Below are 72,089 nucleotides of genomic sequence, written 5' to 3' on the forward strand. Positions count from 1 at the left end.
TGTTCTGAACTTTGAAGAAGCTTTTTTCTTTTGAAGAAAACCAAGGTTTCTAAGACTTGAAGATGAAGAAAAAATTAATTCCCTCTATTCCTTTTGCCACTCAACAAATTCAGGTTCTAATTTGTGATCTCATTAGCATGAAGTACTTCTACACTGATACATAGTACACTCCAGTCATCCCCCTTCATATTGTATGAATCTCTTTTAAATCTTTCAGTAAATCCTTCCTTGCAAAACCACCCAATGTCTTCAGGCTTCCCTCCCATTCTTTTTAATAGTACAATGATGCTATGACAACTTTGGGGTTATCCAGTTACTCTCTCCAACTCATATCAACAACAAGCACTTGGAAGATGCTTACTGTGAGCCACCCATAGTGCTAGGAGCCGGGGAGAATATGAATTATTAGAAGTTCATGACAGGATTTGACAATTGATTGGATTTGGAGAAGAGAGAAAGTGCATGAGGAATTAAGGAAGAACCCAGGTAGTAAGTCTGAGTGATTAGGAAAATGGTGGTGATGATGTTGATGATGTTGTTGATGCTGTTTTTATTATTCATTTATTTCAATCATGTCTGACTCTTCCTGAATCCATCTGGGGTTTTCTTAGCAAAGGTACATGGGATAATTTCCCATTTCCTTCTCCAGATCATTTTACAGATGAGAAAACTGAGGGAAACAAGATTATATGACTTGACCAGAGTCACAGGACTTGTAATCAGTCATCTGATGCTGAATTTGAATTTAGGTGTTCCTGACTCTAGGCTCAGAACTCACTCTACTCCATCTAGCTGCCTCCAGGATAATGGTACTTTTCATAGAAATAAGAAAGTTAGGAAAAGACTAGAATTTGGGAAGAAAGATAATGAATTCAGTTTTGCTGTATTGATCTTACTATGTCTACATAACATCCAATTCAAGATTACTAATATGTGATTGGAGATATGAATTTGAAGGTTAGTAGAGAGATTAGTACTGGACAAATAGAGCTGAAAATCCCTTCCATAGAGATGATAATTGAATTCATGGGAGCTGATGATACCATCAAAAGAATAAATAACAATAGAGGAAGAAGAAATGAGAACTCTAGCTAGAACCCTAGAAGACATTTACATTTAGCAAGCATGGTATGGATAGACATTTAGCAAAGAAGGCTGAGAAGGAGGCGGAGGACAATCAGGAAAAGAGCAATGTCATGAAAACTCAAAGAAAAGGGGTGTCTAGAAGAAAAGAGTTATTGATAACATCAAAGATTTCACATTGGTCAGAAAGAAAAAGGAATGGGAGAAGGCCATTAGCTTTAGCAACTAAGAGATTGTTGGACAAGATGTTGAGACTGGTATGTTGCAGGATGAAGCTCTCATCAGCAAATTTCTCCCCACAGATAGACTAGCCATCAGTGTCATTATGATGTGTGAAGTCACTAGTGTGGCACATGAAACCAGGAATAATTCTGTGAAAGTAAGATCCCTTATAACAAATCCCTTTTCTCCATGCCCAGAAAACAGACGTTTTCTTTCTTTTTTTAAGTTAATCATGGAATTCTTCTAAACATATTTCCACATATATCATATTGCGCAAGAAAAATTAAAGGGGGGAAAATAAGAAAGAAAAAATTAAGCAAACAACAACAATAACAAAGGTGAAAATATTATGTTGTGATCCACATTCATCCCCATGGTTTTCTTTCTGGATACAGATGGCTTTCTCCATCACAAATATATTGGAATTGCTTTGAATCATCTCATTGTTGAAAAAAGCCAAGTCCATCCTTGCTGATAGAAAAGAAGTTTTCTGGTGTCTTTGGAACCTTATCTACTAAATCCTTCAAATAAACCAGCTCAGGGGCTTGTGTTTCAAAGGTACAGAATACATCTTGGGGTTGGCCATGCTCATGGATTCCTGGGCTAGATGTAAAGGCAGAGGCAGAGATGGCAAGGATTGGTGTCTGGCAGGTGCAACAAAGATGAGGGATGATGGTGGAACTGTGAGTTGACCCAACCATTTGGGGGCACAATTTGGAATTATGCCCAAAGAATTGTGAAACTGCCTCTACCTTTTGACTCAGCAACACCTCTACTAGGTCTATTTCCAAAGATGACTGGGGGAAAAGGAAAAAAAAAACTCTGTATGCTCTAAAATAATTACATCTAATTTCTTTCTGGTGGCAAAGAACTGAACATTGTGGAGTTGCTCATCAATTGGTAAATGTCTGAAAAAGTTGTATATAATTATGATGGAAAAGATGGAAAACTACAGTGCTATAAGAAATGTTGAGCTTGTTGATTTAAGAAAAACATCAGTTGGCTTGCACAAAATAAGGAAGAGTGAAACAGAACTAAGAGAATATTGTATACAGTGACAGCAATACACACACATGTATATATTCGTGTGTCATGGTACCTGTCTCTAGAGCAGAATTGGGGTAGAGAAAAGTTACACAATGTCTACATTATTTATTTAAAACAATAGCAAGTTGTGCATAATAGTTTTGAAGTTTCATGTTTTCTTATTCTATGTTATAGAAATATTAGTTTTATTTTTTAAGTTCAGAATAAAATTAAAAAATAAAATCTAGTAAAAAATTAAATAACTAGCACTTGAAGCTCTTTAAATTACATTTTTAAAACATAATTATTTTATTTGAGCCTTAAAAACAACAGTTTGAAGGAGGTACTGCAGTTCATTTTAGAGAGGAGCAACCTATGGCTCACAGAGATTGAGTGATTCATGATGACCCACTGATCCCCATTAGGAGTAGGGAAGCTGTTCTCTGCCAAGGGCCATTTGGATATGTATAACATCCATGGGCTATAGAAAGTTATCAACTTATAGATCTCAAGCAGTGAGAAGTTGTACCTAGCTTTCAGCTCATCTTTGTGGTTATCTTAGCAAATGATTTTGTGGACCTTATATACAGTCCGTGGGTTGGACGTTCCCTATCCCTGTACTATATCATGATGCCTTTTACTTTATTATTCATTATTAATCAACTGCCTTGCCTGGAAGAAACAGGAAGTAGCATGTAATTTTATAGAATTTTGCATCTGGGTAACAATTTGAGATTATGTAATCCCATGCCTTCATTTTAAGAAGATTAAATAGACAACAAAGTTTCTGAGAGATGAAGATAAGAAGGGTGTATATTCCAGGTATAGAAAGGCATAGAGATGAGAAATCACATAAAAATTAGTTCATTTGGCAAAAATGAAGAATGTGCAATGAAAGTTTGTATATAAGGCTGGAAAGTTGTAAAGGGTTTTTGAAACCAAGGGAGTTTATATTTGATCCTACGGGAAAACAGAGAACTAATAAATTTTATTGAGTGACATGGTCAGATTGGAAATTAACTGAAATTAATCATTTTGGTGGTTGGATTTTGGGGTTTTTTTTAGAGGATGGATTAGATTGAAAATGAGACTTAAGGCAGAGAAGTCAACAAAGAGGCCATAACCTGGGATGATGAAAGCCTGAACCAAGATAGTGGCTGAGTAGAAAGAAGGGATTGCCTGAGAAAGATGCTACTGTGATGGAAATGTCAAGATCGGAAACTGATTGGATATATGAGGTGAAGAAGAATGAAGATAATGCTGAGGTAATGAAACAGAAAAACTAGAAAAAATGTTGATATTTTTGGTAGAATGAAATTTAGAAGTGAAGTAGGATTAGGAGGGAAAGATAATAAATTTTATTTGGAAATGGTAATTTTGAGATATCTTTGGGACATCCATTGTGAAATATCTAATATGCAATTGTTGAGGTGGGACTGAAGCTCAGGAGACAGACTGGGACTTGATATATAGATTCATAAATTATCTATATTGGAAAACATAATTAGGTCTATGAGAGATAATAAAGCTACCAAGAAAGATGAGACAAAAGGCCCCATGATAGAACTTTGGGGTAGAGATAAGAAGCATGATATGGATAATGAGCTAGCAAAAATGTGTTGCTGATAAGATTTATATTTTCTCCTTAGGTTCCATAAAGGATCAAGAGTGTTTCCTAAAATCTCACCAGAAGGAGACTAGTTTAAATGCAGTTGTACAAGAAGAATTTATATTTTGTAAATCAGAAAAGACAAATGGAAGGATAATGTTCTATATGGAGTTTCTTTTCTCTTCTTTCTTTCTTTCTATCTTTATTTATTTCTTTTTTGGGGGGGGAGATGCAAAGAAAAAGTTTGTTTTTATCTCACATTATTCTGGGGGCCAGAGTGTGCCCTGGCTGGCCCACATAAATATTCAATCCCAACTGGAAGTTCCATCCCTATGGAGATGCTGGGCAGATCAGGGTATCATGGTGGTGATATGATCCATTAAGAGCATCTAACTCCCTTTACTCTGATGATACTCACTAATTAACCTTCTGATATCAATGGGGTTTCCCAAGTAGCCTTTCCTACTGAGAAGATAATGTGCTGATGAGTGTTCCGGGCCACTTGGCAGTTATGTTTCTCATTGTAAAGTGATAAATTAACATCCTGGCTTATCTGCCTGTCTCTGGCGACTTTGGTTAGTGAAAATCAGTTCCCAAGAGCCTGATCACCCCTGAGTCAATGGACATAATGGAGTTCTTGAACCTGCAAATCTGAAGACCAGACCCTGCACCTCTGATGATTTGAACAACATGTATCCACCCTGTAAGCCCTAGACTAAACAGCCAGCCAGCCAGTTCTGATGTCCTTTAATACCATTCTTTAAATGCAGCCACAGTATACATGCAGGGATCCAGTGAAGAATCAGCACTTTTTACACATTTTCCAGAACGCATTTGAGATCTAGACACTCTGCTCAATGACATGATTCGTGGGAAATGGACTTCCCTGCTTGGTAGTGATTATAATAACGATGATGATACGTCAATAGACAAAGGAGATAAGTTTTTCCCAAGATCACATACAATACAGGAAAATTCAAAAACAGATGAATGGAGACAACCTATCCTCTACAGTTTCATTTCTCTGCCATTTGGAAATGTCTTCAATTCTCTCTACTTAATCATTTCTGCACTTTGAGGAAAATCATCTGAATAAGAATCTGTATAAAGGATTGGATGGAAGAGTCTGTTTCTTTCTACTTTAATCTATTACCTAAAGGGAATCTCAGAGTCAGAGAGAATCTATGAATGCTGTCTTCACAGATACTTCACAGTCTGTTTACTAGTTGGAGACTAGTAATAATAATAATAATAATAATAAAGGAATGTAGTTGCTACAAGTCCAGAGAGGAAAAGAATCAAGCCCAGGGATGTCAGCTAAGATCAGGAAGATCAAGCAGGTATTGAGAGCTCGGGAAAAAGATTGTTTCAGAGTCAGGAGGTCAAAAGATTAGCAAGTAAAGCATTGATAAATAATCCTGATCTATTATCCTAGGGAAGGTGTTTGCTTTATGTCTTGTTTTTTTAAATTAATTTTTGTATATATGTAAATATATACATACATATTCATATAATTATATATACATACATATATGTATATACACACATATATATCTGAGTGTTCATATTCATTGTGGCTAAAAGGATATTTGATGCTTCTTGATGAAGGCTGCTGCTACTGATAAAAGTGCTAGGATTTTCTTTGATATATAAAGAACATTGAAATACCATCTTCCAACCTGGACTTACTTCCTAAAGCAAAGCTGGACCCCAAGGTATATCTAATTTTTTCTGTCTCTTCTATCCCTCTCTCATAGACATTCTTTAATTTATCAATGTCTTTCCTGAACTGTGGCATCCAGGACTTATCACAACACTCAAGGTATAATTTGAATAGGGCAGAGTAGGGTGGAACAATCACAGCCTTAGATTATATTAGTTGTTTTGGATTTTGTCTTGTTTTGTTTGCTGTAACATTACACTTTGGTGAGCTTGCTAGATAAATCCTCTATAGTGATATTTTGAGAGGACATGGGCAACAGTCACACAGGATGAATGGACATATATAGGTCACAATATGGATCAGTGGGAAGGTACTGACAAATTTATGAGAGCAATTTGAATATTTGAAGTGAGCTTCTATGTTATTAAAATCTCCAGATTTTTTTTCCAGATTTACTAGTACTTAATGATAGGCCTTCCCTTTTCTTGGACTTGTGAAAGTTGTTTTTTTTTTAACTCAAGGTTTATATTTTACATTTGCCCTAATACATTGTATCTTAATAGACAGCCCAATGTTCTAACCTGGGAAAGTCTTAGCATGATAGAATAGCTATTCATATTGCCTTAGATTATATGATTACATCCCTATTACATTTTACCTTAATAGGTTTGGTTCCATGTTCTAGCCTATCAAAATCTTAGCATCATAGAGTATATATATTTCTGTCCATATTGTCATAAGGTCATATAGGTCAATTGAAAGGGCAATCCCAGAGACCACCTAATTCTGACTCCCTTTTTTGACAGATGAAAAAACTGAGTTTAAGTGATTTGTCCAAAATTACACAGATAGTAAACTTCAGAGGCAAGATTTGAACCTATTTCTTCTGACTACAGTCAGTATTATATCTTTCCATTTTAGATCCAGACTGACATTGATTGCCTTACTTACCTCTCAAGTTTGCATAATCTTCAGATTTAATAAACATGCTATTTATGTCTTTATTTATCCAAGCTTTTGATAATACTGTTAAACATCACAAGGACAGAGGAAAAGTCTTGTGGTACTCCACTTGAGATTTTCTTCTAAAGACTCTTAGAAGCACAAAATCCTGCTGACTGGGTCCGCTGCAAATTCATGTCATGTTCTCTCAATTGGATTCTCACTGCAGCAAGGCAATCCTTTCATACCTCTTTAAATAACTCACTATCTCACTCACCACCAGCCCTTTTCCCCAAACCTTTTCTTCTCTCCTAAAGTCTCATGACTTTTCCTACACCTACACTTTTAGCTGAGAACCTTGGCTCATATTTCACTGAAAAACCAAACAAAAATGGAGCCAAACCTATTGAGGTAAAATGTAATAGGGATATAATCAAAAAATCTAAGACACTATGAATAGATATACTATGAGTTTTATAGGTTAGAACACTGGGATTAGTCTATTAAGATAAAATATAATAGGGATATATATAAAATGTAAACCTTGGGTTAAAAAAAAAAAACAACTACAAATTCAAGATGAGAGAAGGCATATACTTGCATAGAGTTCCCTCATTCCCTTCCTCTTTATTTCATGATGGCTTCTACCACTATACCTTCTTCAACTTTATCTTGCATGAGGAAATAGCTCTTCTGATAGCCAAGAAAATTTCCTTTTCATGCCCAAGAAATCTCAATTGATCTCATTTTTTTTCTAGCAGATTATCACCTTCATTATCAATTCTATTCTCTTCATCTTCATCCAAGTTATCCCTATTAACCTTGTTTCTCCCAAGGCTCTGTTCTGAATTCTTTTCTTTTATCCCTTTATACTAGTTCACTATTTCACATTAGTCCCCCTATTTTCAATAATCTCTATGCAAATGCTTCTTAGATTTATTTATTCAGCTCTATCCTCTCTTCTAACTTCCACTCTTACATCCCCAACTCAACCTTGGAAATCTTGACAAAATGTCACATAGACAACAAGACTAACATATCCAAAACTGAATTCATTTTATTTACCCCCAAACTTTCCCTTCTTCCTCATTTCTCTATTACTGTAAACCATTCTCCCAATAATGAAACTTTGCAATTGAAGAGTTTCTCTCTCTCTCTCTCTCTCTCTCTCTCTCTCTCTCTCTCTCTCTCTCTCTCTCTCTCCTCTCTCTCTCTCTCTTCTCTCTCTCTTCTCTCTCTCTTCTCTCTCTCTCTCTCTCTCTCTGTCTGTCTCTCTCTGTCTCTTTCTCTCTCTCTCTTTCTTTTTCTCTCTCTCATCCTTATATCCAACAAGTTGCCAAGTCTTATCATTATTTTAATGACATACCTTGCATATTCCCTCCTCTTCTAGAACACTGATAGCAACACTGGTGACAAGTCCTTGTCACTTCAATGTTGGACTATTTCAATAGCTTTTTGATTGGTTTCATTGTCTCAAGTCTTCTTCCAATCTAGTCAATTCTATAGTCAGCTGTCAAATTGAGCTTCCTAAAGTGCACATTTAACCATGTAATTCCCTTCCCCACTATTTGATCAACTCCAGTGGCTCTCTATTGCTTCCAGGATCAAATACACAATCCTCTGGCTTTTCAAGTCCTTCATAACCTGGCACCTTCCTACCATGTTCTCCCTACCATGACACTGGCTACCTTTCTCTTCCTCTTATACAATACTCTATATCCTGCTGGGACTAGTCTCATTAAGTCTTCCCCATGCCTGAAATTTTCCCTCTCCTCATCTTTTCTCCTGGCTTCTCTGACTATTTTAAAGTCTTAGCTAAAGTCTTACCTTCATTAAGAAAATTTTCAGTTCTCCTTGGTCTTGGTATCTAACTTGTGAGATTATCTCCAATTTATACTGACTAAATTATGTTTGAACATAAATATTTGAATCTTCTCTCCCCATTAGATTGTGAACTTCTTGAGAAATGGTACTATGTTTTTGTTTGTTTGTTTGTTTGCCTTTCTTTGTATCACCAGAGCTTATCATCTTGTCTGGAATATTGTTCCATGTTGACTTAATTTGACTATGTCTATTTACTAGTTTCATCAATAATTTGTATAAAACTAGAAAAAGCCATCCTTATCAAATTTCCAAATGATTCCTATCTTGGAGAAATAGCAAATAAGCTGAATGGTAGAATTTTTAAAAATTGGAAAAAAAATCTTAAGCTGGAACCAAGGGCCAAAACTAACCAAATATTTCATAGGAATAAATAAATTCTTGCATTGGGTTTTAATCAATCAAGTGTATAAAGAGTATGGAAGAAATGAGGAATAATAGCATAATTTGCAAAAAATTATGGATGTTTTATAACACAATATGTATCAATCAATATACATGGGTGACGTGGCAGCCATTAAACCCACTGTTATCTTTGATAACATCAACAGTTTGATAGCATCTAGATCAAGGAAGGCAATAGTTCAAATATACTCTGTCTGGCCAGATTATAACCATAGCAAAAGCGTCATTTCCAGCCAAGACATATAAGAGGTAGAGATAGAATGGTATACAAGTTGTATTTGCTGTCAGGAAGACTTGGCTTTAAATCTTACCTCTGACACTTATTAACCATATGATCAAAGGTGAGTTAAAGCCCTGTGAGTCTCAGACTTATTTACTAAGTTATAGGTCAGGACAAAGCTGTGTTCATTGAAAAAATCCCATTCCAGTGAAATCATAGGTCCTTAAAATAGATGGGAGTATTCTTTATAAAAGAATGATCAGAATGATGATGAGTCTATAAATATACTCAAAGATAAAGACATTGTAGATATTTAAAATGGAAAAAGAAAAGACTTAAGGAAGACAGACCATAGTTTTGTTTAATTACATATTACATAAAGAGGAACTTTTTTTTTTTTGCTACCAAAGTGAGAATCAAAAGCAATGGATTAAAGTTATTCAAAGATTTTTTGGTCTTAGGAAGAATTTCCTAACAACCGGTGATAGCTGAAAAACAAAGTGGATTGCTTCCTGAGTTAGTAAACTATCGATAAAGTCTTCAAACAGAAACTGAGTAACAGTATCAAGGGTGTTTGAGAGAGAGAAAGGCAAAGATAAAGAGAGAGACAGAGATAGGTAGATAGATGGAGACAAAAAAGAGGGAGGAAAAGGGGGGAAGAGAAAGAGGAAAAGGAGAAAAAAGAGAGAGAGAAAGAGAGAGAATAACTTTTTCATTTATGTTGGAGATTAGAATGTAAAATTCCTTTCTATTCTAAGCTCTTATTATTTTATGAACATTAAATTCATAATCTTCCCATTAACCAGTCAGATAAGAAGAAAAATGATAGAATAAAGAAAAGTCAAGAGAGAAGGCAGGAAGGAAGGGAAGAAAGAAGGGGGGGAGGAGAGAAGGAGGGAAGGAGGAAAAGAGGGAGGGAGGGAAGGAAAGAAGGAAGAAAGGAAGGAAGGAAGGAAGGAAGGAAGAAAGGAAGGAAGGAAAAGATAGAAAGAAGGAAAAGGAGAAAGGAAGAAGGGGACAGAGGAGAAGAACAAGATAAAGAATAAAAACCTCTTTCTCTTCGCTCAACTGATGATAATAATAATCTCTATAGTGTTTTAAAGTTTACAAGGATCTCTCACATTGCTTCATTTGATCTTTACAACAAGCTTATAGATAGAACAAATATCATTAGTGAGGTGAGGCGCCTTACCCAAGATCACATAGTGCATATATGACAAAGCCTGGACATAAAAGCCAGTTCCTTTGACCCCAAGTATTTGGAAGTCTGAAGCTGGATCTCTGTGTTTTCACCTCCAAACTCCCTTTATTCTCAGTGGGATAAATAGCATCTAGGCATATTCTAGATTTAGTAGATAGGGACAATGGTTTGATTGCCTCCTTTCTTCCCCACTGATAAAGCAAACCATGTCAAAGAACTTGGATAGCATTGTAGAGGATTCAGAGCACTCAGAAAAAAGACAAACTCTCTCTCTCTGGCCATGCTGGAGAGTCCATCTGGCCAAAAGAACCTAGCTTGAACTTATATAGCATCTAATCTCTTATCATTGCCTTTGAAAACACTTGAGCACAAAATCCATCTATTTTGATTTAATATCAAATCCTGCAACAAGAAATATTTGTGGTAAAGGACTTGAACCCTCTTGCAAGGTTTTAGTTATTCAATTGTCATCTTTAGAAGCCTCTTGTCAATGCTTTATGGTCTAGGAGCAACTGTATCTTAAGCTACAAATTTCCTTATTCTCTCTCTGAAAATCCAAGAAAGCTGGCAAAACTCAACACAAGACAGCACACCTTAGTAATAAGAAGGGTGTGATGGACAAAGGCAGAGGTTCAAATTCAGTGGGATTGGAAAAGTAGGAAAGGAATGGAACAGGGGTTTCTTCTTCATTCCTCTCTTTCCTTCTCATTCATCTTACTCCAAGGCGATTGACATCTCCTAAAAGCATCCTTCCCTCAGAAAGCCCTCCTTGATTGGTCAGGTGAGAGAAATTAACTTGTAACCACACAACCTCTGCAAATAGCTTTCCCATTTCTCACCAATCAATTTCTACCCTCCTCAAATGAACTTAACACCAGTAATTTATGCTCATTTATGTATTGCCTTATTGTTTTCAGCCTGTTTGTCTTAGATAGTCTGGTGTGTTTCAGATGAGACCATTTACTTTAAAATAAACTTTTAAATAGTAGTTTAAAAATGTTTATTAACCACCTGTTATTCACCAGGTGAGGGGCAACAGTCTTGCAGAGAGATTAGAGGTCTGGGCTCAGAATCAGGAAAATCTGGATTTAAGTCCTCTCTCTGACATATACTGGTTATGCAATCATGGGCAAGTTGTATAAACTTTTAATGCCCCAGGTAAGTCTTTAAAACTATAAGTTCGGACAACATTTTATTTTGTCTTGATCAAGGGAGTTTCTTCACTAGGAATTCCTTATACCAATGAAATCACAGGTCTTATTAACAAAATTGTGCATGAAGAGGTTCGAACACAAAGGGAAAAAAAAATAAAAATAGTACCTGACCTCAAGAAGTCTTCATTTTACTGACACAAGTAAATAACATATAAATCAAATATATGTATCAAAAATATATCAATCAAAATTGATCTTGATGGTGTAATGACAATAGACAACGGAGAGAAAAATAAAGCTTCTCAATTATTTTGATTCTTTTCTCTGTTAAGGAGAAGTGGTTTTGGACTGGAAAGGACAAAACTAAAATAACTAGTAATAAGTAAATGTCCAAAATAAGTAAGAAGATAATGAGAGAGCACATTATTACTCTCAGTGAGCTCAAGTCACTAAGTCCACATTTATTGCATCTTAGATTATGGGAAGAGCTGAAAGATGTGATATTTATTTTAAAAAATCAATGATCTTTTAACAAGTATGGGTAGTTGAAGGAATAGAGAACAATAAATTGCCTGATTTTTGAAAGTGGGAGGAAAAGACAAAGGGAAGAAATTATGACTGTCTTGTGCCTATTTCAAGAACCGGAAGATGATTGTTAGTTCTTTTTGGATTCAGAGGATAAACTAGGAGAAACCATAAGTTGTAATTTGCAAAGAAGAAAAAATGGAGCTTTATGTCAGGATTAGTGTGATTTTTAAAATATTTTATTTTCCCCAATTACATGTAAAAAATGTTAACATTTGCTTTTCAGAATTTTTGAGTTTAAAATTTTTTCCTCCCCTCCCTCTCTTTTTCTCCTTGTAGAGAAGGCAAGCAATTTGAATAGGTTATACATGTGCAATGATGCAAAACATATTTCTACATTAGTTATGTTGTGAAAGAAAACACAGACAAAAACAAGAAAAATAAGGAAAGGAAAGAAAAAGCTTGCTTCAATCTGCATTCAGACTTCACCAGTTTTTTTTTTCCCCTTTGGAGATGGGTAGCATTTTTTATCATAGGTCCTTCAAAATTGTCTTGGATCATTGTATTTCTGAGAATAGCTTAGTCATCACAGTTGATCATCATACAATGTTGCTGTCACTCTATACAATGTTCTGGTTTTGCTTATTTCGTTTTACATCAATTCATGTAAGTCCAGATTTCTTATTGGAGTAAATTTAAAGAGTATTGAGATGAAATGGATTCCCCAGTGAAAGTCTTAAAGCAAAGGCTAGATGCCCTTTTATTAGATTATAGAGGAGGTTCTTCCTCAGTTACAAGCTGAACTAGGAGGCCTAACGCTGAGGTATTTTCCAACAGTGAAATTCTGTAATATTAGGTGCTCTAGGATAGAGACTATAGTTATCTGAACTGAGAGTGGAATGTAAGTAGCTTCCAGATAACCTAAGTTCCTAAGAGGATAGTGTTTATTTCTTGATAATTGGGCTCACTGTAACTCAAGTTTTCTATGGAAAAAAAAACTCATAAATATATAAAATAGAAAAGTATAGGCCTGGTATCTTCAGGAGTTATTTTAACTAGTAGTTGGTTGTTATTTTCATCAGGCCAGCTCCTTAAGGTTTCCTATAAGACACAATAGGTCTGCAACAAGGTCACACTATAAAGAATATTTCTCTTCTGGATGCTACTTTAAATTTCCCTGTTTTTAAATCCCTGTAGAGCCCTTATAGAAACAATGGCTTTGTATTCAAAAATGTTGTTAACATGAAGCATGGAAGATAATATCAATATTCAATCAATAATTAAGACTAAGGAAAAAGATTGAAGAGAAAGGTATATGAGAGGAGACAGAAAATAAGAAATAAAGGAGAACGATGAGAGGAAAGTAAGAATAAGAATCACAGAATTCCAGAGTTGAAAGGGATATCAGAGGCTATATGGTCCAATGCCTATGCCTGGAAAAGAAACTCTTCTATTACAATCAATAAATGATCATCTAATCAATAAATTCATAACCATTCATTAAGTCCTTATCAATTGTCAAGCACTGTGTTAACTGCCAGATATATAAAGAAAGGAAAAATAGTTCCTACTTAAAATCTAATGGAAGAGACAACATATAGATAGATAGATAGATAGATAGATAGATAGATAGATAGATAGATATAGATATAGGTAACCACAGAAGTAGTAAAAACTTAACAGCTGAGGAGACTGGTTAGGTAGTTCTTGCACTGGGTTTAAATGAATCCAAGAATTCTAATATGTGGAGGTGGAAGAACATAGCAGGAATGGGAGATAACTAGTGTAAAGTGATGGGGACAAGAGATAGAGCTTGTCCATGAAAATCTCTAAAAATCTCTGGAGTCCACTAGTTTCTGAGATTGTAGACTGTATCCCCACACTTTTGATACTTGTCTTCTTCCTCCAGACAAATAAAACGTTGGACCAAAAAATCTAAATAATAGCACCTATTTTGTTGTCCTTAACTTTGCTCACTAGTTTCAGCTCATTATATGTTTTAAGCCTTCTGACTTTAGAGAACTCATAAAGCCAATGCCATGCCACTCTTTGATTTTTGATCCTCTATTATCTATCTTTATTGTCCTCTTTTGTACATTTTTTTTCAAAATATCATTTAGTTTTCATTCTCTTCAGACCATTCCTTATTTTTCTTTTTCATCAGAATTGTTTCTTGGGGTTTCCAGAATTCCTTCTTGACCTAACTTTGCCTATAAAAAGGTATTTCACAGGATTTACATTATCTTTTCTCTTGACCAGGAGTGTACTGGTAAATGCTGAGCAACTGGTTCCTGTGAGGAAAGAAAAAGGCATTTTTGGAATACTTTTAAATTGAATCTGCATTATTTGCATTTTCTCCATCCCATTCTTAAGTCTAGACAATCAATAAAACAAGCCCTGATTTATAAATTTTGTTGATTTTCAAAGCTCAAATATAATGAAAATTTAACAACTATACAAACTAGTTCCAAAATAATCTTGCTCTAGATCTCTTGAAATCTACTCTTTAAAAATCTAGGGTTTGTGTCAAAATATAGGTTTTCTTTTCTTTTCTTTCTCTACTGCAAATTTTAAGAGAGAGAGATTACTTTCTCAGACAACACATATCACTTACACACTAAAAACCAATTACTCATTGTTAGTGAAGAACATAGAATCAAATTCCCTTTGTTTATTCCTCTACATTTTGAAGGATAAAAATATGAGGGCATATCAAGAAATTATTAGTTCAACATCTCTGTAAAAGGAGAACTCAACTATCCATAAAACTTAGGCTTATCATCTCTATTATAAATCTGTTATGTTTCCTAAATTCTTATCTATTTACTCCTTTTATCTAGGTGATCTGTAGCACATTTCAGAGAACTGATTGTTTCTATATTTATTACTATTTCCCCATAATACTTTCTTTTCCTACTCTAATTCCTAGATTTTCTCAGTTGAATACATCTTCTCAAAATATAATTTTCTCTCTTTTCCGTTCCCTTACATTTTGCCTGTATTGTTTTGAATAAAATATTAAAAGATTTTCAGCATATACCCATTAAGATCCATATTCCAGTCATGATCATTCCAATATGGCTCACCATTATTTCTCAGGTCAAGTTTGCTTCCTTGCCTATATTTTTGTGTATTTATGTAGACCTTTGAAGTTTAGGGTTTCATTACTTGATTATTTATTGAATTTTATCTCCTGTGAACTTTTGGATATCTCAACTATTATTCTTTCTACTTAGCTAATCCATATTCAGGGATATGCTAGGAAAAGTTTAGCAACTGGTTTTCCAGGGGAAAATGTATACATGACAATCTACATCCTAAAATTTTCATTATCACTTTTTAAAGTCTAGACCTCTAACTTAACTTGGATGGTCATTTTGGCATGCCTTTTGACAGTGCAATGCAAGCTGTCTTTGGAGACAGAGAACCTATATTCATATCCAGTTCTGCTATGCTTTTTCCCTCTAAGGTTACCTTCACTTTGCCTTGTACATGTCTTAGATGCATGCAGTTTTTTGTGTATTGTTTCCATCACTAGAATTCTAATTCCTTGAGGACAGGGACTCTGTTTTTGCCTTTCCTAGTTTCCCCACTGCTTAGCTTAGCGCCTGTCTGGCACAGTTAGAGCTTAATATATGTTATGGCAATAATATATGTTGACTGACTAATTTTCTCCCCATCTCCTCTTGCTCCCTAATCCTTTTGTCCCTGGCCTCTGCTTGGTTTAGGAGTCCTACATCTTTCTCTCCATTTTCTTTCACAACTTCTCATTCTCCTCTAGCATCCCCCTCTCCCTCCCCACTGTGCTTGTATCTTTCTCTGTAAACCATTCCACCCTTTTAAGCACGTTGTCAGAGCCTTGGCTGGGAGAAGCCTGCTCCTTGGCTTCTGAACGTCCCTCAGCAAGAATACGACTTTGGTCTCTAGCTTCTAAATAGACTCTGTGACAAAGATGTGGTGAAAGAAGGTGTCTTCTAAGAAGTTCACATTACTGACTGTAGTAAAAGAAAATAGTGATATTGTTTCAGCCGCCAGTTTCTTCCTATTGTCTTCATTGTCCAAAACATCCCCCCTCCAAGGGGCCGGGATGCGTTTCAGTACAATTCGAGAATGGCCTTGTAACCCAATATTATCTTCATTTTCCTTCTTGTTTCATGTTACTTTCTGATCCTTGAGTTCTCCCAGTTTCACAGCCGCCCATGACATTACCGTGACTTGTTAACTTTCTCATTATTCCCTCCATCAATGGGAGAACAATAAATTGTGTTATTCTGTATTAGACTTTCCTGTCACTCAGGGTTTTATCTCCATTGATACCCAGGTACCAAGCACAGAAACTAAAGTAGGTTGTCTTGTCTTCTGCTAATCTTGAATACCTTTTGTTCAGAGAGGTGTTTTGTATGCATCAGTCAACTGAGGACTCATCCTGAAGAAACCCTCAGTCAGCATAGAGATCTGAGTGAAAAAGGGATACTTGGGCTATTAAATATTCATAGCAAAAGGTACCTGTGCCTTGGTCACCTTTTGGCTCTCTCCATCTGAAAGCATGATCAGCAACAACAGGAAAATCGGATGGGAGTGCACAATTTCTGACTGAAATACTTAGGCCATCTCTTTTCTTCACTATTGATATTAAACCTATTCACAAACTTATCTGGCCCCTCAATCTGACACTTCCCTTAAGTCAAAATAGTTTAGACCCAAATTGAATCAATAAGATCAGAGGGTCAGGTTTAGTGCATTTTTTCCCCTTGTTTTAGGAAAAGGGTAATAGATAGATAGTCTTTCCTCCTCCTTTCTTGGCTCCTGAATGTCGTCTCCCCCCTATCTTTTAGACAGATTTCTTCACTGGGTCTTAAAGAAATAGGTTCAATGTGGAATTAAGTGACCTGTTATTTATATTTCTGCAGAGGAAAATCCTGCCAGATCAATAAGCCCATTTCCAAGCAGAAAGTAACCAAAGAACATAATGACTCTTAATTGGATACGATCAGTAAATGTCTATTAGGTGTCACACTCAACTAGAAAATAGCCCATACAAACCATAATAATAAATAGAAAGAAAGAAAGGAAGGAGAAAGTAGGGGAGGAAAACTATCCAAACTTTTAGATAAGATTTACTCTTGCAATGTGATAATGCTCCTAATAAAAAAAAAGCATTGAATCTGAGGATTTATTGACCTCTCATCATTTAAGAGAAAAACATTATTCTGTTGGAATTAAGAGTGCAGAAGAGGTCTTACCCCCTCCTCAAACTGTCCCATTTACCCTCTGTCCCCCAGGGTACAATGAGAGGAAAATCCAAGTAGGGCTTCCTGGTACAAAGTGGATTAGAGTTTAAATTTGCCTCTACAATCAACAGAGTTAGGGATAACAGAGAAAAAAAAACCGCAGGGGAAACATTTTAAATATAAAAGTCAGGTTTTACTATATTAACAATGCATTTTCTCATTTTCATTTTACAGATAAGGGAACTAATTTATTCAACAAGCACTTAAACGTGTCTTCTTTTGTGTCAGGCACTGGACTTGGCACTGTGGAGACAAAGACTGAAAAAAGGGAGGGTGGTATAGTATTGTAACTCGAGGGGTAGAAATGATCTCAGATACTACCTCTTTCAACCTTCTTGTTCCATATTGGGGAAACTGAGGTCCAAAGAGGGTCTACACTGATAGTAAGAGTCTTTTACTATTGTTGTTTAGTCTTGTCTCTTTGTGATCCCATTTGGGGTTTTCTTGGCAAAGATACTGGAATAATTTGCTATTTCTTTCTCCAGCTCATTAGGATAATGAATAAGAGACAAACAGGATTATAAGACTTGCTCAGGGTCACACAGTTGTAAGTGTCTGAGGCCAAATTTGAAGTCAGGTCCTGCTGACCCCAGGTCCAGAATTCCATCTTCTGAACTATTTAGTTGTCCCCAATAAGAGTTATAGGTAGGAAAAAGACCTGTTTTCATACAAAATACATCTATCCTGAGGAACATTATATTGGGGTGAAGGGTGAGACAGTACACAAAAGAAGCATATTCACATTTAAACAAGATAAATATAACATAAATTCAAAAATGAGGAAGTGGAGAGTATTAACAGGAGGTTGGATGAGTTTGAACGAGCCTCCCGTAAAAGATAGCACATAAGCTGAGATTTGAAAAGAAAAGAAGGGAATCCTACAGGCAGAGATGATGATGGAAAATATTTTGGCCATTTATAAGAGCTTGAGCCAAACTGCATAATCAGGAAATGGAGTGCTATATACAGGCAATAATAGCACATAGACTAATTGATTAGAATGAGACGTACATGAGGACTAATAATGTAAAATAAGTTTAGAAAGATAGTATTGAGCCAGATAGTGAAGAATTTAAAATACCAAACCAAAAAAGTTTGTAATGTATGTGATGATTCTTGAGCACAAGAGTGGTGCTATTTATGTTTGTACTTTAGGAATACTAATTTGGTATTAGCATGAGAAATGGTCTGGAGAGCAGAGGAGATTTTGGAGAGGATTTTATGACCTTTTAGGTAAGATAAGATGAAAGCCTAACCTATATTGGGGTCCATAAGTAAAAGATAAAAGGATTGCTTTAGCAAGAAATATAAAAATTAAATCAGTATGACTTGGCTACTGATCAAATATGGAGAATAAGGATTGATGAAGTCAAAGATAAATCTGAAATTATAAAGCTGAGGGAAATGAATGAATGAATAAAAATGACTGTTTATTAAGTAATTATTATGAACAGAGCAATTTTCTAAGGGCTGAAATACAGATAGAAAAGTAAGAAGACAATTTTTATTCTCAAGAAGCACATATATTCTGCAAACAAAAGTAACTTAATAAATGTTTGTTGAATATATGAAGGAAGTCACTTTGAAGAGACAAGTGTTCATATTTTTCCTGTTTTGGTTCTTTAGTTCCCTGGTATACAAAATAGGGTTGAAAATAATATGGTGCCTGGAAAAACTTACATGAACTGATGCTAAGTGAAATGAACAGAACCAGGACATCACTATACTCTGCAACAACAAGACTATACAGCGATCAATTCTGATGGATGAAACTTTCTTCAACAATGAGATGGTTCAAAGCAATTCCAATTGTTCAGTGATGAAGAGAGCCATCTATACCCATGGGAGCTGAGTATGAACCACAACATAGCATTCTCACTCTTTCTGTTATTGTTTGCACTTTGTTTTCTTTCCAAGTTTTTTTTCCTTCTTGATCTGATTTTTCTTGTACAGCAAGATAACTGTATAAATATGTATACATATATTGGATTTAAAATATATTTTAACATATTTAACATGTATTGGATTACCTGCCATCTAGGGGAGGAGGTAAAGGGAAAGAAGGGATAATTTGGAACAGAAAGTTTTTCAAGGGTCAGTGCTGAAAAATTACCTATGCATATGTTTTGTAAATAAAAAAAAGCTTTAATTAAAAAAGAAGAAGAAAAAGAAAAAAATAATATGGTGTATAATACATAGGATAGAATCTGTACTTATGATTTTATTGATATAGGACACACTCAGCCTGGATAACTCCCTTCCCCAGAACAGTTAAACACCTTCTCAAGTACCTAAGAATGGTTTAATACAGGGTTTCTTAAATATTTTCCACTAAAGACCACTTTTTCCTAGAGAAATTTTTATATGACACTGGGGGTTTAGGCATATAAAATATAAAATATAAAATTAACATACCTATATATGTACATATATATATACATACAAACATATACCTATTTATAGATACATACACGTTTATATAAATGTGTATAAATCTTTAATGATAATTAATCATTAAAGAAATGTATGTTAAAACAATTCTTTGATACATATATAATATCATTTATTAAAGATAAAAGCAAATTTGCATACTAATTAGATGGATGTGTGTGTTTATTTTTACATAACAATATTATATTTTGGAGAAATATTGTTTACCCTTTATTGTTGCCAGATTTTTCAAGATTCCTACATTCAGTTACAGGACCCTGTATGGGATTGTGACCAATAGTATAAGAAGTTTTGGTCTAAATCATTTAAGAAGTTAAAAGACTTGCCAAGGGTAAGTGTTAGGCGATGTCAGATGCTGTCTTCCCATCTACTCCTCCATGCTGCCTCTCTTGATATTCGGATGCTTAATACATGTTTGTTGAATTGAATTAACAACTGCTTTGAAATGGTATTATTCATAATTAATATGAAATTTAGTAACAAAACCCCTTTTAAAAGTCAGTTCTTAGTTCTTGGTAGTAATAATTGTGCTCCCTTCAAATTTTACCTATGCTTAAGTTAAATGATTCAGATTAAATATGAATTGTTTATCTAAACTATTTATGATAGAATTTGGAAATTGGAGAAACCACAAACCATGGATATAGTATGACTTTCATTATATGGAAATAGAACTTGATAGTCAAAGACAATCCATAGATTTAGAGTTGGAAGTGACCTCAAAGACCATCTAGTTCAATTCCCTCATTTACAGATGAGGAAACTGAGGTCATAGATATTGAACCTAAAATCACATAGGTGGTTGATGTCAGATTTGAGACTTAAACTTAAGTTCTCTAACTCTAAAACTATACCTATCACACCAGAGAAAATTATGTGACTTACAAAACATCAAAAAGTGAGTAGTGGTAGAGATGAGGTTGATGGCCTGATTTGAATATAAACCATTGCACAGTGGAAAGAAGATGGGCTCTGTAATATCAATTCAAATTCTACTTCTGAGCTTTATCACCAAAGGGTGACTTTGGGTGAGTCACATAATTTCCATGAACCTCAATTTCCTTTTTTTGTAAAATGAGGAATTAATTAAATGACTTCTAGGTATAGTTCTATGACCTTGAGACTTCCTGAGTCAAAATCATATTTTCCTCTACATAACCTCATTTTGGTTCATGCTTTCAGTCTTTTTGATCTGTCAAAATTTATCACAACTATAGAGAAGGAGCAATGATGTAGTTGAGAAAGTCTGGGATTCAGAAGACCTAAATTTTGATTTTAAACTGTTACTATTTGTGTAATCTTGGACAAAGCACTTGTAGTTGTTGTTTGTCAACCTCTTAAGTCTCCTCATTGGTCAAAGAAATTGGATGGATAAAATAATCTATAAAACCTAGCTAGATTTTAGATTCTCTAGCTAACTTTAAATCCTATAAACCCTCTCAGTGGGAAGCACACTGTGTTGAGGTTCCTTTTTTCTCTGCATTTCCATCCAAGCTGGGACAGATATTTGAGCGCCCTAGGCAAGGCTTGAAAACTGCAGCTCCTGTGGGTTATTGTCCACTGAAGACTTTGAACCATTGCTATAACACATATAATTTAGGATTGTGAGGCTGAGAGCAGGAAGGGACCTTACAGACTATGTGCAGATTTAACTGCAGAATAAATATGTGTCACGAGAATAGAATTTTTTGCTATTATAAATAAGACATTTCTAAAAAGTCACGTTTGAAAACATTTCTGTGTACCATTTTTCACCTTAATTATAATTTTTTCATTTATTTCAGTCATTTCAGACTCTGTGACCCCATTTGGGGTTTTCTTGGCTAAATTATTGAAGTGGTCACTTTCATTAGCAGTTGCTTAATCTGTTTTTTTTTCTTTTCTTTTCTCCACTTATTGAAGATGTTAACAATCTCTGATTTACTCCTGAGCCTGATAGAATGAAAAAAGAGAAGAGAAAGAAAAAAAGCAAATGGTCTGTATATTCCAGACACATACTCTCTAGTCCCCTGTAAAAGGGAAAGGTATGTGGACCTAAGAACTCTCATTTGGAGCTCAACATACCAAAAGATTAAAGACCAATTCATTTCCATTAGAGAAGGTTGTGGTTAATTTCATATCCTGTACCTTGAGTTCTCAGGAGAAAAGATACTTTACCAATTTAAATTAAATATAAATAGAGATCTATGATTCAATCTACCTGGTGTCAGGATGCTGGGGAATAAGAACTCTAAAACTCTGCTGGACCTGGCAAGGCTGTCCAGTGCAGATTCAGAGCTGTGGCTGCCAGCATCTTCCAAAAGCAAATCTGGCCCAAAGAAAGCAAATAATTAAACAAGTCATTAGGAAACCTATAAAAGCACAGGATGTGCTGCAACACCCTGCCCTTAACTTCAAAAGTTGACGGATGGGCAGAGATACTTTGTTGCAAAGGAAAAAGCAATAGAATGGAAAATGTGAAATCACACGATCCTCAAGGTCTCAAGGGGGAAGGTGAGGAGGAAGTTCATTACCTAGGAGGCAGCTTCAGCTCAGAATACAGTAGTGGGTTCCCCATTTCCTGTTCTTCCCCACCTTGGAAGCCCCTTAGTCTCAAAGTGAAGCCCATGGGAATATGGCCTGAGGACAACCTGATTTCAGAGGTGTCTCAGAGGCTGGTGATAACGTCGGAGGTCCCCAGAAGCTGGCTCACTTAAGATTTAGGAGTATAAGCGGTACTTTGAAGGATACAATGTATCTTCCACTATCTCTCAACTCTGCCCTCCCCCATCTATTTAAATGCCTATGACTTCATTCCCCAGACACTCCTCATCCCCATCTCTCTTCCTGACCCTAAGAGGAAAATGATCTCTCAAAGAAATTCACACTAAAGCCTCAAAAACAATTTCTCTTTTGGGGCTATTTGTTTAAATGACAGCTTCAAGAAAAGAACATAGATTCAAATCTGCTTTCTCTATCATTCTCCTCCTGGACCTCAGTTTCCTCATCTGTTTAAAAAAAAAAAAAAAAAAGGTCTTGGACCAGATGACCTTTGAGGTCCCTTCTAGGTCAAGAGCTATGATTCTTTAATGGTGGAATTTTCGGTAATGTGGCATCTGTGTAGGTGAGTCATGAGATTGATTACATGATAGGGGTGGAAGGAAGAAGGAATTGCTTACCTAAGCAAAACCAGACTTCCTGGGTTAGTCTTAGGTTCAATCCAATTGATTTAAGTTCCTCTGTTCCAGAATTGCAATGTTTCTCTTAGAAAAAAAAATAACATTTCAATAGGAACTCTTAAGAAATATTCCACAGTTTCCCCAATTGATTCCCTTTGTCCCCAACAATGCTACCCAGAATCCAAAAGGTTTATGAGTAGCATGCTGAGTGATCAGCTATACTGAGATGCTTCTACTAGGGAATTAACTAAATGCTATTCAATGTGCACATTTAGGAAGATGGTCAAGATATATTCATTAACTCTTTTCTTTTTTTTTCTTTTTGATTCCTACTTTCTCTGTTCACAAGATTTCTGGCCAAAGGGAAAATGGCTTAGAAGGTATTAAGGTTTAAGATGTTTGGGATTAGTGTTTTGTTTCATTGGACTCTTTGGGGGGAGGTGTTGTTATGTACTTTTTCTCTTTAAGAAAAACAAAGTTTTGTTAGATTTAGTTGTCAAAAAAAAAAAAAAAACCACTGATGTGATGTAATTTTCATCAGAACAACTCTGAATTGATGTAATTATTTCTAAATATTTAAAAGCTTATTTGGCTTAATGTGTTTTTCAGTATGAGCTGTTAAGTCATTAGGGGCTGATGTGGTGGCCTTTTATTAGGTAGCACCTATTTGGGGTGTTGGGCTACAAGTGTGAACTCCCCATTAATATACAGTTATTTGAATCTTTGTCAGTCTGTGATGGTACCAAATAATTTACTTTAACTACTCACCAAAGAAATTCTATTTGATGTTAAGATTCTTAAGACTTATTTCACTTCAGAAAGAAAACAGACTATTCACCTACAATATAGGATCTTCAGGGGCTTTAAATTTGAATAAAAATTCAATGCATTTTTATTAAGTGTTTACTATGGGGGCAAGGCATTGTTTTAGTTGCAGAGGGAAATATGAAGAAAGGCTAACCTTGGTCTCTGTTTTTAGGGAGTTTACAATTGAGATTTCATAAATATTGGGAACTGCTGAATGAGAAAACTTACCAAAGCAGATCAGAATCTTTTCTGCAATACCTAGTCTTAAAGAACATCCTAGATCAATCAGCGGTAAGTGACCTAAGCAAGGTTTTAGAGGAGGTATTTGAACTGAGGACTTCTTAAAATGGACTCTTTAAGTCATAAAGCCATGCTGCTTCTCAAAAGAGGTAAAAGCATGTATAGTACACATGGGATACATATGTAATAGAAACTAGGATATATTAAGTGCATAGAAGAAGTACAATATCATTGCTATGACTGTCAAGAGGTAACATGGCAGTGAAGAGCATGGTTTACTTAGAAGCAAGAGAGATAGGTGTTTAAATCCTTCTTCAGACACTAACTGTGATCATGATGAAGGTTCTCAGTGACATTATCCTCACCTATAAAATGGGAATAGTGGGGGTGCTAGGTCCGACTCATATAGACAATTGATTGTTAAATTTTCAGTGTGCACATTTCTACCTTAGAAATATGCAAACACTACATGCAAAGGTTTGATTTATTATTTTGTTGGTTATATAAACATAAGAAAGTCATGGTTATAGATTATATTTAAAAATTTGTCTTGTGAATTTTTTGGGAGGTAAGGGCATTCATCATTTAATAATGTAGATAATTATGCTCTAAATGATTCACTTAATAAGCATTTATTAAGTGTGCCGGTCACTGTGCTAGGTTCTAAGGGTACAAATAAAAAAAGAGACAATGAATTCTTCCATTGACCTCACAAGATTATTGAATGATGTATAATATACATTTTGTTGTTCAATTGTTTCAGCTGTGTCTGGGTCTTCATGACCAATTTGTGGATTTTTTTGGCATGTTGGAATAAGAAAACTGAGCCAAACAGTTAAGTGAGCTGCCTAGGATCACACAACTATTAAATGTTTGAGGCCAAATTTGAACTCGGGAAATTGACTCCTTCTAACTTCAGGCCTGACATTCTATCCTTTCTCCCAGGATGCTAGCTGCTCTCAATAATGTACATACACATATGTGTAAGTATACATACACATACAAGAAGTGATGTATATGTCAGCTTTTATCATTATCACTAATGATGTAATGGGCTGAGGCTTGAGTTGATGCACTGAGGTCCCAAGCACATGAGGCTAAATAGTAATTGGACCATACTCTATTAATATGTAAGCTTGGAGAAAGAATGGTCCCCACCCACTCTTTGTGCAAGTCCTGATGTGTTGTATAGGAAATGACGATTTTGGTGGGTGGAGGCAGGGGAGTGGAAAAGGAAGGGGAGGAGAGACTTTTGGGATTGCCATTGCCACGGTTGGCTCAGCTCACTTTTTCTGTTTGTTAAGTGTCTGAGGCTGGATTGAACTCAGGTCCTCTTGACTTCAAGGCTAGTGCTCTATCCACTGAGCCATCTCCTCCCCTTCCTTTTCCACTCCCCTGCCTCCACCCACCAAAATCGTCATTTCCTATACAACACATCAGGACTTGCACAAAGAGTGGGTGGGGACCATTCTTTCTCCAAGCTTACATATTAATAGAGTATGGTCCAATTACTATTTAGCCTCATGTGCTTGGGACCTCAGTGCATCAACTCAAGCCTCAGCCCATTACATAATATTAAGAAGGAGATGTTAATTCTCAGTTATAGAAAAAAATTAAATGGAGACAGTGACATTTGATTTGGTCTTTGAAGGAAGCATTAGACTTTTACTGATAGATAAGGAAGAGGATGACCTTCAAGCCATAAGGAATGGGGTGCAGCTAGGTGGCGCAGTGGATGGAGTACCAGCCTGAAGTCAAGAGGACCTGAGTTCAAATCTAGTCTCAGGCACTTAATACTTCCTACCTGTGTGACCCAGGGCAAGTCACTTAACCCTAATTGCCTCAGGAAAAAAAAAGAGATAGGGAATGATGATGTGAGCAAACAGGACCAAAGTTAGAAATTGCAGAATGTGCTATAGCAATGGTAAACAAAGGTTGTGCATTTGATTTGTACAAACATGACATTAATCAGTTAATGAATAAGTATCAATCAAGTACCTAGTATGTGTAGCTAAGAGATGTAGTGGATAAATTACTGGGCAGGAAGATTCATCTTCCTGAGTTCAATGTGTCCTCAGACACTTACCAGTTATTCGATCTTAAGCAAGTCACTTATCTTTGCCTCAGTTTCCTCATTTGTAAAATGAGCCGAAGGAAATAGTGAATCCCTTTAGAATCTCTGCTAAGAAACCCCAAAATGACTTTACAATAACTTTGTGCCATACACTCTACTGTTTGTGTACCAAGTGCTGAGGATACTAAGTACTAAGTGTATTAAGTGCTGAGGATAACTATAAAGAGGCAAAAGACAATCCCCATACTGGAGACACAATCTAATGTCTTTAGATGACATAGGATGCAGTAGCAGCCACAAGAATATTGCTACAAGTGGGAAATTTTGCCTTGGACAGCCAAAAAGTTAATGCTCGATTCAAGTGGCATCTCTTACCCAAAGTCTTTGCTGATCCCCCCAGTTGTTCTCTATATTTTTAACTTGAGAGCAGCCTAAATCTGATATTATTTTTAAACTGAACTGATTTTCTTTCCTCTCTGTGCCACCACGCCATGTTGCATAGGCACTCCATGTACCTGAAAGCCCGCTGGGAGATGGAGGCTCCCTCTGTAGCTATAAGAGTTGCAAAGAAGCTTTTATTACCTACCAGACTGACTTTCTCTCTGCACATATCTCTACCACCTCAAACCTAAAATGCAAACCTAGAGTCTGGAGAGTTTTGTTTTAATCTAAGATTGCCATGCTTGGTCACTTGGTCTTATTGGTCTAGCGTTGCTATCATCTTGTCATAACAGTGACATGCTAATGTGGCCCTATCTGCTGAGATTTAAAATGACATTGTCATGAGATCCTCCCAAGACATTAAGTTGTTCCCTAAGGAAAAAATAAATCAATCATGTTCTTAAGGAAAATATATACCTAGATATATATTACATACAGACTCACCTGCAAATAGATACATTCATTGTTTTGGGGGTGAGTTTTTCAAAATCTCTTTTCTCCAAGTCTTGTTCAAGGTTCTTTGTTGAGAAATTCACTAGGATTTATTTTGGGGGGAAATTTTTTTTTTATTATTGCTTTTTTGGTTCTGATTATATATGTATATTAATTTTTTTAAATACACATTTCTTTAGGAATCATATTAGCTTCCCTGGGATTTTTAAAATAAGATTGTGATTAAACATGCTGAATCCTTTTACTCCTAAAAATTTGTGCTCTCAGAGGAAAAAAAAGATCAAAATTAGCTGTTTTGAAAAAATAAATCATTTAAAATGACTTTTGGAACTGCAGAATACCCAGGGAAATGTATCATTTTATGGTTCATAACTTAATACTACAGAGAGTCTCTGAGAGTACATAAAATCTTTTGAATAAGGAAGACACGTCTCAAATCAGGAAGATCTGAGTTTAAGTCTTACCTCTAACACATAGTGGTTATGTGATCTTGGACAAGATTTTAAGACTCTCAGTGCCCCAGGCACTGAGTATTGTAGCTTCTAAAATAGTTTCAGAACTACTTTAGTGGAAAGAGTTGTCTCATTGAGTGTTTCCTGTATTAATAAAATCATGGTTCTGACCCTACCCATTTTCCTCAAAAATTCAATACCGCCTAAATATGATTCCACAAATATTTACTATGCACCTACTCAGTGCCCTGCTAAGCACTAAAGCAGAATAAAGTTTAGCTGCGATATGGCCCCACCCTCATGGAGCTTATATTAAGGAATATAATTTGTTGAACAATAACAAAGGCACAATCCTCACCCCATAATAATTGCTTCAAAAAGGTACATACAATGTACCTGGATCATCTCCTGAGAGAGTACTAAAGAACTAAAGTGTAAATTGCTTTTTTTCTTGCTTTCTTTATTTTTTTGCTCTTTTTAAAAAACAATATGGATAATATGGAAATGTGCACTGCATGCTTTCACATTTAATGGGTGGAGGAAGAGTGGGAAGGAAAAAATAATTTGGAATTTAAAATTGAAAAAGAAAAGAATGTTAAAATTAAATAATACAATTATGCTAAAAATAATAAATATGCATTAAATACTAAAAAGGAAAAAACAAAGAAAAGAAAAATAAAGTACCTGGATCATGGATTATGGTCACAACTTGGGTGGTGCCTTAATAATGGTCACAATTTATGCCAGGGGAAGGCTCTAAAGATCATTAGTTTAATAGGAAGGGTATAGCATGTCAGGCAATTTGCTTAGTTTTTTTTTTTTCTTGGATGTCATAGGCAGGGAGACACTGGAAGTTTTCAGAAAAGGACAGGATGAAAGACTGTTAGATAGGAAGATGGAAAAATAGAGCAATAGAAGCAGCTTCTTGAAAATGTATTACAGGTCTCAGGGTCTTTGGGATTATGCATTTGTCAGGTATGTTCTAAAGGGAAGATTGGTCTGTTTCCCTACTTGGTATATGTTTTTAAGGAAAGATAACAGGCCACTTGAGATCATTTGATAATATGTCAAGTAAATTGTTAAAGTATTCCTTGTGCAGATATAGATTGAACTAGGTGGGCTCCGAGTTCCTGTCTAGCTCTGAGATTCTGTGATTTTTTTAAGCTGTTACATATATTTATTTATTTGTTGTGTGTATGTGTGTGTATGTGTGTGTAGAAGGAATATATATATCTATTATCTATCTATATCTATATCTATATCTGATATATACATTTTCAGTTGATTATGATCTAGACTTTGTGCTTAGCTCCAGAGGTCACCTCTAAGAGCAATGAATGAAAGAATAAGCAATTTTGAAGTTTGTCTTATGGGCTGAACACTGAGTCTACAAATATAAGCAAGCAATGAGTTCAAGTTAACTAAGAAGTACATTTAGGTCTGAAATAGGGAAAACATTGCTTAATAATTAGAACTATCAAAAAGTAGAATGGGTTACTTCAGCAGGTATTGTTATTTACCTTACTGGAGATCTTTAAGCAAAAACTGGCTGACCACATATAAAGTATGTTTTTGAGAGGTTTCTCATTATAAAATATATAGAACTAGGTGGATTCTCAAGTCCCTTCTATCTCTGTGAATCTGTGATTCAGTCTTATTTCCCCATGTAAGCAGACTCAAGGCTGAGGAACTTTAGAGAGGATGAGAAGGCACAGTGCCTGCCTATGAGGATTTCATAATATTTAGGGAAATGCTTTATTCACGTGAAAAGATTCAATATCTCCTTGGAAACCTAAATAACTAGAAGGCAATGAGTAAACATTCATTGAATGGAATATTGGTTTGTTACACTATAAATGAACAGAGGTCCAACTGTATTCAGGAACAGAGGGAATGTGCAGTAATAGAGTAAATTCAACCAATTGTAGTCAGCTCCTGATTGTACACAGGGTAATCATCAACATTTTAAATACAAAACTGGCTCCTTGCTACTATCCAACATACATGTCAGATAGCTCCTACTGGAATCAGTTGGTGAGTTCTCCAGGAATACGAATCTATTCTATTAAATAATACTATCTTAGGAAGGTAAATCTGCTGCTATCATAAATGGTGCTAATATTGTATTATTTGGGATTCTCTTCTATAATGACAATTATATGGTGGTACCACTGCAATGACTTCCCTTTTGGGCAGCTAAATGATGTAGAAGATAAAATACCTGATCTATAGTTAAGAAGATCTGAGTTTAAAATCTGGCCTCAGATACTTCTTAGCTGTATGACCCTGGGCAACTTACTTAACCCTATTTTTCTTAGTCTCCCCATCTGTAAATTCATCAAAGCCACCTTGGATGAGATTGGAGATTCTCTTGTATGAGTGAGATCTCATCTCATTCCCACTTATTCTTATGTGTTTTCTAATATATCCTGGTGCATTTCTAGTTTCTGTCTATTTATATAGATAAATGGGTTACTCTCTTTTGGTTTTTTTGAATTTTTTCTTGACAACCAAAGTTTGGTGGAAAGGGACCTAATCTTGTGGTACCTATCCCACTTATTTTTAAGAGAGTGGCCATGAAAGTGGAAATTTTGGAAATATTTAGGAAGACAAAAAATACAGTTCTTGTTTGGAAACCTCACTATCAGAGAAGAACAGAATAGTTACTTCTTTGGCTCCTTTTTCTACTTTCTTCAAGGCAGAAACCACAGTATCCCTTAAAGAGGGGTAAATTCCACAGATATTTCTCAATTGTCTCCTCTAAGCCACATGTGTAAACCTGTATTGAATATATATATATATATATATATATATATATATATATATATGGATATGTACATATATATGTATATGATTTTACATATTTATATTTAAACATCCCATGTGAACGTTCAGTTTTTGGTTGGCAATTTTTATCCTTACATATGCAAAATAATTACTAAGTATTTGGGGGCATGAAGGATCACCAACAACTAGGGGAATTGGGAAAGAGCTCTCATAGGATGTAGCTCTTGAGCTGAGTTTTGAATGGAAGACCTCAGGTGGCTAGCAAATGGTTCCCAATTGATTCAATAAACATTTATTAAGTACTTATGATGTTTGGATTGGAATAGAGATTAGAGTCCTGGTTTGAGTCACAAAGACTTGAGTTCAAGTCTCCCCCTTACCTTGGACAAATACTAGTTGCATGTCTCTGATTAAGTCCCCCAATCTCTCACTCTTCTAGAGTTTCTTAAACTTTTTCCACTTGTGACTTCTTTTCACCTGAGAAATTTTTATGCAACTCTAAACAAATCAAACATTTACTGATAATATATAATGAAGACATATATTTTAAAATATTTTTGATATGCATACAATTTTGTCATTTATTAAAGACAAAAGCAAATTTAAAGGTAGATGTGCTTATTCATTTTTACATAAAGAATGAAATCTTGATGGAATGCTTGATATCTTTTACTGTTGCCAGATTTTTTACGACCCCTATATTCAGTTACAGGACCCCATATGAGGTTGCAACCCACAGTTTAAGAAGCTTTGTTCTGGACAACTCTCTAAATTTCACCACTGCAGTTCTCCAATAATAGACAGCATTTCCTTATTCAGTGTTCCCTAGGAAGATTTAATCATAAGGTCTAGTTCAAAGAAAAATGTTTAAGGTGACATTAGGTACTTATGATACAAGGACAAAAGTGAAAGTCTGCCCTCTGGAAGCCTACATTCTCTGTGGGGAACTCTTAAGAACTATAGTATGACACTAAGGCAAAGCTGAGAAGGACAAAGGAGGGAAGTACAGCATCATGAAGCAATGTAACTTTGGTTAAATAAAACAGACAATGCTGGTACCACACTATTAATGTTTAAGATGTACAATCTTTCTTTCTGTAGAAAAAGTGAAATACAAAATAATTACAATTGTGCTAACTGCATGGTTGTACTAAATTTTGGGGCAGGGGAAAGAGAGAAATATTTTTAAAGGACTTAAGGTGATTGCTGGGAAGTGTCTATTGTGTCAAAATAAAATAGATCAATGTAAAAATCCCCAGAAAGATTAAATGTCATTATCCACTGAACAGTTCATATGCTTTGTGAAATCATAGAAGTGGAAGGAACCTTGAGAGGTTAACAGGCATATCTCTCTGCCTCCAAGTCAGAAAATCAATCAAGTCATCAATTATCAGGCACTTATTCTGTGGAAGTCACAGTGAAATGCACTGTGGAGACTACGAAGTACACAATTGATAGGGAAGGGGATGACAAGCCCCCAGACACTGGCATAAGCCTCGAGTCATCAGACTTTGAAGCACTGCTCCATTTGCTACTGGAGTTCAAAGGAAGGTTTCGAGGTTGTTTGTGATTTTTAGTTTTTGGTGGTACCTCTCTGTGGATACAAGCATGAAAACAAGAAAAAGTGAAGTTTTCAGTCATTCATGAAGGAGTGAGGTTTTGGCTAATCAATGAAGGATTTAAGGACAGAGTTGGTCCAGTTTGGTATCCTCAAAATCAGGAACACTTGGGTTTAAATGCTCCTTCAGATTCTAATTGTGGGATCCTGACCAAATCATTTAACTTTTTAGAAACCAATGCACTTTTAAATTTTTGAGAACAGCCTAGTATCCCCTTTCTTTGTATCCCCAGGTCTTAGCACAGAGGCTTGTACCTAATATGTACTTGTTGACTTGATTTATAAAATGAAATTAAACTCAACGACCTTTAAGGTCCTCTCCAGAGCTATAATTCTGGAGACATCAATAGCTATGGTTTCACAGATCAACCTGTCCAATACCACTGGATTGCCCAAACCTGTTTCTGCTTGGAGTTCTACACAGGTGTCCCCCTAATTATTTTTGCTCAACTTTACTTGAAAAAGGGCAAAGAAGTGAAGGTTTGATATCAAATCTGGTAGGAAAAAAAGAAAAAAAAGAAATACCCACTGTGCTCATCAGGACAGCCCTCTCATTATTGTTTGTTACTTTCCTATGGGGGGATAATTGCATTTTGTTTTATGTCTGTGTGTGGTAGTTTCTTTCTTTCTTTTTAAAAAAATAGAAGTAACAGGCTTTAAGCGAATTAGAATACTTAATATGGGTTTTGAACTTCTGCCAGGAGCCAGCTCCAAAGCGAGTTCTTCCTATTTACATTGTTGCATTTATCCATTTCTAAACATTAAAAGATCCATCTATCAGATTCTGGGTAAATCCAGCACACAGATAATTTGTTAAAAAAAAAAAAACTCCCTTTCAAAATGTTCTGTGGTTTTTCTAATCTTGTCGCTTTTCTAATTTCCTAATCATATAACCTTGAAGTCGAAAGACACAGCCTGTGATAATCTGTGTACACTGTCTTCGTTATTATCACAGACATTTCTGGAGGAAAAAAAAAAACAGTACCAAAAGACCTAGACATTCACACATCCACCGAACCCCCCTTACACATTCAAAGCTGACTTTAAAGCCATACTTTAGTCACAGTTCAATCAGATCCACATTAGTCCGACCCATCAGACAGAAAAGCGTTCATAAGCATAAGGGGGGTATTGACTTTAAAAATTTACTGGCGAGGCGTTCAGAGCCTGCAGGAATGTCAAAACTCCAACCTGCATTTTGATGTTTTCGCCTCTGGTTAGTCTTGACTGACATGCTTGGAGCACTTTAGTTTGTGCTCTGGCATCCATTAACTGTCCTTGACTCAATGTTACCCAGGCTGCTCAGGCCAGCACCTAATGGTTACAGTGGACTGGCTGCCCGCAAGGTGCAAGGAAAGCCCACGCCCCGTTGGAAGGGATCACATTGACTGGTCTCAGCTTCATTAAGGGGGGCAACGTTTGATCCCAAATTAATGAGAGCCTGTTAATTATTATTCTGATAATTGGGCCTCATGTGGGAGCACGGCAGTCAAGAGGTGTTTTAAAAAGGAAGCAAGTTTGGAAAAGGAGAAAGAAATGTCAAGGTTGAGGTGTCTTTGAGGAGAGTTTGTTTATATGCAGAACGATTCCACCTAAGTGGGGATGTGGTGGGAGATGGAGGACGGAGAAGGGGGCCAGAGAAAGCTCAAGACTATATTTACTTCAGCTATCATATATTACAAAATTGTTACCTTGGGGAAAACCATTCCAAAAAAGCTCACCAATATCATGACTGAACCTGTAATTCTACCGAAGGAGGTTGAGAATTGGTTTCTCTTGGAGGAGGAAAGCATGATGGGGAGAGCTGGGGGCTTTGTGACAATTACTACCCAGAAAACAGATTCCTTGTGCTATTTCATGAAGGAAGCCTGCCTGAGTTTGGCAATTTGTTTTTGTTTTCATCTGTAAAATGGGGCTGGGAACAATTAGAGAGGGACATGCAAGGACTGTTATCTTCCTCATCCATATTCTTCTCATCATCATAGTTGCCATTAACGGAGCACTTCACATAGACTGTCTATCTCATTTTACTCTCACAACAATGCCATAATGCTGGAGGTATTATTATCATCATTATTACAATGCAACTTGATATAATGGAAAAAAGCATGAGCTCTAAAATCAGATTTGTATTCAAATGCTGCCTTTGATACTTACTAACTCAGTAAACTTAGACACATTGCTGAACAATACAGTGTCTCAGTTTCTTCATGTTTAAAATGAGAGGATTTTGCTCAGTAGCTTCTGAAATCTCTTTTAGCCCTTGATTTCTATTTGACATACTGGGTAACTGAGGCACAGAGTTATTAATTGACTTGCCTATGCAGCACCCAGCAATATCAAAATGTGTGTTTGGGGTGTATGTGGTGGGAGAAAAATCACTTTTTAGAGAGAGTCTGTCATCCAAAACATGGGGCTCACCAGCCTATTGTTTGTAGGGGCTTTGGAGTCTGAAGATTGGATTGTGCTGGAACATCAGCATACTATAATGTGAAATTCATTAGATTGTTCTCTTGCTTTTACTCACTTCACTAGTATCTTGGAAGATGAATTTGGGTTTATTCTTTCTGGGGCTAAGAGCAGGATCTAGGACATGAAAGAAGGTTAAAAGTTAACAGCACTTATTTGCTTTGTGACCTGAAACAAGTCACTTAACCTTGCCTGATTGTCAATTCCATTATCTACAAAATAAGGAGTGTGTATATATTTATACATCATTCAGGCTGTTTGGGATAGTGGAAAATGTATTCTGTAGTTAGAGGTCCCCATGTTCAAGTTTCTCTGAAACTTGTATAAACTTGACAAGTTATTTGAACTTTTTGGGCCTCCATTTCCTCATTTGTAAAATGAAGGAGTTGGACTAGAGGATCTCTAATGAATTCCTCTTTCCATCTCTGATCTTTTGAGCTTCTTACTCCTAAGTCAATGTTATTTCCTCAAGACAACATTGTTTCCTATATATGAAGAATATTCATAAATATGAAGTGATATAAAATTTTTAAAAATTTAATAATAGTTTTTTTTTATTTTCAAAATACATGCAAAGATAGTTTTCAACATTCACTCTTGCAAAACCTTGTGTTCCAAATTTTTCTCCCTCCCTTCAGCCTACCCCTTCCTCTAGATAGCAAGTAATCCAAAATATGTTAAACAGGTGCAATTCTTCTAAACATATTTCTACATTTATCATACTACACAGGAAAAATCAGATCAAAAGGGGAAAATAATGAGAAGGGGGAAAAAAAAGCAATAAACAACAAAAAAGTGAAAATGCTATGTTGTGGTCCACATTCAGTTCCCAAGTTCTCTCTCTGGATACAGCTGGCTCTCTCCATCACAAGTCTGTTGGAATTGGCCTGAATCACTTCAGTGTTGAAAAGAGCCACGTCCATCAGAGTTGATCATCCATAATTTTGCTGTTGCTGTGTACAATTTTCTCTTGGTTCTCCTCACTTAACTTAGCATCAGTTTATGTAAGTCTCTCCAGGCCTTTCTGAAAAGATTCATATAAAATTGTGCAAAATGAAAACAGTAGAATTAAGAACAATTTTTCTAGCATGAGAACGTAAAATCACAAGACTCTAAAAACATTGGCAAATTGATGATTTGCCTTTAGTTCTATATATTTAGGTATAATATTTATTTTAAAGTTTCTTAAATTCACAAAACATTAGATTGTAATGACTTTGAGCACCCACAGAGTGCCTATGTGTTTGAAAAATGAATGAACAAAGAGACAAGAGACAGAGACAGAGAGATAGACAAAGACACAGAGACAACAGTAAATAAGACATCCTGATGATAAGAAGCCAGGAGATTGCCTATCAAGTATGGAGAACAGTAAGTAGGTTGAACTGGCTTGAACTTAACAGTGAAATCTGAATGGAAAGAAAGATTAAAGCTGGACTTTACATATCAAATAGAAAATTCTATCTCTGATAGGGGGTACCAATGTACAGTCCATAGAAACTGGAATGGTTCTTTTCCACTTCATCCTCAGAGGAGATGATTATACTCAGAATACCTCTAATTTCTTTTGAGAAAGAGAAGCCATGAAATTACCTGAACACTTTCATGAATCTCTTTGGATTTGAGACACCAGTATTATATGAGCCATTTGCTATGTTCTATACAAAATATTTCCTTTTACTGGTCCTGTCAAGACCTCCCTTCAAAGAATGAGTGATTCAAAGATATGGTCCTGATATTTCTAAATTAAGAGGACAAACCATTCTTGTGATCCACATCCTTCATTATTTTACAGACTTTAGCTATGTCTCTTCCAACCTTCATTTGTCCAGTCTGAAGAGATCCAAACTTTCAGTCTGTCATCACAAAGCTGTCCTCTTCATTAAAAAAAATAATTTTGGAGGTACATTACTGACTTATGTCCTTATTTGCCCACTCTACCCACTTCCTTATAATCAGAATATAGTTCTAGAACACATCTTCTAGAAGTTTACAAGCTAAATTAGACATAGAATTTTGTCTAGCATGAAAACATGCTAGATTTGTCATCAGAAAACTTTGATTTAAATTTCAGCTCTTCCATTTATTATCTGTGTGACCTTAAGGAATCCTTTACTCTTTGATAGACTAAGTTTCTATCTTAAGGGGGTAGGACAAGATGAGAGTTAAGGTCATTTTGAGTTCAAATCAATAATGATGAATGATCAATCAATCAACAAATATTTGTTGTTATTGTTCAGTAATGTCTGACTGTTTATAACCCTCTTTGGGATTTTCTTGTCTAAGATTCTGGAGTCTAAGATTCTAAGACTGGAAAATCATTTTTAAAAAAAGTTTATAGGCTTTTAAAGAAATTATAAGCAATGAGAAATAAGGTGCAAAATTTGTTGGTAAAAGTTTTGCAGAGCAGCACAAATTGTCTGTGAATGGTTGTTGCTATTCCTTAGGTTGATGACTAGGAAATGCTATTCAATCACAAGACTAAAGAACTGAATTGGGAAGTGAAAAGAAACCAGTCTGAAGGATCAATAATGTCTAAGATTCTGCCATTTCCTTCTCTATCCCAATTTACAGAAGAGGAAACTGAGGTAAACAGGATTAAATGACCTGTTCAGAGTCACACAGCTGGTAAGTGTCTTTCTGACTCCACATCCATCACACCATCCACTGCACTACTATTTGTCAAGCTTTGCTCTTGACTCTGGATAACATATATGTTATCCAGAGTCAAGAGCAAAGCTTGACAAATAGTATGTACATATATATATATATATATATATATATATATATATATATAAAGAGAGAGAGAGAGAGAGAGAGAGAGAGAGGTGGGGGGGAGATTAGAGAGATTCATTGTTTCATTGATTGTTTTAAGAAATACAGATTAGATTGAAGAGCATGCCCTTTCTTCAGCTAGGTTCATTTATCAACATGCCCCTATTGGCAGTAATTCTCAAAAAGATTAAATGATCATAGATGAGGAGTAAAATTTATAAAATGCTCTGAGTAAAAGTTATGAGACTGATTCAGATATTTATAATTCAGCAGCAGCAGCAGAAGCAGTAGGTGAATAGAAACCAGGAATACCTGAATTCTGGTCCTAATTCAGACATATTCAGGCAATGTGGCCCTGAGTAAATCACTTTAATCCCTCAAGGCTCTAGGCTACTCTGTAAAACTACTTTTTGGAGAGGGTGCTATAAACTTCATGAGCAGGAGTTTCCCTCATCTGGAAGTTCTCTATTCTGGTGAGATCACAGGTCCCAAGCCATCCTATCATTATCATCCTAAAGCATTTTTGAAAAACTTATTTACTGTGTTGCTCTGTGCTGGGCACAGCACTATGTAAATGAAATATTTTTGATCTCTGCCCTTGAAAAGCACCTACTTTAGTTTTATTTTTAGTTTATCTTTCAGTGGCAAGCTTATGTATTTACACATCACCCTGAGGCAAAGTCTTATGTTGTATTTTCTAAATGTATCACCTTTGTATTTCTTTTAAAGATGCTTCGAACCAAGTCTCTCAGTCAATGGCTTGACCTAAAGGTTAACTATAATGTTGCTAGAGTCCTAAAGATTGGATTAGATAAAAATAGATAATACAGTTTAGTTTGGAATTTCCCAATTTAAAGTATTAAAAATTAAAATATTTAAATTCTTCAGCTTCATTGATAGGTTTGGGGAAGAGGGAAGGTAAGGGCTGGTAAGAGGGATGTGGAGAAAAAATAAAGCATAGAAAAGAGGATACTGGAAAATCATTTTTAAAAAAAGTTTATAGGCTTTTAAAGAAATTATAAGCAATGAGAAATAAGGTGCAAAATTTGTTGGTAAAAGTTTTGCAGAGCAGCACAAATTGTCTGTGAATGGTTGTTGCTATTCCTTAGGTTGATGACTAGGAAATGCTATTCAATCACAAGACTAAAGAACTGAATTGGGAAGTGAAAAGAAACCAGTTTGAAGGATCAAATACTATCTCTACTATTTGCTCTATGACAAGGTATTTCACCCATTTGAGCCTCAGTTTCCTCATCTTTAAAATGAGAGGATTGGCTGGTTTGACTTAGAGCCTTATAACTGTCACTCTTATGAACATCTGATCTTACCCTAATGAGTGCCATCTAATTGTTATTTTTCATACTCCCAGTTGTCAAAATTCCAATTCTGAAAGCTAAATATTTTCCCAGATAATTGAATTCTTGGTTAATTTTTTTTATTATATTAAAAGAATAAAGCTCTTACTATATAGTCACAATTCATTTAGGTAACATAGCATGGTGGAAAGAGTACTGACCTGGGAGCCAATGGACCTGACTTGATAGCCCATCTCTGACACTTATAACCTGTGTAACTTTAACAAGTCTCATAGTCTTAATGAGCTCAGTTTCCTCCTTTATAAAACAGGTTGAATTCAACAGCCTCTGAAGTGATCTTTTCAGTTCAAAGTTGATGACCTTATAACTGTATCCAGTATTTATGACTGTCCAAAAGTTTCTAAAAGGGAATGCTAATTCTCCTTTTGCCTGGCTGACATTACACAAAATAGCATGAATTCATTTAAAGCCTATCATGCAGACATCTTCCATTTTTCTTGTTCCCACTCTGTCATGAATAAGTGAATCTTTCCTCCCAAATTATCAGCTGAGTTCCATCATGTATTAACATCTTATCTTTTTTTTTTTAAAGAAAGCATTTTTGTTTTTGCTACATCATTGTTGTTTTTCCAGACTGCTATGATTTTGTGAACATATCTTGTCGAGATTAGGAAAAGCTGAGAAGATATAATTGGTTATATGCTGGTGTGGTGACACATTTACTCTTCAAGATAGATCACCTGAGCTATACTTGATAAATCCAGGAGTATTCAAACTCTTATCCTAATAATGACAGTTGGACCATGCCTCCTCTTAGTCCACTTTGTGGGTTTTATGAAACAGTCCTGGCTTGGTTTTCTGGAATTCAGTGACTATGTAGTCTTTGGTTTATATTTCTCTCTCTTTTTTTCCCCTAAGTGCTTGTTATTTGAAAAACAAAATAAAATTACTTTATTCCAAGCAAACACTTTCAGAGGCTGTGGCTTTAGAAACAAATTGGTTTGCAAAAGAAGAATTAAAACATGAATTTAGTCAAATAATTTGGGTTTAGAATTATGGGCTTCTGATTTATGATGTGGCCAGGGTGGAACCATATCCTCAAAGCAAAGTGGGTAAATCTCCATGGTCTTAGGCTATTGTTATTCTTTCTGCTATTCTCTGCTTACCCCTTTACCCCCATATAATAGATTATCCTTAAAAAGAAAATTGTGGGGTTTTTGTTTTGGGTTTTTTTTTTTTTTTGCATCTCCCTCTTTTTGAAAAAAATGGAGGACTGGGGAGAAATATTTCATATACTGTCAAGTAGAATTGATATATTGATTGGTTTTATTAAAATAATTTATTTCTATTTTTTTCAACATAATTACTTAGGAATGGCTTTATGGTTTAGCAAAGGAATATATTTGTAAACAAAATGTGAAATAAAAATAAATCAATAAAAATAAGATTTAAACAAAAGAACCCAAGGGTTTTTTGTTTTATATCCTGAGAAATAACTTTTCTTCTTAGAAGTGAAGAGTTTGTGGTTGTGATCATACATGGAAATGAAAATAAACAAGCTTGGGGAATTAATTCAATGTTAAACCATAGTCTCAATTACCAAGATAGTTCAGACCAAAGTCAGTCTGCAAATATTTATTAAACACTTGATTTGTACCAAGCACTGTAGTGAATGCTGGAAATGTAGACAAGAACAGTCTTGACTCTCAAGGAGCTGATAGTCTAATGGGTGAGACCAGGCCAAAACAATTATGTACAAACAAAAGAGAAAAGGGAAAGAGGAAGGGAGGGAGAGATAGAAAGACAGAGGGAGAGAGACAGAGACAGACAGATAGGTAAAAAGAGATGGACAGACAGAGACAAAGAAATACAAAAACAGAGAATGAGAGAGAGAGATAGAGATACAGATACAGAGATAGAAACAGAGAAAGGAGAGAGGGAGAAATATATATACATATATATGCACATACATATATACACTTATACATACATGCATATATATGAATGAAATAAATTGGAGATAATAACAGAAAAAAGGCACTAGCAATGTGTTTTTGAGGATGGAAATGTCCAGATAAGAGCTTAAATTCTCTACCTCATTTGATTGTGTAGAAGCCCGCAGAACCATGATAGGTTACAGTCGACCATAGGAATTTCAGGGATAGTTTTTTGAAAGTAAAGGGTTCTTGACATCTGCCATGTGGCAAATGAGTGACTGGAATTTTGATCTCCAGAGTATTCTCTGTGTTCGTCACCATCATATTTATTTTGCTCTGGAGTTTCCTGCAGTTCCCTATTGGATCAGAGCTACCCTGCATGTGGCTGATAAGTGCCCTGAGAGGGCAGAAGGGTGGGGAGGCAGGAGGGAGGAACAGAATTTGTAAGATTTTGTTTTGGTTTGTTTTGCTGCTTTTAAAGGTAGAAGCAAATGCATTCTTTAGGGAGAGATAACACTGGTGTGACAGGAAATAGTTCAAGTTCACCAGGACTTATTAACAGACATAAAAGAAGCCGGTACTTTGATTTCAGGGTAAGTAAGAAACAAGCAATTGCCTCCAACTTTGGCTAGTTTAGCTCCCTGGTGGTGAATTAAAAATGGATTCTGGAAAAGATGTACCACACTTAAGAGCACAGAAATGGCTTTTCTCTTGTTAGTTACTTTCCAGTATAGACCAAATTCACTCAATAATTAAACAAGCATTTATTGAGAATTTACCTTGTGCCAGGCTCTGTGCTAGACCAGTGGTTCTCAAACTTTTGTTCTCACTATCTTTATACTATTAAAAATTATTGAGGATCTGTCCAAAGAGATTTTTGTTCATGTGAACTATATAAGATATTTACCAGATTAGAAATAAAAATTAATTTTGGATTTGTAAACTCTCTGAGAGTGTTTCACAGGACCCCTATATTCTCCGAACTGTACTTTCAGAATCACTGTGCTAAATGATAAAGATAAAAATACAAAAAAGAAAAATAAATAGTTCCTGGCCTCAAAAAAATTATGTTCTAGTAGGCGAATTCAAGTGATTTACAATTTTTGGAAACCTATATTTTTTTCTCTTTTATTTCTTGTTTATTTTCTCTCTTATTTCAAAAAAGCATTATGATTTCAATTCTGAGATTGCATAGGATATGGAAATGTGGAGACATCTAACCAAAAAACATGCCCATTTCACATCTAGGTTTAGGCTACATCTATATAACACCAAAACAACTCCTTTACTCAGCTGATTGGAACTGTTCATTTTGGGATGGCAAGCATCTAATCAGTTTTTTTTTAATGCATTCCCTTCAGTCCAATACATTCATCTAGTAGCTCAAGTGTGACTCAACACAGAATTGTGAAGAAATTAAAAGCTTATTTTTGGCATTCTACTTTTTTTCTGAATCATATCAGCCTCCTTCATGACATTCCCTGATCCAAGTCCTGAAAGCCATCATGTCATCCCATGATTATAAAGTTAGGTTAAGATTAATATGATGAATTTCTTGAAGAAGTCACATTATTTGAATTCACCTTGATTATTTCTATTATGCTGGAACAATTACTTCTCTAGACTTCATTTTTCTTGTTCATAAAATGAGCAGGTTTGACTTCTAAGGTACCTTCTAGCTTTATATCTGTGTTCTTACAGTAAACAAACTCATTCCAAGGTGCTCTGATGAAAAAAAGCACTGAACTTGGATTCAGAATACCAGAGTTTTAGTCTCAATCATGTTAGGCAGTCATTTGACCTAGAGAAAGTATCTTGCCTTTCTAGACCTAAGCATGCTTATCTGTAAAATGAGAATAAAAATGCCTTCTCAGCTTACTGGAATAGGATTGTTATGGAGATCAAATGAGTAATTCCTATCAGAGACCTTTGTATATTCTAACAGATACAAATCATTTAAGTCATTATGAAAGCATGTCTAGTAGTGACACTATATTCATTTAAAGACATTTAGATCCCTAAAATTCTAGAAGAATGATGAATAGTAGACTCTCTAAATAGTAGAATGTCCATCATTTAAACTACTGAATGAAGGAAATATTTTGGAGACAAAACAGTCTTTCTTTTAATCACACTGGGGAGGTGAGTGGGAATTAGATTTGATATAATATCACAAACATTGGTATGCCTGGGAAGAATCCAGCCTTAGGCCTTAGGATTCACTAGACCATGGGAGCTTCCTGGACTCCAGGTTCTTCACTTGGAACTGGCTTGAGGGCTTTCACATGCTATTACTTTCTTAACCTTAACTGGTCTCTAAACTCGAATTGAACACCCAGAGCTTCCAGCCTGCTTGTCTTCCCATGTTGAGTTTGGTATCATCTAAATATTTTTCTTCTACTATTACTATATCTTTATGTACTCTTATTTTGTTTATTTTTTAATTTTTATTTTTCTCAAATGCAAAACAATATTTTTGGTTATATGTGTACATTCTTTTTTTTTTTTAAACATATTTCCATATAAATCATGTTGGGAGAGAAAAATCAGAACAAAAAGGAAAAACCACAAGAAAAAAATGGAAGAAAAAAGTGAACATAGCATACATTGATTGACATTTAGTCTCCTTAGTTTTCTCTCTGGATGCAGATGGCATTTTCCACCCAAAGTTTATTAGGATTGTCTTGGATCACTAACTGCTGAGAAGAGCCAAGTCTATCATAATTGATCATCGCACAATCTTGCTGTTGCTGTGCATGATGTTGTACTGGTTCTACTTGTTTCACTCAGCAACTGTTCATGTAAATCTTTTTAGACCTTTCAAAAATCAATCTGTTCATCATTTTTATAGAAAAATAATATTCCATTACTTTCATATGCCATAATTTATTCATCCATTCCCCAAATGACAGACATCTACATATTTTCCACTTCTTTGCCATCACAGAGAGCTGCTACATTTTTGCATATTTCCTTTATTCTGTCTTCAGTTGAGTCCTTTTCCCTTTTTTATGATTTCTTTGAGATCCAGGCCCTGCACTCTTATTTCAACTATTAAACCACAAATCTATTTTTCTGAAACATATTCATAAAGGGAAAGAAAAAAAATTCAGAAATTAAACATTTGAGTCAGGTTATTAGCAGTAGAATTAAAAAAAAAAAAAAAAAAAAAAAAAACAACCCAAGTCCCAAGCTAACAAGTAATTAACTTACCTACTAGAATTATTTATTTCTATTTCTCTATACTTAGTATACTTAGATGATTTTCTCTAGACTAGAATATAGTGCCTGGATATAGTTAGAATTTAATAATGCTTACTGATTGACTTACTAATTGAGTGCTCTCTTGAAGGGCCAAGAACAAAATTACTATGAAAATATGACTGAACTAATTTTATACCCACCTGGGTCCAATGGCTTAACCTCATCTACCTACAACCAATCAAAAAGTTTCCTTATATATGATAATTTTGTGGCACATGTACTTTCCCTCCATTTGCTTTCACCTCTTAGTTCCCAATATCACTTTTTTTTTTCCTTCTCTGAGGGAAAAAGAAAACAAAATAGAGTCACCTATCATTTCAATTACTTTTAATTCAACCCAATATACAATTTTTACTGGAATATGTCTAATACAGAAGAAAGATTTCTGGTTTTGAAATTAAATGATCCACATTTAGATCCTGTCTCTTAGGCTAACTCCTTGGGTGACTATGGTCAAGCCTGGGAACCTCAGTTTTCTCATCCATTTTCACATTTCAATGGGGCTAAATAGTTGCCCTCTAAGATTCCTTCAGGTTTTAGATTCAAGATCTTTGGGTTCAAGTTCATAAAGATAACCCTATTCCTTACAGTTTCTTTCAACAGAAGACAAAATAAATATCATTAAAAGAAGAACAGTACAAAGATAACATTTTAGTGCTATTGGTCTTATTCAAAGGGTAGGAAATTCAGATTATGTACTCATCATGTTGGACATATGATTTTGTGTAACTTTCAGTAACATACAGCTTTAAAAACCATTGCAAACATCTTTCCCCCATCTTTTCTGGTAGCAAAAGGTGCCAGTTCCTCCCTTTGTTCTTTTTTTCATTGCATAGTCTCACCACATCCCAAGATTCCATTTTTTAAGTGCAAGAACATACAAGCCAAACCCAGGGGGATAGACAAGAATCTTGAGAAACAAGTTTGTGTTGATGCTCCACAGCTGAAGTATTTTCTTGGATAAATCAAACATGGGGGTTTTTGGTTTGTCCCTCTCAGTAAGAGCACCAACATCCCTCTTTCCTGATCCTATGGTAACCCAATATTAGGGAACCAAGGATGGCTGTTTTATATGGGGAAGTCAGTTAATTAGTCCTTGTGATGGCCAAAACAATCCTGATTTTTGTGTTTAGAGAGTTCCTGAATGGTTCTGAGAAAAATAGTTCTCTATTCTTTGGAAAGTAGGTCAGAGGCCTGGCCTGTGTGATTAAAGTAGACAAGTGAGATAATGATATGGACAATTCAGACAATAAAACATATTAAAGATCATTCCTTTTGATGTATCCAGATTTTTTGTTTCTTTCCTTGAATTTGTGGATAATGGTCCTTGCAATCTGCTTCACTTTTCTAATATATATCTTGTAGTGGAAATACAGGGCAATAAATTATGACCTAGGTTATTTTCATGTCTAGACAAAACTCTGCTCAAAGAAATCCTGACTCCAAACTCATCAAATATAGTAAAAAGCCCACCTTTCAGTGCATCTCATCTATGCTTCAGTTCTATCATTAGCTTTTCATATTGAAATTTTAAAAAATACTCTCATATATATATACGTATATATATACAGGTACACACGCATATACACATTTGACATATAAATACATATACATATAAATTTTTTGTTTATATAAAGAAGTCAAGTGTCATTCATAATTGTAAAGAGGTCCTCCTTTATCTTTAGGTTGAGTTTATTCTAATGATTCCCTCAGCTTTGTGTGGCCTTTAATAGATATTTGGCCTACTCTCTTACTATATGTAATCCAGAACAACTAGATCAAAGAATTGGGCCATTCTTTTTAAACCATTGATGTAATATGTTTCTGTATTTATATAATTAATAGTTACCTTAAAAGAGATTCAGAGACAGAGAAGAAAAAGAAACGAAAGAGGACGAGAGAGAAAAGAAACAGAGAGACAGACACAGAAAGAGGTCTAAGTATCATTACATTTTTGTTGCTGCTTCTGTCAATCAAATGTAGGGTATTTAATGTTAGAACACAGCTTACATAAAAGAAAAAAATGGTTAAAGTAGTTCAGCTGTTTCTATAAAAGATAATAATATCATAAATTTTTGATTAGGACATGAGGAATACATAAAGTGGATGACTCCAAAGGGGAATTTTTACTGATTTTTGTTGTTTTTATTTTTACTCTCTTTTGGTTTAATTTGTAGATGGAGTCTCATTTGGTGATTTCTGATCTTAAAACCACCTGAGGTCACACTTTTCCACTTCTCACATTCTCAAAGTGGAAGGCTAAAGGCATGTCATCTTTAAAATAAATGAAGCAGAGCTGTATGCTGCTGATTTGGAATCAAAAGTCCCAGGTTCAAATCCTCTCTGTCATTTCCTGAATAACCTTTGGCAATCATTGGCATCTGGATCTCTGTTTCCTTTTTTATAAAATGAAGAGTTTGGTCTATATGATCCCTAAATTCCTTTTTAATTCTAAATATATGCTCTGATGATCTATGAAGAAAACAATTTAAATCCAGTGTGAGAAGAATGTTAAAAAACCAATTTACATTTAAATTTGTCTCTTCTTCTTCGTCTTCATCTTCTTTCTTCTTTTTCTTCATCTTCATCATCCTTTTCTTCTTTGTATTTGTCTTCTTCTTCTTCTTCTTCTTCTTCTTCTTCTTCTTCTTCTTCTTCTTCTTCTTCTTCTTCTTCTTCTTCTTCTTCACCTCTCAATGCTGATGAATAGCAACTCTTCAACTTACAATGTTAGAAAGTTTTTTAGGACCCTAAGAGGTAAAGTCAATCAAGCAAGTATTTTTAAATACTTGTTGGGTGCCAAGCATGGTACAAGCTACTCTAAAGAAAAAAGAGGGGGAGGAGGTAAAAAATGATCCCTGCCTTCAAGTAGCTAACATTCTAATGGTGGAGTCAATCTGAAAAGAACAATTTACATTAAAGAGATAGATGATGTGAACTGGAACCTCAGAGAGAAGGAGAAGGTATTAAAAGTTGTGAAGAAAAATCTCTTCTAAAAATGGGATTTAAATTGAGTTTTGAAAGAAGCCAGGAGGCGAAGATGAGGAGAGAGAACATTCCAGGAATGAAATTAAGTGATGATACTAAATAACTTACTCAGGGGTTGTGTGACCAATGTGTACCAGACTCAAAACTTGAATTCAGGGATTTGGGCTTAGCAACCAGCTCTCTGTCCACTACTTCATGCTGTCTCACATACATTTATTAACCCTAAATCATTAGCTTACATCTCTGTGGGTTTTTTTAAGTTTAACAAGCAGTATTTTCACAATAACCCTTAGGTAAACAATAACACTACATAGCATAACACTGAAAGATTCTAGTATATAGTAAGTGCATTGTAAATATGTGCTAATTAAGGAAATTATTTTAAGTATTATTAAAGAATTTTTAAAAGAATATATTATCTGGGATATTATTTATAGATCATCTATGTTTCATATATGTGTATGTGTGGATATGTATGTATATAATAAATGTAATATATACAGATGGTGTCACAGAAAATAGATGGCTTTCCATCTATTTCTATCATATTTCCATTCTATTCCTATAATATAGAAGGCCAAAGACTTCTATTTAAACAGAGGTAACTTGATTTAAGAAAAGAGAGGCTTTGTCTACTTTCCATCCATCACACCGTGCCCCACCGGTACACCCAACTAAAAAGTGACCCATCAATCAATTCTCCAGTTCCATTGATGCAATTTCAGCCCAATGACTGAACTGAAGTGGGACTAATTTGACTCTCTGGATCTTGGATAAATATTCTTGACACTTTTGCTTCTAAAGGACACCTGGAGATTTGGTTCTGGGGTTTGGAGGTTGGCTTGGGCTTGGTTAGAGAGAACAGGAGCCAGCAACCCCTCTGGAAACAGACTGAAAACAAATACCACAGTTGGCAAGAATCCCCCATGATTTGCTTGTCAGCCTCAAGTGAATGTCCAAAGTATTAGAAAGTCAGTGAAAGTGAGCTGGTAATTAGTTGAGAGACTTCACCAGTGAGGGTCATCCATTGTGAGCACTTCATAAGAGAGCAAAGCCTTGTTGTGGTATAAAGTTGGCTTTCCATCCCCCTCCCTTTAGTCCCAAGAACAAAAAAGGAAATTCTCAAGGAAAGTCTAAAATGGGATTCAAAAAGAACAATAGAATTGGGTTTGATTTGTTTAATTCTGATATCAAGGTCACTAGAAAGTACTACAGCTTTTATTTGTGTGGTGGGCTTTTTTTTTTTTTTTTTTTTGGCAACATCTTTCTTTTCATTTGATGGTCCTGTCATCCCCAGAACTGTATATGTTACTGATCCTGCCTGTATTCAAAGCTGTTATTAAGTGGAGTCTTTCAGATTTTAGAGAAATGATAATGGCTCCAAAGATGACAGAAAGTGGCAGCTGGTGACAAAAAACCCCTTGATAAGACGACAACAGTAAATCAAACTACCGCCACTTTTCCGTTTCATGTTTGTTAATACCACCTCGGCTTTTGAAGTTTAAAGTAAGGTTCAAAAAAGCCAGGTGCTGAATCATAATATTAAAGCAAGGAAGGAGCTCCATGAAAGAGAGGAGATCTGAGAGGGGAAAGCAACAAACACAGCTTTCAACTGCCTTTTGTCGGCCTTTCTGCAGATGTCACCAGTTGTTATCCCCAGCAGAGGTTTCGGGCTTGTAGCAGTGCCTCTGGCTGATTCCAACTCAGCGTTTTAAGTGTCAATCAAAAGGGAAGGACGCAGCTTAGGTCCTGGTCATTGTCCTGTGAAAAGAGCCAAGCATTTAACATTGATTTAGCTCCCTCAATATACAAAGATAGAGCCAGCTTTGTGCAGCAAAAAAGGGCCTTTGGCAAGGTTGCTTGTAGAGCAATTCCATCGCATCCAATGCTCCTTGGTTTAGCTGTCATACTGTGGTGTCTGGAGCCCTCTGAAAAGTTATTCAGGACTGAGTGAGCAAATTAAAAAGAAATAACATGCTCTCGGAAAGAGTGGCGCCTGGCTATGGGCGGGGGGAGGGAGAAGCTTTTAGTTCAACGCAGTTCTTATAAAATGATTTTAATTTTTTTTTTAAGTTATCAGATGCTGTTGAAATGGTGCTTTAAGCAAGCCAGGCAGGAAGCTGGAGGATACCCTTAGCCACTGGCTTTTCCCTCTGAGTTATGGACAGCTTGACCCAGAATACTTCCTCCTTGGCCAACTATGTTCCAGGCAGTTTGCTTCCAATGTTGGAAGAAAACCCAGAGTGAATTCCTTTAGTGCCCTACCCTTTCTTCATGCTTAATTCTTAATCATGGTTATGTGGACACACACAAATCAGTCCGAATGAATCCAGAAAAACAAAATTTCAAAAAACAAGGTTGAATTCTGCCATACAGTCATGTAGGTACGAATGTTCTCCTTTTCCCCATCTTCACATGATGACCACTGACGGTTTTGATGAAATTTTCACTTTTCCATTCAATGTTTTAAGCAAACATGATGCTAAGAATTGGTGACAAAAAGACAAAAATGAAAAAGCATGTTCTTAAGATACATAATCTACTGGAGAAATGCAACAGGCACTTAAGTAAGTGAGTATAGAGTAATTTGAGGAGTTTTTTTTTTTTTAAGTGCTAATAACTAGAAGCAGTGTGAGGTCCAAAAAGACCTCGTGTAAATGGTAATATCTAAACTATACTAAGAATATTGAACTTTGCATTCACTTGTGGCTCTTTATAGAAAAAAATTATCTATTGGAGGATGCTAATGCTATTATTCATTATTTCTCTCTAGCCTAGTTTATGAATCCTTCCTTTTTTGTGCTCTTCCTTGCCATTGAAAGTTAAGGTTCCTTGTAGGACTTTCTGTACCAGTCTTCAGAACCAGACTCTGCAAGAAATATCAAAGTTAAAAGAATGGCATAACCTAATTTCCTTGAACAGGAACTGTGCTTCGTATTATCAATGCCCAGCAAAATGCCTTCTGGACATCAGATATTTAATCCTTATTAGTTAAATTAAATTTGTAAGATTCTTGAGAAAAAAGATGGTCCTAGATTGTGATTTATCATTTAAATATTTCCAAGATAAGAACTGAGAAGAACAAGTATTCCAAAATACTATTTTTTTTTCAAATCCTACACAGAAACAGTAATCTTAAAATGGCAACCCTTCAATTTAGCCAAATTCTTAAGTCCACAGAAAAGTGCCATCATGTTGAGTTAACTAAGAAGAGCATTTGGCATATAGTAAGCACTTAATAAATACTTTTTTCATTCATTCATTGAAGACCCATATTAGCTAGTTTCCACCTTGCCTGAACCCTAGTAAATAACCTTCTCTTCTACATGTGTATTTCACGGTGACCAATTGTGGAAAATTAAAACCTCCCAAACAGCTTATTATTTGGGAATGAGATCATCATACTGGAGGGAAAAACAAATTTGCAGAAAGCTTGGTGAGAGCTTCAACTAAGCCAGAGAATCATAAGGGCATTTGAGGATGAAACAAGAAGACAGATGATAAATAGAAAAGATCTATCAAGATTTCCGCAACAAATCCATGATAGTCAAACTGCCACATTTTATATCATAAACACCAATGTCCTGCCAGAGAAAGTAGAAATGTCATTGAAAAAAAATGGATGGAAAAAATAACTGGACTAGATCACACACAGAAGTGGCCCATGCTGTAGTTGACTTTGTTTTAGGAATACAAGGTATTGATTCTCAACAAGTAAGGAAAAAAAGGATGCCCAACAATTAGGAAAAAATGGACCTTATTATTGCTGTCATTACCACCACAAACAACGTATATTTAGTAAGTACTTAATATGTCCCAGCCACTAAATACCAAGGATGCAATGAAAAAAATCATACAGACTGTGTTCTCAAGGAAGTTTCCATTCTTCTAAGATTTATACAACATGAACCCAGACAAGTAAATATAAAGCTATTCAAAGAAATTTCAAGAAGAATAAAGCACTGATAACTGGATGATTAGAAAAAATAAAACACATGTAGGAAGAAGCACTTCAGCTGTGTTTTAAAGGAAATTAGGCAAGATTAACAAAAAAAGGGGGGGCAAATTCCAGACCAAGGGTGCTAAAATGTCTGAGAAAATAAAAATAATGATGCACCTAAAGCAATCTATAAACAGTAAATTGATAGAAAAACGGATTACTTTTATTATGATTCCATGACGGATTAGAACTGTTTGGGGGAAAATTTCCTAGAAATGAGAATTGTAGAAAATGGTATAATGGGAGGATGGAAAAAATTGAATCCAATACTTATTGTTACATCACTGTACCTTCATGTCTAGAAAACATAGAGGCTCTTTCAGGCCTTTGAACCCAAATAGTCTTATTCTAGAGATGCCAAGATGGATCAAGAAGAATTTCATGAGTATTCTAACTGCATCGATTGTTCTCTGCCCATATGGTCTAATCCAGAGAAACATTTTAAGACCTTCTCAAAACTGGCCACCTTTAAGAAATCTACCCCTTTTTGCCATCCAACCCCCATTCCCAATAAAAAGAAAACTATGTTCATATCCTAATCAACTCACTCTTGTGTTGCATTCCCTTCATAATGTTGATATTTGTCCATATGTTGCTCCTTAATTACCCTCTGGTCATAGAATTATAGAACATAGGTAGTGCCAGGTTCTTGAAAACTATGCCAGAAACTCTCTTTGGCAAGTCCAGTCAAACTGGAAAGGCGTTGAATGCTGGCTCAGTGTGCTCACTATATGAAGACCAATCTAGCTAAATAGAGTGAGAGTCATCACAGTAAGAATAATAATAGATTGTTTTTTTCTGCTGTCTCCATGATCCATGAAAGAGATTTTTAAAAATTACCCAGGGCCATCAGGATGATGCAATTCTCTTCTGATCCTGAAGTTCTAATATCTGCAAAACTTTTGGATCATTAGTTGTTAAAAGATAGCTCTTAACTCGGTTAGGCGGTCTAATGGATAGATAACTGGATTTGGGATTAAAATGTTCTAAATTAAGTCACTTAACTTATCAACTTCAGTTTCTCTTCCATAAAATGGGATTAATAAAGGTTGTTGTGAGGATCAAATGTGATAATATTTTTTAAAAGTTTTGTAACCTTTAAAGTATTATTCAAATATGAGTTATTATTTAAAAATTAGAATACTTCTATGCTGTAAAAATTATAAGCAAGTTGGTTTTAGAGAAACATAGACTTGCATGAAATAATGCAGTTAAATGAGTAGAACAAAGAAAAAGTTGCATACAATAACAACAATACTGTTCCAAGTAACTATGAATGACTAAATTACTCTGAATAATATGATCATTCAGAACAACTATGAAGGAATTATAGAGGCAAATTCTATCTACCTTCAAAGAAAGATGGAAAAATGTATTTTGTGGTTCCACACACACACATATATATCTATGTATCAATTTTGGCCTCTTATGTGGAATTGGGAGCAGAGGAGACAACAAAATCAAAACGTAATCAAGCCAAATTCCATTCATTTAATTATTTACAATTATTAATTACAATTAAAAAAAATTACAATTATTATCAACAAGTTTTATTGAGCACTATGTTCCAGTCTTTGTACTAAGTGCTAAACATACAAAAAAAAAAAAAAAAACCACCCATAAAATGGTCTTTCTACGCTCAGAGAGTTTATGTACTTGTGGAAAAGACCTCATATATGCTTTTATATACATATATATATATATATATATATATATATATATGTATGTATGTATGACATACACTCAATATACATATGGAATAAATGAAAGGTAGCCTTGAAGGGAAAAGACCTGAGAGCCCAGGAAAGACTTTCTTTAGAAGACAGTATTTTAGCTGAAACTTAAAGGAGCCCAGGGATACTAAAAGATAGGGATAATGAGGGAGGGCATTCAAGGCTAATCTGTACAAATGCATGGAAACATACTGTGTTGTACTTAGTGAACAAAAAGAGGCCACTATAGCTGGATTATAGTGTGTTCAGAGAAGAGCAAAATGGATGAGTCTGAAAAGGTAAAAAAATAATAATAATAAGGGACCAGGTTGTAAAGACCTTCTAATGACAAAGAACTTTATATTTGATCCTAAAGACAATAGGGAACCACAGGAATTGAGTTGGGGGTAAGAGTGGTTATATGGTCAAATCTACAATTTAAGAAAATTGCTTTGGTATTCTGTAAAGAATGCATTGGAGTGGGGAAAGAAATTCAAAACAAAGGACTAAAATTTATTATAATCCATCAGTTTTGTGGAGGAGTTATTTCACATGTGATTGCTTTGTCTTTCCACATAGACTGCAGGCTCCTTGAAAAGAGGGAACATATCTTCATATCTCTTCAGGCTCTACTGCTTACTATTTTTCTCAGCCTCCTCTCTTACTCTGGAAATTCATTCCAGCTCTAGAATTCTCATACTGGAAGTATACTCTACTTTATAGTTTTTCTTTTGATTTTTAAATTTTTTCTCTTAGGATTTACATTTTTAAGGAAAGAAGTAAAAACTCCCAGGCTAGACATGTCTCTAGGTGTCATGACTGATTTTCCAGATTTTCTCTACCATGTTCTCATGAAGGTAACTTTTACCCCCTGCAATTCCCTCTGTTCAATCCTTTGCAGCTTCCTTTCCTGTGTTGTTTTTCTCTATATAAGCTTCCTGAGGGTAGAGAATGTCTTTTCAATTATATTTGCATTGCTAGGACTTAGAATAGTGCAAACTCTTAATAAATGCTTGTTAACTTGATGTTTACTCCTTTTGTATGTCTTGCTTCCCAATGGGCATTTGGAGGATGGAAAGTGGCCATACTTTTTACTCCAAAGTAGAATGTCATTCTGAGATTATGGTAAATACTTCTAGTTGTCCTAGGCCTTTGACTCCTTCAGATAAGGTTTTCTGGTCCTCTGTGCACGTGTATTACACAAGAGTCAACCATTCTGAATCCAGTAATTTTATTAGTCAATTCAGTGAAACCAACCAAAAAAATCCATTTGGAATTAACTACTCAATTCATTCTAAATGAACTTTCTAAGATTCCCATGTAAAAAGTCTAAGAGTATCCCAACCTTGATGCTAGCTCAGCTTTGACAACTAAATGATGATTCATGATCTATTATCAACTAACTTTCTGAATTGATAGACACAGAACCTATGAGGAAAAGTGAAATCAACATATTTTCAGAATGAAAGAAGAAAAAGAAGAAAGAATTGAGGGACATACTAGAGCAAAATATAACACAGGATCTTATTTGCACAGACTGGGTGTGAAAACTTACGAAGAGACATGAGTCATTTTGAGAATTTATTAAAGATTTAAGGGCCCCTTTGGGTCTTTCCATCCAAAGACCATTATCTTCTCCCAGATGCTTAGTTACCCTGCCTCCCAAATGCATTTGTGAATGGAATTTGCTGTTCTTCATTTGTATTTGTTCCTCTGTGTCTTTATAGATGTTTTCACAATTGTATGTGTGTTCTATCCTCATCCATTAAATTTTTAGTTCCCTAAGGCAAGGATCATGTCTTTTCACCTTCTTTGTGTCTTCACTCTATCTAGTACCTGTAGAAAATGTACATAGGGTCGTTGATTTAAACCTGGAAGGGACCTAAAAGGGTAATTTAATTTTATACTTTTATTTTACAGATAAGAAACATAAGCTCTAGGGAGGTTAAGTATCCTGGCTAAAGTTATGGAGCCAATAAGTATCAAAGCCAGGATTCAAATGGTAGCCAAGTAGCATGGTGAATGGTGTTTAGAGTCAGGCACTAAAGTAACAGTGTGACCCTGGACAATCAATTTACTCTCTTGAGGTCTTAGTTTCCTCATCCACAAAATGAAAGTGTTAGATTGTTACCTCTAAAGTAACTCTAAATCTATAATCTTATGACTCCAGTGACGGTAGTATTTCCACTCAAATTTTAGGCTCAAAACCCTTTTATTTTTTAAAATTTTTAATTTAATTTTTGTTATAAGTATACATATATGTATATATATACATATATATGAATTTAAAATTTAATTTAAAAAATAATTTTAAAAATTGAGGATGCCCTTCCCTGATAGTTTGCTATTTATCAATATATAACACATTAGAAATTCAAAATGTGTTAATATTATTATGAAAATAATTTTAGCGTCTGAAAGGGTGTTGGGGATATCCAAGGGTTCCCAGATCATACTTTGAGAACTGATTCACTCTACCATGCCTGACTAATGTTCTATTGATGCCAAATAAATAGATTGACTTTTTTCTTCTATGAATAAACTGACTATGCAAAAAATAAAAGCAGCACATATTTAAATAAATTGACCAGACATTTTGGCATTCCATAGCCTGTAAAGACATTCCAATAAGTAATAGCCTCAGTGGATATAAAATTAACTCAAAGGCCCAACAATAAATGGGTCACTTACTATCCAAATTTGCTTTGTTCTATAATTAACCCATGTATCAATCAACCAAAAAGCATTTAATTAAAATTTTTTCTTCTTTAATTAAGGAGCATTTATTCCTTCTTTCCATTCCCTTATTAAATAACAGAATAACAACAAACAGAAATCAAAATATTCACAACAAATTTTCATGGTCAAAGAAGGTAAGTTGCCCCTTTGGCCAAGTTAAAAAATACTTGCCTCGCCATTCTGCATTTTGAGTTTGTCACCTCTCTGTCAAGAGGTCAATAACGTGGTTTATCATTGGTCCTCTAGAATCTCTGTTGGTCATCACATTGGTCAGAGTTCTAAAGTCTTTCAAAGGTGAATAATGATTCTTTAAACACCTACAATGTGCCAGGCACAATTCTAGGAACTGGATAATGAATAAAACTTGTCCCCTACAAGTTTTATCTTTATTTCTTTTTTCTGTGATACTAGAGCCAGTGGACCAATACAAAATATATTATGATTTGTAAAAGAAAGACAAAACATGGGGTTGAGATAGAAGGGACTAGAATTAGTTACTTAAAGAAGCTTTTGAGAAGGAGTTGATGAGATAGGCTTTTGGGACTAGACAGAAAAACTTAAAAAACAAGAGCAACTTAGAGGATTTGATGGGAACTGGGAGAAGAAAACTACTCAATGCTGCAAGGGATCCCTAGATTAGAGAGAGTTCCAAAGTGGGAGAGGAGGATATGGAATTCAGATAAATCAGGATTCTAGGGGTTTTAAAAGAGAATATTGAACTAAGGGAAGGGCCCCAAACAGGTGTTGGTTCTATAAGGATCAACCAAGCTGAGAGGAATTGCTCTGACCTTGGACAAAGGGTAGAAGTAAATAAGAACTTGTAAGGGAACACAGAGGGGCAGCAGGGTGGTGAGTCCCAGAGGAGTCAGCTGAGCTAACCCAAGGAGGAAACAAGGCCTTCAGGCCAAGTCAAGCTGACCTGAATTAAGAGGAGCTGTGTGTTTATAACTTTGCTGTTGTGAATTGTAGCTGGAGATTTTCATGCATTTTAACAGAAGTTTCTTGATTTAAGAAGATGACTGCTTCTAGGCTGCACTGAAGAAGGGTACCATCCATGCTGGACATGGTTTCTTTCAACAGCAAGGTAATTCAGCCCAGTTCCAATGGTCTTGTGATGGAGAGAGCCATCTGCACCCAGAGAGGGCCAATAGGGACTGAGTGTAGAACACAACATAGCATTTTCACTTTTTTGGCAGTTGTTTGCTTGCATTTTTTCTTTCTTATTTTTTTTCCTTCTTGATCTGATTTTCCTTGTACAGCATGTTAATTGTAGAAATATGTATAGAAGAATTGCACATGTTTAATATATACTGGATTATTTACCATCTAAGGGAGGGAATGGATAAAAAAAAATTGGAATACAAGGTTTTGAAAGGGTGAATGTTGAAAATTATCTGTGCATATGTTTTGAAAATAAAGTCTTTTTTAAAAAAATGTATTGGTAGAGCAAATAGTCAAGTAATCATATGTTTGAATTTAGCCAAGCATAAAATTTACCTTTAGGAAAAGTGGCCAATATCCTACTGATGATTTTTAAATGAATATATATACATATATACGTGTGTACATATATATATGTAATAACTATGACTTGAAAACAAAAGTATGCTTTTCTGCCAATAAATCATAACCAGCGTAACTGGTGAAAAGGGTTCCATCCATCATTGAGGTGGGGATGCTTCAGTAGAAGTGAGAAGGAAGGGCCTGTCATTTTAGAGAAGGGAGTATAATACAGGGGAAGGAGGAAGGGATTTAAAGTCAAAAAGCAGAGTTTGAGCTCAATTCCTTCCACTTACTACCTGCGTGACTCTGGCAAATAATTTAACTATTTAGGGCCTCATTTATAAAATGAAAGGGTTGGATTGGCAAAGTCCTTCTCAGTTCTAAACCGACAATATTGTGCTCCTTTCCTCCTCCCTTATTTCCTTGTGAGGAAGTTTCAGTACCTAAAGTTTAACCAGTGGTGAGGACCTTTCTGGATGTGGTCTACTCTGGACCCATCTTATTATAATCTCTCCATGCATTTTCAAGAAGGCTGGCTCGGGCTAGTCTTCTGTGGCTGGAAAAGAGGAAAGAAAACTGTCCCCCAAGTGACCTTGGCCTCATTACACTGTGCTGGAAGGCAATGGAGCTACCAACTCCCAGTGACTATCCATCAATAAGGATGCTACCAAGCCTTGCCTCAGGGGCTCTCAGAATCCAAACCATCTCCCTGTTGTTCCATCCCAAGTACGTACTGGCCTAAAACCATGGAAAGCCATTGCCCACAGACCCCCAACTCTCAGAAATCACTCTGGCATCCTAGAGGAGCTGGGGAGGGGAGAGACAAGGGAAAGAAAACAGCTACAGTCACCTCTTTGCAAACCTTCTCTCATTCACTCGCTCCAAAGGACAAGACAAACAAACCCCAGAAAGACTGCTCTGCAAGTGGAGTGTATACAATTATATTTCCAACAGCTCTGAAAACTTTTTTTTTTCTTCTGAATAGCAAATGACACATTATCTTTTCGGAGGTCAGGGAATAATGCAGTTGGATTCTTGTGACATTGTGTGAGTTAATGTTTCTATTTGCCATTGTGTCCTGTGGAAATAAAGGCTGTGGGTCACGTGGGGTTACTGTAACACAGCATGTAAATTGTAGAATATCTCACAAGTGTCTTAATAATGTAGGCCATCATTGTATAGACATTGGCCCCTTCCTTATCCACAATGGGTAATGGGAACTCTGGGGTGCTAAGGAGATAAATGATATTATCCTTGGAAGTCAGAGGTGCAACTCTCCAGGAGCTGCCTTCATAATTTCTGTTAACTTCAGGACTTTATATTTTTTAATAATAATTGAAATGTGTAAGTCAATATAAGTGTTACTCCTATCATCATTATTGGGGAAATTGATGTACAAAGAAATATATAAATTGCAAAATATTATTAGAGTGATAGGAATTGGTGAATGCTTCCAAGAAACTCTGTCTTCTTCTACTCCAAATATCTTCCCTCATACTTTCTTTTTTTGGTTGAGGATCTTAGCCAATAACCTCCTTTGAAGAAATACACACATCGGCTCATTCTGAGATTATCAAACTGTACATTTGGCTCTTCTCTGAAATGTCTTTGTATTTATTACTACAGTAAGAGCTCTCTAATGTAGCTATCAGCTGAACTCCTCAGAGCCAGATATCACTTTGAAAATCTTATTTAAACAGCTCTCTCTCTCTCTCTCTCTCTCTCTCTCTCTCTCTCTCTCTCTCTCTCTGTCTGTCTGTCTGTCTATCTCTCTCTGTCTCTCTCTGTCTCTGTCTCTCTCTGTCTGTCTCTCTGTCTGTCTCTGTCTCTCTGTCTCTCTGTCTCTCTCTCTCTCTCTCTCTCTCTCTCTCTCTCTGTCTCTCTCTCTCTGTCTTTCTGTCTCTCTTTTCTGTCCCACTTTTTTTTAAGGAAAGAAAGCAATTTATTCAATTACTCATTTGTATAATGCCATCAAACCAAACAAATTGAGTTCAAATTAAAAAAAAAAAACTTTCAGGGGCCCATACTATTTATTTGCTCCTTCAGGGCCTCAGTTTCTGTAGGCACTAGCTAAATTTATCTGGACAAACAAAATTTAGGACTTCTCCTGAAGTCAGAGAGGAGTTGTTTTAATTCTTTTCTAGTTCTTATGTCCTTTTCTCTTAATCTCATCCCCACCCGCATCCCCAAATTATTTCTCCCTGTTTTGCTCTGCTCCCTCCTGGGTTCATCCTCTGCTTTCTTCCCTGCTTTTCTCCATTCTAATTTCCAAAGCTAACTGTGGATGTCGCCTGCCTTTGCTGAAATGCTCTCCCGGTTCTGGATCCCTAATCATGCCCATTGTGCTCCTCAAAGCTAAGTCAAGAATTGCTGCCTTTTTATTTCCCTCTCTATATATATTGGAGAAGGAAACAGGTCCTTACAGCTTTTGTTGTTCCTACTTCTGGGCTATGCTCCATTTGCTGGTGAACAGGGCTTATCTTCACTTTCCCCCTCTAAATACTCTAACATTCAGCGTCCTTTCATGTCTGTGCTTTTAAAGTAAATCTTTGGACAATTAAAGATATGAAATGGCTAAATAGAGTTCTGCCAGCGTTGTTCTCTCCTTTTTAAAGGTTTAATCACACTTAATGGCTCTCTTCAAAACTTGAATTTTCCATTTTGGTGTTTTGACTCCATTGAAAGAATTTACTAATATTCTTTCAAAAGTATTCTTTCCTCAAATGAGCTATTCAATAAAGTTTTATGCTGGGCTATAGGATGGAAGCTAAATGGAAAATAATTGAAAGAAGGATCATAGGTGGGGGTGACCATTCCCAGCTATGGTTTTGTTAGTCAAAGCAGAATCATTGGTAAGGAGCAGAACAAAAGTTGATATGAAGGAACAGGATGATAATTTGGTAATGGCGAGCAATAGTACCATGAACATCCCCTTGTGTGGCCTCTCTCCTTGGATAGGTCATTCTTCAGCCTTGTAGCTACTAAAACAGAAATTTCTTAGAAAGAATTGTGTGTGCATTTTTTTCTGCAAAGGTTGGGAGTGGGGTGGATGGGATGTGTAAAGAAGAAATCGATGTTTTTATCACATAGCCTGTCACTAGCTATTTAAATATAAGTGGATCAGATTCTTTCCATTCTTCCTGGTGTGTGTGTGTGTGTGTGTGTGTGTGTGTGTGTGTGTAAGAGAAACAGAAAGACAGAAAGATAGCACAGAGATATAGCGATAGAGACAAATAGACAAAGACAGACAGAGACAGATAGAGGTGGGGGTGGGGAGACTGTCCTGCTTGTCAAAGTCATATTTGGACAATAAGCTAGTTTTTGAGATTCAACCCTTTCCCACCTTCACCCCCAACTCATGCTCAAAATCTGAATGGTAGAATTTTTCCTGTAAGAGACAAAATTAGTGGGAAATCTGATTAGAAAGTCAATGTCCCAGATAGCTTCTTTATTAACCAAAAAGCCTGATAATATCTCACCTAAATAAGACAGAAAGAAATGTTATACAACCAGTCTGGAGCACGAGAAATCAGAGTAGAAAATGATTTTTAGGGATCATCTAGCATCAGTCCCTTATTCATTAGTGAGGAAATGAAAACACAGAGAGATTGTCATTTCCTTCCCCCCTAAGACTGCAATCCAACACAGGAAGTAAAATGGCAGATGTGAATCCTAAATGGTAGGTTCTGAGCACCAGGTCACATCAATGCCTTCATGCTACTTACTCACCTAGCCTTGGATATGGGGAGACTGGTTAGTTGTTGCCCTTCTTCATTCTTGAAGAGGACCAAAATGACATTACTATGTTAGAGTTGAGTTACAGTGTGTCCAACTGTGGCCAATCAGACCAATACGAGCTCAGAATGCTCTGCCACAGGTTGGACACAAATAATCCCTGTGAACATTTGAGGTGGACTCTAACTGCATAATTCACATTTCTTCTGAACTAATTCAGTTGTGTTCATAGAGCACAAAACCTTCTCTGATAAGGGTATACCTTGTTAGTCAGAGGAACTCACAGTTGTAATGATATTTAGAACTTATCCAAGGCAATTTCTTCACTTTTCAGAACAGGAAAGCTAAAGGTTCAATCATTTTAGGTAAGAATAGAGATGAGTTTAGTACTCATATTTTCTGATATCAGATCTAATACTTTTTCCAAATATACTATTTTGCTTTTCCCCGTGACCTCTGGAGAAACCCATTTTTTTTTCCTTTCCTTTCTTTTCTTTTCTTTTCTTTTTTTTTTTTAATGTTAACCTGAGGTCAAATCCAACCTCAGTCACTAGCTGTGTGACTCTGGACAAGTCACTTAATCTTTGCCTTAGTTTTTTTTTTTTTTTTAATCTGTAAAATGAGATAGAAAAGGAAATGGCAAACTAAAAAAACTCCAAATGGGGTCACAAAGAGACACAATTGATCAACAACAACAAAATTGTTTAGTTATTGCTTACATTTAAATTCATTTATTTCAACATGTTAAGTATAATACATTGTCAATCCCATCCTTTAAGTTACCATCAGATTTTTCTTTCACAACATGACAAATAGGGAAATATATTTTAAAAAATGATTGTACTCATATTTCCTATATCAGACTGCTTGTTGTCTTGGAGAGGGGGAAGGTAAGGTGAGGAGGAAGAAAAAAGTTTGGAATTCAGAATCTTACAAAAATGAATGTTGAAAACCATCTTTACATGTAATGAAAAAAATTTATTAAGTAAAAGGAAAAAAGTTACCATCAAAATTCTTTGTCCATTCACTCTCATTTATTTTTCCTCAAATGATGAGTACCTCAGTTATTTGAGACTGCTTTTATGGGAGTATTAATTCTTAAAAAAAAATTACATTTTCTCTCTCTACTTTATATTTGTTCATTTTATGTGGTGAGTGTGTGTGTGTGTGTGTGTGTGTGTGTGTGTGTGTGTGTTTGTGTGTGTGTGTGCAATTGGGGTTGTCCAGAGTCACATAGCTAGTAAGTGTCAAGTGTCTCAAGGCTGGATTTGCATTCATCTCCCCCTGATTCCAGAGTCAATGGCCCATTCACTGCGCCATCTGGCTGCCCCCCTACTTGTTCATTTTATTATGGAACACTATTATTTTGATCATTCACTTATGCATTAATTTACAGTCTATATTTCATTCATGCCTAATATAAGCTACAGTAGAAACCTAACAGATACATATTCTCAATATGCAATGTGCAAATGCACAGCATTTGAATGCTCAGATATATCAGAATAAGACATGGTCCCTATCCTCCAGAAACTTAGGAACTACTAGATAGTCTAGATGAGGGGATAATGTAATATAATAAGGGAAAAAATACTCAAGTAAATTTTTTCTTTTTGTTTTACCAGGAGCAAATCACGTTAGTGCTTTGGGCCCCAGTTTTCTTATCTGTGAATTTAGACTAAATGATATCTAAGAGTCTTTCTAGCTCTAAATTTGATGAATTAAACCCCATCTTGCCCTCCCCCCATTTATCATCACTTTTTTACCCAATCACTTACAACTTGTTTAGACTTTGCTTCCTCCTCTGTGAAGCAGGGATAAAAACATATGTGCTGCCTACTCCCTAGGACAGACTCAAATGAGATAATGCATCATATGTGGTTCATACGATCTTAGAAGAGCTGTCTGGTGCTATAAAGTTGTTAGGGTAAATATACACATTTATGTGTGTATTTTTTCATAGAAGAAGAAAAGGAACAAGATAAGGAGAATAAATAATGACAAATAAATGGAATAGACTAGAATGCTAAGAATTCCAAAAAAAAAAAAGAGAGGGAAATTGTGGTCTGGAATACCCAAAAAAGGTTTCCCAGAAGTGGTAGAATCTGGAGGTAATCCTTGAAAAATAACAATATAAAAACTTAGGGAACAGGCATATTTCAGACAAAAGGAACATCTGGGGAAAAGGTATAAAAAGGGGAACAAACAAATTATGTACTGAGCACAACAAAATAGAATAGGTTTTTGTTGTTGTTGTTTTCTGAAACAATATTGTCTTAGGGAATAGTAGGAAATAAAACTGGAAAGACTGGCTGGGCCCAGACTGCCAAAGAACTTGAATGAGTTTGATCTTTATGCCTATCCTGAATGGGAAGACATTAAATGTTCATGAGCTTAGAAATGACATGAGTTTAGGTGGTAAAGTAGATAGAGCACTAGGCTTGAAAGTAAGAAATTGCTGCTGTTCCATCATGTCCAAATCTTCATGATCCTATTTGTGGTTTCCTTGGCAGAGATAATGGAATCGTTTGCCATTGTCTTCTCCAGCTCATTTTATAGATGAGAAAACTGAGGTAAACAGATTTAATTGACTTGCCCAGGATCACACAGCTAGTATCTGAGTCCAGATTTGAATTTAGGAAGATGAGGCTTCATAACTCCAAGCCCTTACTCCACCTGTACTGTGCCATCTAGTTTGTTTCCCTAGGAACAAGAAGTCATGAGTTCAAATCCTGCCACAGGAACTTACCAATTATATGACCTTAAGAGAGTCAGTACTTTGTGACTCAGTTTCCTCACCTAAAATGATGACTTCTAAATTTTATTGCTGCTCTAAATCTGTTATTCTACAAATCTGGCAAAGAAGAGGATGGATTTAAGAGAGAAAATACTGGAATTAGAGAGGTGAACAAGGTTCTCGTTATGTTACCCAAACATAAGTTTAATAAGAAAATTAATGAATTGATAAGTGTTTTAACTGAAATTAGAGAATCAAGACACAATTAAGATAGCTCTGGAGACATTTAAACTTCTTTGCCATATAAAAACCATATGGATTTGATATCAAATAGACAAAATAATGAAATAGGAATCTAGCAAATGGGATATGCTTCCTCTTCTTATCCCCAACACTGTTGCTTCAATTCAGGTGAACTAACAAATCCAGCTAACTGCTCAAAGGGGGTAATTTCCCTTGTTTTTTTGTGCTCCCTATAGATGACAGAAAGACTGAAACAAAGATAAACACAAAATAAGAGAGAGATAAAGAGACAAGGAAACAAAGAAAAACAGAAAACTGTGCATGTTCAAAACTGTAATGGAAGAAGTCAATGAAGAGAAAACTATTAAAGATGCTAAAGGAGAAATGGAAGAAGAAAAATAGAAACATAAATGGACAAGCCAGCTTTGGAGAAGAGAATCCTAAACCCTTTAGGACAATAGAAAAGGAAACAAGTTAGGTAAAGAGATTAGTAATTGCAGGAGGATAGAATGCTTAACTGACAAATAGCTTATGTGAGATGACATCTTATTCTTTTTTTAGTAGGAAAAGTCATTTGCCAAGAGTAAGAAGAGTAAAGAAGCTTGAGGGATAGTTGTTATGGAAATTGATTTAGGGAATCCAAAAACCCTGAACAAAAGGATTTGGGGGCCATAGTGAGGGGCCTTGGTTGGTGTGACACCATATGCATTTGCAGTAAGCCCCAGTGAGAAGAATTCCATGGTTTTCCCCAGCTATATCCAACTGCATGATAACTAGAAAGAAAGTGGATTGTAGGGCTGATTTAGAGTTGGGGACAGAGGCTTAAGAATAAAAAAAGAAAGATTAAGAAAATTGAGAGTAGTAGGAAAAGCCGGAGTCCTTAAAACCCTATTGAATGTTCTGGTTTGGACAAGGTCTTTTCCAGTCCCACCACTCTCTTTCCCTGCCCCTCCATCCCAAGAAATTTTGTTTCCACTAATTATAGGATCATAGATTTAGAACATTAAGATGCATTGTTGACCAAAGTCAAACCCATCCCTGCAGACCAGCAACCTGAAACAAACAGTTTCAGCTTGAGTAGTGAATATAGTCACTTTATGCTCCATTAAATCCCAGCTTCTTAAACTGTGGGTCTCATATGACCCCATATGGAATCTTGCAACTGAATGATTGTCAGTAAATGTTTGATTTTCATACCTATCTTATATACCTATATAGCCGGTCATGTAAAAAAAAAATTTCTCAGGTGAAAAAAGATTGAGAGTAGAAAATGTTTAAGAAGCCCTGTATTAAATCATGGTTCTTTCTGAATAATGACTGGGGGAAAGTGGGAGATTTTGTGCATGTGAGTCCACATTTGTATGCCCCATATGTAGTATGTATCCTAAATTGCCCTTGTAGGGACTCCCAAGTCTGTGGACCATTTTAGATTGTCCTGTGGGGCCATATGCTGAAAAACGCTCCTTTCCTTTATCACTTTCAGGAATGTCACAAGGTAGAGTCTTTGTATGCCATGTGATGGCAGCTCCGTTTGTTTCCTTGACTCTAAGCAGGTTAGCAGTTACTGATTAATTTTAGTCAAGGCAAGAGAATGGCTGCTTTCTTGACCCTGATGTTAGTCTCAGAAAAATCTAGGACTGGATTTTCACAATGTTCTCCACATCCAATCTCAAACTTACACAGGGGCAGATTTTTTTACTCTAGCTAAGGCAGAATAACTCCCTACAAGTTATTTGGAAGTATTTTAAAGTTTTCTTACCCATCTCCACTCTATTCTTTTTCCTCTTGTCCAATAATATCTATCATTCTTTAATCAGGATAATAACTAGCATCTTTATAACATTTTAAGATTTGCAAAGCATTTACATGTTTAACTCATTTTATTCTACTAACAACTCTGTGGGGCAGGTGAAATTATTTCTTTTTCATAAAAAATGAAACTGAGACAGAAATATTTTAATTGACTTAACCTGAGCCATAATAATTAATGGCTTTCTGAGTAGGATTTGAACTACAGTCTTCCAATTACTGGTAAAATACTTTCTCCATTATATGTCACTTGGCTCCTTGAAGAAATGAGCAAAGCCCTTCAATCCACAATCCTCAATAAGTCTTAAGATGCAATTACTTCCCTGGGTGATATGACACATTAATTTAAGGGGAAAATGGCTGATCTCTTTTCTTTTCTGAGAACAGGTTTTATTAGGAAGGGAGGGGAGAGCATGAGGGCACTGGACCCCTGAAGGGATAATGGAAGAGGATACCAAAAACAAGAGGAAAAGCAGAATTCCAGAGATGAACTTGACCTACCTCATAGTCCTGCCTCAGGCCCTATTTAGTGACATGGGACTAACAGTCTAAGGATTCTTTTTTTAATCTAAGTTTTAATTCCAAAAGAAATAGCTTTCCTCCCTGAATGTTTCCCTCTACTCTTAGCATGACTGGAGGAAACCTACGAAGATAGTAAGCTTCCTCCTCCCTGGTGCTGTTTATTTCCAGTTGACAAATATTGTGCTAGTGTTCACTTCAATTAGGCGATGTATTTGACAATCTGACTACTCCATCTGATGCCTCAAGGGCAAATTTCATCTCTTTCAAAAAGGAATAGGCCAGTAACTGATCTATATGAATAAAATATACAGGGAAGGAACATTTAGGAACAGTTGGGAAAAGCACCTTCTGCAGCAAGGATAACTAAATGTTCACATTTTTAAAAAACAGAATTCACATCAATAAAGCATGTGGTTTAAAATGGGGGTGGGGAGAGAGGCTAGGGATTCAGAGCAAAGGCTGTAACTACTATAGGCTGTCATTCACCTGGATTTAAAGAACTAGAGCCCAGACTCAAGAATCTGAAGTTGCATCATTTTATGGGAAGCAAAAAAAATTTAACCATGAGTTAAATTAAGTAGGAATTTGTAACCATTAGCTCTGATGTAATACTTTACAATTAGTACTCCAAAGTGAAAGTAAAAAAAGTAAGTGATATGGGATATCACAGAATTATAGAATCCTAGTGCTGGAAAGATTCCCAAAAGATCTTGTCACTAGGCAAGTGAATATTATAAACATCCTGCTAGATTAATTCTTTTTTAAATGTTTTCAAGGATAAGGATGAAACAAACTTATTCACTGATTCCAAATGTTTTGTTGTCCAAAGAGTCACACCCTCTTCCTGGTATCCAAACCCTTCTCTTCATTCCCATTGCAACTTCTTGAATTTCTTCACCTCACTATTTTAATCAGTTCCTAATTGGTTTTCCTCCTTCCCATCTATCTCTTCTTCTCCAGTCGATTCTCCACATCAGTAATATTAAACTCAAATAGAAACTTCTGATTCTCTATATATGGATCCTTGCTAGTTGCCTATTTACTTAAAAAGCCATATATTAATATTATCTGTGTTCTATTGTATTCACTTTGTCAATTTTGTAATTTTGTTAAACATTTACCAATGACAGTTTAATTTGTAATTATGCTTTACACCTCTGCTCCACACCCACTGGGAGTAATACAACACTCTTACCAAGTCTTTTCTCTATTTCCCCATTGCCTACAGAATCTCACTTAAGGGCTTCCATAATCTGATCAACCTCTCAAGTTTTACCTTGTATTATTCCCCTTTATGTAGTTTACACTCTTAGAAAAACTGGTCTAATTTCTATCTCCTATTTTTGGTTTTGACTTTTAAGTTCTTCATCCCTTTTCTACAAGGCTGTGAAGTCTCCCCAGCCCTCCCTATGAGAAAATGATTCCTTCCTTCTCAAAAGTCTCATAGAATCTTGCCTAACCCTCCTTGATCCCTCTTACATTTCTGGATATTTTATATTTCCCTCCCTACCAGACTGCAAACTCCTCAAGGATAGTAACTATATAATATATCCTCTTTGTATCAGCCTAAGCACAGAAACTTGATGGAGATTATGGATCCATCAAAGTTAGGCCTAAATAAAGGGAAAAGGAAAAATAATATCTTCCTTTCACAGATAGGAATACAGAGACCAAAAGAGTTTTAAAAATATGTTCAATCAGAATTATGGATCTGAGAGTAGACATCATGGTTCCTGATTGCTATCCTGTCTAATAGTATTTCTTTGGCTTCCAAAGGGAAGTGTTCAAATTTCTCTACCATTCAGATAGCACACAAGAAGAGCAAACTGGCTGGGAGGTAATCTTTGTTTGTCTTGGAAAAGCTGGCAAAATTTATAAAGAGGATTCTGTGCAAGTACTTATTCCCTTTTATTTTTCCAGAAAGTTCAAGGATAAGTGGGAGTACATTAAAGCTAAAGAATATTTTCTGTGTAGATGTTGCAGCAATCAATACAATGTAATAAGCCCATTGAAAGGAAGGGTTATTTTCTTTTTGTCATTTCATCCCCCTGGGCCTAATCTGGTTTCTTAAATATAAAAAGCTCTTTAAAATATTTCAAAAATTGAATTGAAGTTGAAATGAATTGGGAGCTCATTTTGGGGGGCAAATTTATTTGACACTAAATACCTACTGTGTGCTAGATACCTGAAGAGATACTAAGTTTAGTTAAGACATGGTTTCTGCTTTCATAAAGCTTGTTTTAGTTGAGAATAAAACAGTGGTGTCAAATTCAAATAGAAATAGTGCTACTAATCCATGCATAAGTATCTCTGTAGGCCATATATTGACCTGATATTAAGACAATATTATTTATATTTTATTGTGTTTTCATTTATTTTATTAAATATTTTCCAATTATATTTTAATCTGATTACTGTTCTCAGGAATACTGTGGTTTGATACCTCTGATACCTTTGATACCTTTGATATCATGTTTGATACCTTTATTTTAAAAGATATTAATACAAATCACTACAGTTCATAATAGTTTTTGAATATAGAGAGGGAATGAGATGATGCAAGATAATGGTGGAGGTAGAAATGTGGAGACTGATTGTCTTTAAGGATAAAGGAAGCTAAAGAATAGCTGACATTTCTAAGCTGATTAATTATGATCATGAGATCAAAGACCAAAATGGTGGCTTCAGGGAATTAGAAAGGTAAAGAAGATGGTTTGTAAGTGCAGGAGAAGATGATGAGTTCTGTTTGATGTATCTTTGATATATCTAGTGGGAGGAGGAGTACTCTGTAAATGTGAAATATTATTCATGTTCTTGATTCAACCAACCTATCAATTAGCACACATTGATTAAGGGATTACTATGCACCAGTCATTGTGGTAAGTGCTAGATATAAAAAGAAGAAAATGAAATAATCCCAACCTTCAAGAGGCTTGCATTCAATTGAGGAATATAGCAGGAATATAATATATAAGAATTTGAAAAAATACTCAAAAATATGAGGTAATTTCAGGGTGGGATAAAACACTGGAAGTTGAGGGATCAATAAATACCATTATTTCAATAGCATAATAAATGCTACATTAATATTATTCTATAATTATTTCAATTTTATATTCTATCCCCAAAAATATACCACTTGTAATTATTATGATTATTAGTGGGACTATAGTTATTTTTTCTTATATGAATCTGGCATTAAAAATATGGTATCTATTAACAAAAGATTACACACACTCTTGTTGAATGAATGAATTGAATACAATGCAAAGGAAAATTTGTGGTTCTATTATAGGTATAAAGATGCACAACTTTCTGAATTTTCATTAGCATTAATCTATTCATTTATTAACTCATTAATTCATTTAGTTATTCGTTCATTTGATTTCTAGCAAATTTCTAGTAGTTTATATTGTTTTCATTAATGGACTTCCCACAAAAAATTCAATATATTAAAATATCTTTTAGCAAAGGTATGTCCTAAGGTAGCATACCAAGAATGCAAAGCTTCCCCCTTCCTTAATTCTGGGGCACATTTTCTCACAAATATTCACAGGGTCCATAGTAAAAGTGAACTAAAAGTTACAGGATGATGGAATATGTGTGATAAATGATCTCCTCTACTAGTTGTCACAATCCCTGAAACTGCCACTCTTTTTAGCTGACTATCTTCACCCATTCATTGCATATGCTCCCACTGCTGTTGGTCATTATCAAGCCGGAGGATACTTCTAGTGGACATCGATACTAATGCCATTAAGCTCTAATTGGCAATGGGACTTCTGATGGGACTTATAGATTGCTTGACCTCTCCAGGTTTCCCAGACATTTCCATCATAGAATATTAATTTGCCTAATGTCAGGAAAGAACAAGCATAAGAGATAAAAGTGATCATATTATCCTAGCCCACCATGGTTAGGTAAGAGAAAAGAAACCACCTTAAAATAGAACAATTTTAAAATAGTTCTGATTCTTCATAGATACAAAGAAAAGCATGTGGGCAAATTGCCCCTTTTGGTTACCTCTTGGATCCTGGCTCAGTGATCCTTGAGTCTTTAGTATTTCTGACTCTTCAGCAGATTAGGAAAAAAATACATCATTGTACAGTCAAAATGCTCAGTTATTCATGGACAGAAACAGACTCCACTACCACATCACCCCAATTTTTTCCCCTAGGTTGTTTCTTAAACTGGAACAAGGTAGGGAATATCTGTGAATGCTTCAAGGATTGATCTCCATTTTCCAGTATATCCAAGCTACACAGTGAAAACATCATAGAGAATGTTACATCCCTTGTCTATTCATCTTCACGTTTCTTCTCTCCCACCTTTCCCCCTTTCTTTTCTTCCATCTCATTTAATTTTCTCATGGAAAAGAAAAAAAGAGATCTAAATCTGAAATCAGGACAGTCCAAGATTCAAATTCTTCCTCTAGTACTTTGTAGCCCCATGATAATGGTCAAATGTTTTAGCTTCCCTAGGGTTGAGCTTTCTTGTCTGTCAAATGGGAATACATTGTTTGAAAGAAAGTACTTCATAAATCCCTAAAGTTCTATGATCACTGTGGATTATTATCCCTTCTCTTTCCTCTGATCCCTATCATCTTCTTTCTCATTCAACAAACACTTATTAAGCATACGCTGTGACCTTAGCACTGGGAATACAAAGACAAAACCAAAAATCATCTCTACCATTAAAAAGCTTACATTCCAGTATGGAGGAAAATGTACATAGAGAAGTAAATTTAAAATAGGTGCAAAATAAAGAGTACCTGGTGGGGGAGGAGTCTGGAGAGATCATGGAAGATGAATGCAGTAGATTACCTATAAACCTTAATGAAAACTAGAAAGCCTAAGAGGCAGAGGTTGAGGATAAAATGCATTCTAGACTAGGGAATCATCTATACTAAAGTGTGAGGATAAAAGATAAATGGAAAATAAAGTATGAGAAGAGAAATAATGTGTGAGTGTGGCATGAGCCTAGGAAGTAAGATAGGAAACAAAAGGGGGCTTTAAATGCCAGAGAAATTTGTATTTTATCTTTTTTATCTTTTATTAATTATTTTTATTTTGTATTTCTTTTTTTATTTTGTGCAGAGAATGATATAAGAATAGCTGGTATTTATATTGAATTTTTATATTTTCAAAGTGCTTTACAAATATCTCATTTTATTCTTTCCAACAGTTCTTCATGATATTATTATTATTATACTTATTCTAAAAATGAGGAAACTGAGTTACATAGCTGTTAATACTTGTAGCCAGGTCTGATTCACATTTTTCTGATTCCAGTTCTAGCACTCTAGTCATTGCACCAACTGTTTTTCAGAATATCACTTAGTGGCTCTGTAGAGAGTGGAGAGACTAGAAGCTGGGAGACCAATTAGAAGTCTAATACAGATAGGAAGTAATAAGTGCCTATTGTCAAGGTAGAATTGATTAGATAACCATTGAAGCACCTTCAAACTCAGAATCCCTTAGTGAGCTTTTTCCATATTGCTCTCTCTCTCAATGTCAATTTATTCATTAATCAAATATTTCCTGGACAAAGAAATACAATAAACTTACTCTCACTTTGTTTCTAATTCTCTGTGAACTTTCTCCTTCCCTTCCTTTTCTTCATCCCATTCTTCCTCCTTCCTTTTTTCCTCTTCTTTTTAAAATGCTTCCTTCCTCTTCTCTCTCATAATCAAAATAATACCTTAAGTGTCACCTGGAATTGGGAGATAGTTTCAAATGAAAGGAAAAGCTTAAATTCCCAGGGAGTGAAAGCTTAGCAGTCTCCTCCTACTAGTAAGCACTGATATTGGGGAGAGAAAGATTGGAATGGAATAAGACAAGACTTGATGAATTGCCGCTCCAACTCAAGAAATGATTTGCATGGGAACTCCCCTAAATGTCCTAGATCCTCTCTGCCACTAGGTCTCCCCATCTGTCCAGCTGGACCAATCTTTCTGGTTGGGAAATGGACCTTGTGCTAATCTCTGTCACATAGCTGCATATTTTTTTCATGCGTGGGAAGCCCCTTTGAAGAGAGAAGGAACTCAGGCGCAGAGGAGACGCATGGCTAAGCAAAAGGGGCACCAACCCACTGGGAAGTGCCCTAAGTCTCCATGGGCAAAGTGGTGTTTAAAGACACATTCTCCTCTCTGTGTCCCCATCACCACCATGAAATGAGATGTTTTTATTGACATTTTATCGAGCTCCACAGGCCAGGCCTTCAAGCCCAATGCAATGTCAGTAGGACAATTACTATGCAAATCTTATTAGAACTGAGTCCCACTTAAATTAATGGGATTTTTGCTCCATACCACCCATGGAGCCTTGACCATCTATCACAAATTCTTCCTGATCTCTAGCTTTCTGTTGTTTAATTAAAAAAAAAAAGAAGAAGAAAGCAACTCACTCCCTTCTTTATCCCCTACCCCTGAGATGCTGCTCCTCCCATGCAACATTTCGGCTACCAAAATTCATCTGGCTGAGCAACTACACACAGCCTTTTTGAGAGAGCTCACTCCTCTGCTGGCAGGGAAAACAGAAACACATAACTTGATCTCAATCAATCTGTGTAAAAACCCCAACAAAAATACATCTGGGTTGACAACCTGGTTGCCAGCTTTCCACTGGACAGGAAGGGT

This window comes from Antechinus flavipes, chromosome 4 (assembly GCF_016432865.1).
Source record: "Antechinus flavipes isolate AdamAnt ecotype Samford, QLD, Australia chromosome 4, AdamAnt_v2, whole genome shotgun sequence".
Taxonomy (NCBI): domain Eukaryota; kingdom Metazoa; phylum Chordata; class Mammalia; order Dasyuromorphia; family Dasyuridae; genus Antechinus; species Antechinus flavipes.